The 60006-nt window shown below is 36.5% G+C and overlaps 2 protein-coding genes across 2 annotated transcripts; both read left to right on the top strand.

Moving 5' to 3' along the window:
* Nucleotides 1-14807: 14807 nt before the first annotated feature.
* On the top strand, nucleotides 14808-37818 carry LOC121417218 (V-type proton ATPase subunit C-like). Its single transcript, XM_041610844.1, has 12 exons — nucleotides 14808-14966; nucleotides 18509-18708; nucleotides 20122-20207; nucleotides 21472-21566; nucleotides 22114-22205; nucleotides 22994-23092; nucleotides 23591-23659; nucleotides 24824-24916; nucleotides 31117-31210; nucleotides 31763-31860; nucleotides 32569-32704; nucleotides 33046-37818. The coding sequence occupies exons 2-12, from the start codon at nucleotides 18509-18511 to the stop codon at nucleotides 33130-33132; spliced, it is 1149 nt and encodes a 382-aa protein (XP_041466778.1). The 5' UTR covers nucleotides 14808-14966; the 3' UTR covers nucleotides 33133-37818.
* A 9186-nt stretch (nucleotides 37819-47004) lies between these two features.
* On the top strand, nucleotides 47005-55293 carry LOC121417217 (zinc finger protein 585A-like). The gene is made up of 4 exons (XM_041610842.1): nucleotides 47005-47130; nucleotides 49002-49168; nucleotides 51138-51227; nucleotides 52217-55293. Exons 2-4 carry the CDS (start codon nucleotides 49027-49029, stop codon nucleotides 55204-55206), a joined length of 3222 nt encoding a protein of 1073 aa, XP_041466776.1. The 5' UTR covers nucleotides 47005-47130; nucleotides 49002-49026; the 3' UTR covers nucleotides 55207-55293.
* The last annotated feature ends 4713 nt before the right edge of the window (nucleotides 55294-60006 follow it).

Below are 60006 nucleotides of genomic sequence, written 5' to 3'. Positions count from 1 at the left end.
ATTAAATTGTTAAATGCTGTAATTTGAATTAAATCATCTTGATCCATATCCCGTTATTGTATACCAATGCAGATTTTCTCTTGAATATGATCGACTGTATTTTGTTTAAATAATAATAATAACACATTGATATAAAGTCATTTTATATATACTATTTAATTTGTATTCAACTTTGATCCTGCCTCATATATTTTAAAGATTGGTGACTTGTATACAATCTCGGAAAACTCATGTATAGTTTAGATAAAAATGAACTTCCAAATATTTTTTATTCCATGTTTACTAAAAATGTCGATATTCATCATTATCCTACTAGGTCTGCCGGGCTCTTTCATCCACCAAGAGCTAGAACAATCCTCTTGAATAAAACATTTATTTTTACAGGTATCAAACTATGGAACTCCCTTATAGAATCATTACGTAACAAACCAACACATTTAAGTTTCGGTCGAGGGTTGAAGAAAATTTTTATCCTTCAGTATAAACCCCAGAACTCAAACATTTCTGTGTAAGCAGCTACCACCTCTTTTGTTCTTCTTCCCTTCTTATTTTTTCCTTCTTATCTTTCTTTCTCCCCTCTCACATTTCTTTTTTTTCTCTCTCTCTTCCTGTCATCTTTATGTCTAGTTCTATTGCTTTTATAATCTTTCTGTCCGTCTATGTTTTGTAGTGTTTTGTTATGTTTCTTTTCCTTTTTTCTGCTGTCTTGTCCTGTTCTGTTTTGTTTGTGTGTGTGTGCCATTTTGTTTCTTTTCCCTTTTTTGCTGTCTTGTCCTGTTCTGTTTTGTTGTTTGTTTGTGTGTGTGCCGTTTTTGTTTTTGTCTTTTTGTTTTTAGTATTCGTCCTCTCTTGTCCAAGTGATTGTCTGTTCAAACACTCCTGAACTTAGGGTTTTTATTTATACAGCAGGGGCACGATATAACATTTTTTTCTGTTAATTGTAACTTATTTAGTAAACATAAAAAGCTTGACCCCACTGGTATTCTTTTTCATTGTACAAACCTTTTTAATTTACGAATTGAATTTCATTGATCAAAGATATACTTTAACTATTTATTGCAGGGAACCCATACTAACAAGCTTTGCTTTCCAGTGGGTTCCCTTTTTTAATTTCTGTATATGATATTTTTGTGTTATGCTTTACATTTAACTTTTGTTAAATTTGGAATGAAAAAGAATAAATGCAATCAATCAATCATTTTTCGGTGCTCTTCCCACCAATTATTACCACTGCAACTTGGCTGTTATAGAGCTGTGGGATAACTTTGTATTCTTGATATTAAACAGATCATACTGGTGGAATTTTTTTAAAAATATATCTTACCAACCACCAACAAATACAAATTTCACAAATACATATTCAATTTAAAAGGCTTCGGTTCATAAATAACATGAATAACTCCATCTGTATGGTGATGTGTTGTTCTAATAGGGAATACACGACTATGTTTGTGTTCTCTTTAATCCGTTTCAATTATGCAAATTAACTTTTAATGGATGTCATGTAAATTGTATAATATCCAGTATCTCTATAATTCATATAAACAATCTTCACTTGATTTTCTGTAAAATGTGCAAAGAATTCTAAATCATGTCAAGCCTGGCAATTCAAGCCTGCTGCTTCTACGGCTACGCCTGACACATCCCGCCTTGAGTTCCGGGGAATTACAGTCCGGGTCGGGCATCATTCCTGCTGGATATTTTGAAAGATTTTATGCCATACGTAATATTTATGTTTTCTCCTTGTTTTCGATAAGATCCGTATAATTGTCCCGTTAACAATATAATCAAATGTCATTTCAACAGAGTTTTCGTTAAATTTGCTCCTCTGAAATTACATGCAACATGTTTGGGCCTATAAAATGAGGTCATTTTGAAAGCTGTAAAGAAAATCAACCTTTCTCCAGCTTCTTAATCAAAGCACTCGCTATTCGATAAAAAGAAATTTTACAAGGCTGATTTTTTTTATGCTGACTAATTAGACATATCAATAATTTATTTCATTATTTGCATGATTTTATTTGCATTTGATGATTTTTAAACAAATATTTCTGTTTTGAAATTTTACGCCCTCTATGGTTGAACATTGATTCAGTATGAATATTATAGAATTATTGTAACAGTTTTCTTTCTTAAAATAGTTTAAAAGTAACATGATTTTATACCATAATACAATGATATTATAGTGCATTCCTTTCCCATCTTTTTAAGACTGGATTCAATGTATAAAAACTTCTGAAATATGGTCATTTTGTGATGTTTGAAGTCAAAAGGCCTACTTTTTTCCATTACATTATGCATGTACTGGTAAAAGGGCGAATGGGATGTTTTTACTTGTCTGATTATACTTCACTGTTGCTTTCTTTAAATTTTAAGGTTCACACATGTACTGTAGTATAAACTTCTCAAACACACCCATGCATCAAACCAAAGTTTGACAGACTTCCCAAATGAAATTGTAAAATGCTATCATTATTTTGAATAAAAGTTAATAATCTTGATCCATATCCCCATTATACAGCAGTATCAACCATATCTTCTTTTGAATAAGACTGTATTTTTTGTAATAATAACTAAAAATACGCTCGTAAAATGTTGGGTAACAAACTGTCCACACAATTGGCCAACAATAGTTTTCAACCGGTACTGTAGTTTTCACCCCAAAACTACACAATATTTAATACAGTTTTAACCAATTGTTGTGTTGCCAAACATTTTAGGAGTGTGGGAAACATTCTAGAATAACATGTCTTGCTAACCACCAACAATGTTTGCCGACTGTTTGCTATTCAGGCCCACCTTTCGCAAATTTGAATTCATTTAAAAGGCTTTCCGTTCAATTGAAATAACACCATCTGTATGACTGAATCTCTGAATTTATCGAGATCTGCACATCCATCTCCTGTCTGTTTTGAATATCACTGAAGTTTTTTAACCAAGTTATATAGAGGTTATTTCCAAGCCTCGCCTACACTCTAAATTACAGGGATTTAAAATAAGTCCACATGGACTGTAGTTAGGGACCAATCGAATTCCGGATTTAGTTTGAATCCTTAAGATTCATTTCTAAATCTCGAAAGATTTAAATTTAAATCTCAAATGATTTAAATTTAAGTCTTTGTGATTAAAACTAAGTCCAAAAATCGATTGGTCCCTAACTACAGTCCATCTGGACTTAATATTTTAAATCCCTGTAATTTAGAGTGTACATGGAAAAGTAAAAGTCCCGCATCTAGCTTGCAGCATGTATATGCCTTTCATAATCATGTTGAGCTCTTTTTTCTTCGTACTCGAGTTATATAAAGAATATCAAAACTAGAGCAGGTTAAAGTTTCAGAAAAAGTTCTAAAATTCAGAGCTTCAACGCCATTCGCGGGAAGGAGTATTTGCTCCCTTTGCACATTTTACAGACAGATCAAGTGAATATTATTTATATGAATCACTGATATATAAACTGGATAGTATACAATTTGCATAACATCCATTAAAAGTTAATTTGCGTATTTGAAACGGATTAAAGAAAAAAATGAACACAGTCGTTCACCCAAAGCACACATTATTGGTTTAAAACTACACAAAATTGAAAAAAAAAGTTTTAACCAGTTATTGTTGTGTGGACAGCATGTTGCCAAACATTTTAGGATTGTGGGAAACATTCTATATATCATATCTTGCCAACCACCAACCAACTGTTTGCTATTCAGGCCCACCTTTCACAAATGTGAATTCATTTAAAAGGCTTTCGGTTCAATAATTAAAATAACTCCATCTGCATGATCTGTATATCACTGAATCTCTGAATTTATCGAGATCTTACATTTGAGAAACCCTATACGTTTGGAAGTGTGTCACGGTGATGTGTTGTTCTGATAGGGAATTACACGACTTTGATTGTTTCCTATTTTAATCCGTTTCAAATATGCAAATTAACTTTTAATGGATGTCATGCAAATTGCATAATATCCAGTTATCTCTGTAATTCATGTAGATAATCTTCACTTGATCTGTCTGTAAAATGTGCAATGGGAGCAAATACTCCTTCCCGCGAATGGCGTTGAAGCTCTGAATTTTAGAACTTTCTCTGAAACTCTAACCTGCTCTATAGTTTTGATATTTTTATAAATTTATAACTCGATTACGAAGAAAAAAAAGAGCTCAACATAATAATGAACGGCATGATGCAAGCTAGATGCTGGACTTTTACTTTTCCATGCAGGCGAGGCATGGAAACCTCTGTAACTATAATTAAAACACTATTCAAAACAGACAGGAGATGGATGTGCAGCGATATAAAAAGTTTCATCACATATACATTTTCATGTAGCATGACACGAATTAAATGCCTCCGCCCCTGTGAGCAGATACTTTGCTCAAAAATTGCTTGCTAAAAAGCGGAAGAAATAGTATTTTGGAACTCGGGGAGTGACGGAAGTGTTAATCCGCTCCGAACAGAAGAGCCGAAATTTTGTGTATTTATGTGCAATGAAAAAAAATACTTTTCATACCCTTACATCGTGTATACTTTACAATTTCTGGCAAGATAGGGGAAAACTGAGTAGAAAAAAGGTGTGGGAACTAATGGAAACCAAAATTTATATGGAGAGAGAGAAGAATATAGGTTTTATTCTTTGGACAGAAAGAAAAAAACACAAAGCCATATAGAGGACTGTGTATTAAACGTTTGTTCTATCATGTGCAAAGGGACCGTGTTCATTATTAGCTGCCATGGCATTTGAAGCTTCATATCCCAGAGCAACAAATAGACAAGGTTCTTATTCCCCGGTCTTATTCGCGTTTCACTGTTCATTTGAAATCATGATCATGTTCACAACTTTTACTATACATGGTGATCGGTCCAAACACACCCATCTTTCGAGACGGTGGCACCTTAGTCTACATGCAGACCCACATCTGCACCTCAGCTGATTCAACGAGTCTGCACAGCAGACTAGGTCTACTGAGGCTGCAGAAGATGGATGAGGCTGCAGGAGATGGATGAAATGGCTCGCTTCGCTCGCCCTTTCAGGCTGGTTTGCTTCGCAAACCAGTAGCAGATCCCACCTCACGAGCCATTCAGAGTCTGCATAGCAGACTAGTGGCACCTTTGTTTTCCCTCTGAAGTACCCATAAAAAGGCTAAGGGTTAAGGTCGAGAATAGTTTACCTACATCATGGACCCTACACGTAATAGGTCCATGATGTGACCATAGAGCAATACATTGGGAACAACTTAAAGGTCTAGTCCACCTAAAAAATAGTGTAATTTGAATCAAAGAAAAATCAGACAAGAATAATGCTGACAATTACATCAAAATCGGATGTAGAATGAGAAAGTGGGGACATGTTAAAGTTTCGTTTATTTTTCACAAAATATAGTTATAGGGCCTATGCACAATTTAGTCACATGCAAATGACAAAATCGATGATGTCCCTCACCCTCACTCACCACTTCTATTGTTTTATTGTTTTAAATCTACAATATTTCAATCTTTACAGATTTGACAATAGCTCTATGCTGTGACTAACAATTATTTACCATGTCATTACCGAGTCATAAAAGGTTTATTGTTTGAACATGTTTCTTAATAAGAATAAACAAATCAATCACTCATTTCATCATTTGGATAATTTTATTTCCATTTATTGAAAGACGTTCAAGTGCTAATTGATGCCTCTCCATGGCCATAAGACACAATATGAACAGGCGCGATTCTAGACGAAAGTGTTTTTTTTTTATTTGGTGAGGGGGGGGGGGCGCTTAGTTGGGAAAATTTTGACGTTGGTTTACTCATTACACTGAAAATGACCTATTGCTGCTAGCCTTATACTGACCAAGAAGCTGTACACCCCAGTGGCGTAGCTAGGATTTTTCCCCAGGGGGCACAGGGGTGTCCTTGCTTTTTCAGGGGGGGCACCGGCCATTTTTCCGGTGTGCGTGTCCACAAGGGTGGATCCGACTTTCGCCAATAGGGGACGGGGCCCGAAATTATCTTCACCTATATCAATAACTTGTTAGTTTTATTCTTATAAAAACAGCATAAAAAAAATAATCTCATAAGCCTTATAAAAAGCGTGAGCTTAAAATGCTGATATGTAGACCATAAAACGGACATTTTACAGAGCACTTAAATTTGTAAATGAAAAAAAAATAATAATGAAAGCTCGATGTCCGAGCTAAAATATGTTTTGCATATTGACTTCAAAACTTGCTCCACATCAGCCTATTGAGCAAAATCTGAATGCCATCGAACAGGCAATTATGGCGCGAAGCGCCAGCAAAAATTTTATATAGTAACATGAAAAGATTTTTTTTTATTGCAAGTCTTCCCCTCACATTATTTCATTCACTCGTCTTCCTCCTCTTATTTTCCTCTTCTTTTTTTCTTCTGTCTTTCTTCTTTTCCTTTTTCTTTCTTCTTTCTCCCTTTTTTCTTTTCTTTTTTTTTCTCTGCCAATTTTTTCTGGGGGGCACCTGGGGGGGCCCCAAATCTCAGGGGGGGGGCACGTGCCCCCCAGGCCTCCCCGTAGCTACGCCACTGGTACACCCCCTCCATTAAAATATTTGTAATATGCGAGGGAGCGTAGCGACCGACAGACGAAAAAAAATCAAACTTTCAAAATGCTTGAGAACACCCTAATGGTTGTTAGGGCATTTAACGATAGGGGGGGGGGGGCTGGGATTCATGGGACTGGTACGTTCAGGATTTTTTTTAAGAGCGATATTCTCATATTTTAGAGCCCTTAAATGCAAAAAAATGTATTATACAGAATAAAGCAAGATATTGGGTTTTAATGTCAATGACACCCTTTTATTACGAGGGAATGTGGTGACCAGGTAGAAACATTTTGAAGCGAAACCTTAATTGCATTGGAGCACTTTATGAACATCCGAATACATCTGCAACATTAAGTTACTTAATTGGATACTCAGCATGTATACAGGCTGCAAATGAATGCACCCCAATAATCACTGCCTTGTATACATAAGTCAACACGATCGAGTATTGTAGAAAATAGAATCAAATCATTCTACATGTTATGATGTTGCTTCTATCAGGAGGCCGCGCGATCTCGTGAGACCGCGACGTTTGTAGAACGAGCTGACAAAGGTGTGAACATATAGGTATATTACAGGCAAAAATAAGTATGTCCCACTGTTTTTTTCGCATGTTCTTATAATAACAAACCATGGTTTTTCATTTGCTTTCCTCGGATGAATAAAAGTTTTGGCATTGAAGATTATAGCTCTTTATTTTCAATTAGTCTCAAGCCAATTGCCAACTCGTCTATCATAATTATGATTTACCATCAGCCTTTCCACTATCCACATGGTCTAATTGCCAATGTATCCACTCACCATATTAACCAGTTGGTTAAAAAGCCTGTAGTATTTTCAAAATCTTATCGCTTTCCATTTCTCAAATTTGCCCATCATCTTCGAGAGGACATCACCCTTGGATACAGGTTACCTCCACTCCTTAGCAATAAACATGCCAACAAGTGGTGACTCTCAAACACCGCACACTCACCTGTGACTCATAAATTCTCTGAATTGGTACCCCTCTCTCTCTCTCTCTCTCTCTCTTTGTTTACATTCTCCATCTCATTTGGGATGAAAAGTATTCCATGTACATGTACTTTCTTTTCTGGCACACTTCTCAAGGTTTCCTACTTTCGTAAACACGTGTTTTGAGAACGTCGTCAAATTACTTTATACCCCAGGCTTTATATTATGTGGACTTCCATCATCTCACTTGGAGCAAACTTCATCCACTTCATCTCACATACCAGTTATCGTACTACCCTTTTTCTCCGTCATTTCACTCAGAGAAAAATCCCAAATACCGCTTGTGCTAGTCAAGTTATTTTTTGGTAATCTGTGTGATCTTGTGTATATTTTATACACGTATAAATACAAATACTGGGATCGTGCAATAATAATTGGACACATTGAAGAATTGTCTGTCGGATTTCTCTACACGACGCATAAAGTCGGTAAGTGGAGATTGGCTTCCATTTCCGCTTCAAGCCAATTACTCCATATAGCACTTGGACTAAATAGTTATCGGCTTGGCCTTTAAAAGTCAAGGACACTTTCCCCTCAGTACACCGTTATTCAAAAGCAGAACTGAACCAAAGAAATATCAAGATTGCTTTCGTGATTCCGACCATGTTCCAACCACATACATTAAAAATTGTGCCACGCCCATCCACACCCTTTCGATCGGTCACTCTGCCAGCAGCCACTGCCCTGCAAATATGGTCAGTCCAGCATTCAGTGACTACTAAGTACTGAAGCTAATGAAATATGGAGAATAATACCAACCACGTTCCGCCAAAAGAGGCAAAAACAGTGCAATGCCCTGCCAAAGGAAAACTTATCCGGCACGGTAAGTGGATCAGTTATCATATTTTATGTTTGGGTGTGCGTATGGGTGTATGTGCGCGGGTGGTATGCCTTTAAAAGAAAACTTGCAAATTAACTACAAATAACAAAGCAGGAACTAGGGACATGTACATAATGGTGTAAAAGACATAAAATATTGGAGAAGTGGATGATTGTAACAGAGTAGTTCTCCCGGGACGCTACACATAAATTGTTATATTCCTTTACTGGCATACCTTGGGTTGCGGCATTGAAGGGGGGGGGGGGGACCGGCAAAAATTCCAGGTATTTACTTTGACTGACCTATTAGGGACAGTGCCATTGAACGATATGTAACTCTCACTCATCAAATAATGCGAGCGTGATGCGCAATCTCAAGTTTTTTTTTTTTTTTTTTTTTTTTTTTTAATTATGTGTTTTATTGGTATTCAAAATCACATATAATCACAATATTTACAGGTAATTGGAATGATTTGAAACAGTTCAAAAGCAGTAAAATCACAAAACAAAGATGAAATAAAAAAATAAATGGAAAAAAAAATAAAAAGGGTGACATAAATCAAAATAAAACATTGGACGATACAGGTTACTCTAAAGGGAATACACATCGAGATAAATTTACATGTATAATCAATTGTAGCATATTACTCTGTGCATTGTACAAGTCTCAATTTAAGATACAAAAACAAATAGAATGGAAAAGGGGGAACTACCTGTATCTAAAATAAAAATCATATATCAAATCGCCACTTCTTAAAGTGTACAGTGAGTTTGTTTCTTTTCTTGGCTAGGTGATGCTCAATTTCCTTTTGTTTCTTCACAAAACTTTTAAATAAATCCACATTTGGTAAGGTGTTCTTGAATTTACAAATATAAATATAATATTTGGCCAATAGTAAAAGGTAAGTAACAAATCTATCCGTTGATACACCAAACAATTTTTGAAAATTAGTGAGATTGAAATCTGAAATATGTTTTTTATCGTAGTCAATAGAAGATTCCAAATTGGGGTAACCTTATCACAGTCACAGAACAGATGAATTATTGATTCCTCTTCATTATCAAATTCATAGAAAAGTTGACACCTAAAGATTTAAAACTTGTTGATTTCCATGTAATTCCATGATTACTTAACGGAAAATCTTGACAACCTCTCTTGGAACCAATCCAAATTGCTTCTGTTTTAGTTAAATTCAATTTTGATATTCAGACCTAAAAAGGGACATTACAGCAATTTTTGTAATCACGATACGTACCTGTTTAGCTAAACAAATAATGCAAGCGCGAAGCGCGACCTGACATTTTCGTGTATGACCCCAAACAGAGACATTTGAGGAATACAGTTTAGGAATCCATTAAGAATATATAGGCCTACTGTATATCTAACCATAGCCATCTTATGCGAGTGCCAAGACCAAAAAAGGAAAGAGATAAGGGTGAAGTATGATATTTTATTTTCTGAATATTATGTCAAAATCTATCACAAAATTTGATCTTTTTTGTTTGCTCGCTTTGCTCCATCGCAACTTTTTTTTTAAAGATAATTTCTTTCCGATACGCCATATCTGACCCCCCTCAAAAATTTTGCCTCATTAAAGGGAAGTTCACCCTGAAGAAAACTTTGTTGTAAAAATAGTAAAAAATATTGGTGAAGGTTTGAGGAAAATCCGTTAAAGAGTGTAAGAAAGTCATTAGATTTCACAATTTTGGATTTGTGACGTCATAAACGAGCAGCTGCCCCATGTGTTATATAATATAAAATGTATGAATTTCAAATTTTGTATGGTTCATGATGACTTAATTTTGTTTTCTTTTCATGATCGGGTGTGAAATGATTTGTCTATTGATATACAAAAGTTACAGTGAAAACCATTTTCAATTTTCTGAGAAAATGGCATTTCATTGATTTTTTTACCATTCGCTATGTAGGAATGCTGCTCGCATATGACGTCACAAATCAAATAATTGAAATTCTAATAACTTTTTAATTATTTGATGATTTTTTTCTCAAACCTTCGGCAATATTTTTTATCATTTTTTCTGCTATTTTTACAATAAACTTTTTGTCAGGGTGAACTTCCCCTTTAAACCACTGCCCGTTCATACCATGATATGACTGGTAAATTTTTGCCCCCCCCCCCTCCACCAACGACGCCTGTTACGCCCCTGCACACAATGACCTAAATAGTTTGCAGGCACAGACCCTGATTGAAACTGATCAACAGGTGTGTCTCCACGCAAAGACTAGCAAATACAAAACTTTCTGTTTCACACAAGGCATATAGGCTGCAAGTCAGACCCTTTACTCGAGTAAGGGTTTGCACAGCAGACTATGTCGTAAAGGGCTTACACGTGATGAGATTTATCTTTACCTGGTTTTTTTTTGTAGAATCTGATCTAAAGTGGGCATGTTGAAGGTCGCACGCGCCCGATGATGTCGCTAATCACGGACCCTACTAGTATTTCAGGGGAATCCAACCCAAATACAAACGGTTTTGACTTTAAGAAAAAGAAAAATCAGACAAGTTGAAAGGGGAAAGTTGAATAGCGGACAAAGTGCTTCTCTAACTCCTTTACACCATTCTGTTTTATTTATTTTGCCCTTTCTACCACGACATTTTATGATCAACGCTGGATTCCCCTGTCCATATTCAGGGGGGGGGGGATATAGTCCCTCCATACTTACAAATGTTGGTGTATATGTAATAAACACACTCACACAAATCACACACTCAAATGGACCCCGCCCCCACATACAAATTATTTGACCCTGGGATTTGACCTATATTCATCGTCAGTTCTACTCAAATCTCATCGCGTAATATTCGTAATATTAGTGCAACATAATGTTGAATTATTAATTTTTACCATGGATCCTATAGAACCATGATTTTACAAAAAGAAACCTCTGCAGATTATAAGTATGTTTAATTTTAGACATTCCCTAGACAGTCTCTTTTATTCAAACATCCTTTATCGATCGAATCTTGCCATATATACTCGGGTATAACCACCAAGAATTACCCTACTTAAAGGAATGGTCCGGGCTGAAAATATTTATATCTAACTAAATAAAGTGAAATTTTCAGTGCAATATGCTGAATATTTCATCAAAATCGGATAACAAATAACGAAGTTATTGAATTTTGAAGTTTATCAATATTTTGTGAAAACAGTTATATGCACATCGTCATGGGGTGGCCGATGATGTCACATCCCCACTTTCCCTTTTCCTTGTGTTATTACATGAGATCATAAGTGTTTCATTTTTCCATGCATGTGTAAATGATGCATGTCTCTCATTTATGATAAAATAAGTTGCGGCAGTAAATAACTACATGTAATGAATTTAATCGGTTGTCCATCCAATTGTTTTAGTTCATGTTAGAAAATTTTTGAATAAACCTGATTTCATATAATAAAATTCAAAAGAAGAAGTGGGGATATGACATCATCAGCTTACCGAATGTTATAAAGACATGCCTAGAACTGTTTCACTGGAATAATGCAAATCTTTAAAATTCAATAACTTCGTTATTGTTATCCGATTTTGATGAAATTTTCAGCATTTTGCTTTGTGAATTTTACTTTATTTTTCAAGATATAAATATCTCCAGTCTGGATCATCCCTTTAACAATTTATTTTGAGAAAAAGTGTCGCCTGCCTGCAAAGAACTCTTACAACATTTACGTAGGACCCGTTTATACTCACTACGCCCCAATGCTTCCTGTCAATAGAACTAGCTTGTATCTTGATCGTGCCCCCTTGATTAGATGCCTCCATTATTGTTGTTTCCTTCTTCTGTTGTATCATTTTCTCTCTTTTATTGAAGCCCCACCCCATTTATCCATGGCCATCTGCTAAAAAATTTCGTCCGTTTTATATTTGCGTTCATTTTGAGTGTTATAAGCCTCTCGCTCCTTTGCTGTTGATCTCATTTTAAACGCATTCATTCAATATGTCATATATGCCTAATTTCAGAATTGTTTAATTTATCTTATGAAAATGTCGATTTGAGATTATTGTATTGAGTTTGCTTTGCTATAACACGATGATTTGCATCTGTACGCTCATTAACTTTGTTGACTTTGTTTAAAATTGAAAATAAAACGAATAGGTGAAAACTGGGAGTAATAATTCTTTAGGGTGTTGTCTGAGCTAATGTTTCCTTTATTTTTTATTCGCTGCGAATAATGATTGTTCAGCCACAGATGCAATGAATGCATGCAGTATGTACTAAAGCAAAAATATACTTGGGTATACTTTGTATTTTTTTGCATCTATTTTTTCAATTTAATGAAAGCCTGGGACTGAGATTAAGCGCACTCGTGGCCACGATCGAGAGGGAACGGATACTCCCTGTAGGATCGTAAATCCCATCAGCGAAGTGATTCGCTTGGGCCATTCAGGGCCAAACGGCCATTAAATTCTAGGTGTGGCCTTCGAGAGGATCATAAAAACTAACTTTTCTCTCGAAAATTTTGAGATGAAAATCCGTTAAAAATAGTTCAAAATGAGACACTTTTTCGGGAGAAGTGGCTCTCGTTTTATTGAGAGTAAAACGAGAGCAATTCCTGCTCGTGTGCACGTAGGTCTGCCTATAAAACAAAGTTAATTTGGTAAATTAAACTGCATGTCAGAATTTAAAATTGTTTCTGTTCGAAATGTGTAAATTATGGAAGCTTAAAAGTGCCACCGAGATGTTGAGATAATTATCTTGGAAGTCGACATCATGATAGCAAAAGATAAGATGACGAGATCCCGGAACTCGTCATTTCGACAGTCTTGTAGAAGAGATGATCAGATGACACGATCCCGGATCTAGTCATGTTGACATAAAGAGATGATCAGATGGCATGATCATGGATCGAAGATCTTGTCATCTGATCATCTCTTCTACAAGATGTCGACATGATGAGATCTGGGATCTTGTCATCTGATCATCTCTTCTACAAGATGTCAACATGACTAGATCCGGGATCGTGTCATCTGATCATCTCTTCTACAAGACTGTCGAAATGACGAGTTCCGGGATCTCGTCATCTTATCTTTTGCTATCATGATGTCGACTTCCCAAGATAATTATCTCAACATCTCGGTGGCACTTTTAAGCTTCCATAATATGGAAGCTTAAAAGTGCCACCGAGATGTTGAGATAATTATCTCGGGAAGTCGACATCTTGATAGCAAAGGATAAGATGACGAGATCCCAGATCTCATCATGTCGACATCTTTAAGAAGAGATGATGAGATGACAGGATCCCGGATCTCATCATGTTGACATCTTGTAGAAGAGATGATGAGATGACAAGATCCCGGATCTCATCATGTCAACATCTTTTGGAAGAGATGATGATCGAGATGACAAGATCTCGGATCTCATCATGTTGACATCTTTTGGAAGAGATGTTGAGATGACAAGATCCCGGATCTCATCATGTCAACATCTTTTGGAAGAGATGATGAGATGACAAGATCCCGGATCTCATCATGTCAACATCTTTTAGAAGAGATGTTGAGATGACAAAATCCCGGATCTCATCATGTCAACATCTTTTGGAAGAGATGATGAGATGACAAGATCCCGGATCTCATCATGTTGACATCTTTTAGAAGAGATGTTGAGATGACAAGATCCCGGATCTCATCATGTCAACATCTTTTAGAAGAGATGATGAGATGACAAGATCTCGGATCTCATCATGTTGACATCTTTTAGAAGAGATGTTGAGATGACAAGATCCCGGGATCTCGTCATGTCGTCATCTTTTAGTAGAGATGATGAGATGACAAGATATCGGATCTCGTCATGTCGACATCTTTGCTGACATGTTGACATGATGAGATCCGGGATCTTGTCATCTCAACATCTCTTCTAAAAGATGTTGACATGATGAGATCCGGGATCTTGTCATCTCATCATCTCTTCTAAAAGATGTTGACATGATGAGATCCGGGATCTTATCATCTCATCATCTCTTCTAAAAGATGTTGACATGATGAGATCCGGGATCTTGTCATCTCATCATCTCTTCTAAAAGATGTCAACATGATGAGATAATTATCTCAACATCTCGGTGGCACTTTTAAGCTTCCATATCTCTTCCACTGGATGTAGACATGTCGAGATAGAAGATCTTGTCATCTGACCATCTCTTCTAAAAGATGTCGACATGACGAGATCCGGGATCTCGTCATTTAATTATTTGCTATCATGATGTCGACATGACGAGATCCCGGATCTCGTCATTTAATTTTTTGCTATCATGATGTCGACTTCCCAAGATAATTATCTCAACATCCATAGTTGTAAATAGATGTAAATTCGTTAGCACCGCAGTGTTTTCATGGTCTTCTTTACCGATATGGAGTTCACTCCAAACGTGTCCTTGTGTAATATTTTCACATGTCACTTCGCACTAGTCATGGGATCTTGATCGGAGAACTCCGCCGTACATGAAATCGTCTCCCAATAATCTGTAAATAAGAAAGATAAGCGTAGCCGATTCGTAGTTTGAATGGTGTGGAAAGACATTAGACTTTGCTGAAATTATTTCCTCAATATCGTCAATAACTGACCGTAAGTATCCGAGTTCTCTAGTGTTTTTGTAGCCCTGGATGTGTAGCTGTTTGAGCGAACGAGTGCGGCCGCGAATACCGGTACATATGTACGGGTGTGTGAGTGAAGTTGTCGGCGAGCTACGGCGTTGGCGTCAGTGGGTTGCCGTTGACCGTTGAGCCAAGCTTGGCCTGGGCTGTCATGCATGCCTGTGCTGTGGCAGCTGCAGTGCAGTGGCCGGTGCTGGATGCTCGGTGTGTGATGATGCGGACGTGGACACCCGGACGTGTGCTGTTAAGGTCTTTAGTTTAACTATAAGTATAACTATAAGGCAAGAATTTTATTTGTGTGTGGGGGGGGGGGCAGGCCAGGTGTGCACAGAGGCTCCTTGAGACTGACAGTAAAAATCTGAATAATGTAATGCTTACTCTCCAAGGAGCCAGTGATTGCGTCTCATTCTTGCGCTGTACCGCGAAAGAAGCTTTAACTTTTGCCCCGAGACTTATACTTTCTTTCAAAAAGATCTAACAGTTAGCCCTGAATGATGAATCATGAGATACAACTTCATTTCCGACATTTCTACGATATTGATTTCATTTTTAAACAAGATTTCATTTTAAAAAACCAAGAAAAATATGGAAAGATGGGGAAAATTACCACCGTGTTTACGTCACCGTCTTGTTTTTCGTTCAATTCTTTGTATTTCGCCAAGAAGATAGCATGCATATCACAACCTAAAATCATCATCATTGACACCATTAATCATCAATCATTATAACCATTGGTCATCATCATCAATCATAATTACTATCATCACCATCTAATCATTATCTGGTGATCACTATCATTATCAACATCATCATTACCATCATCATCATCATTCATCATCATCATCACCATCAGTACCATCATCATCACCATCATCAATACCATCATCAACAGACAACATCATCATTACCATCACCATCATAAACAGACATCATCTTCATCATCATCATTACCATCATCATCACCATCATCAACAGACATCATCTTCATCACCATCATCATCATTATTACCATCATCATCACCATCATCACCATCATCATTGCCATCATCATCATTACCATCGTCATCATCATCACTATCATCATCACCATCATTATCATCGTCACCATAATCACCATCATCATCATTACCATCATCATCATTACCATCACCATCATCAACAGACAACATCTTCATAAACATCATCACCATCATCATCATTACCATCATCATCACCATTATCATCATCATCACCATCTTCATTATCATCACCATCATCATCACCATCATCATCACCATCAGCACCATCATCATCACCATCATTATCACCATCATCATCACCATCATCGTCATCAACATCATCATTATCACCATCATCATCACCATCATCGTCACCATCATCATCATTATCATCTTGGTGGTAATGATGATGGTGATCATCATGGTGGTGGTGGACTGGTGGTTGCATGTTTGAATTCCCCCACTTGGGCGGATGGCTACTGCTTCTTGAACTTTGGCAATAATCTCATAATCAAAGGGGTACTCTGTTCTGTAAAAAATGCAAATTTAAATCAGACAAAATGCTGACAATTTTTATCAGAATGGGACAAGGAATCGCGAAGTAGGTTGATGTTGTCTTCTTATTCTTTTGTGATTTTTATTTCTTTAAAAAAAAAAATCAAATTTTGAATTCTAAGAACGTAAAAACAGGAATTGGTATCTGACTTTGATAGTCATTGCTGCAACTTGTTCTGTTAAAAGGGAGACAGACATGTTTAACATGTACATGGACATGAATGAAGGGATAAAATTATTATGATCTCATGTACGTAATAGATTGAGAGAAAGGAAAGTAGGGACATGACATCAGTCTACAGTTTTAAGTACAGTGTACATATTGTGGATTCATGATGTCGTAACCCTTTGTACAACAGGCCCACTGAAGTACCCCTTTAAATGTGTCTCATATTGAGAGAGAGAGGAAGTGACAGAAATAGAAAGAGGAAGCCTCATTGCTCTCACTCTACTCCTGTTCTCAATCATTTTAATAGTCTATTTCCAGACAAAATAGCATAAAATGGTTACAAATGTTATTGTCTTCCATCTTCTTTCAAAGAGGAAATTACTATAGCTTCTGAATGATAATAGCCAGGAAAAATGGTACAAGTAAACATGCGTAATTAGTTGACTTTTTATGCATGTAAGTAGAATATATACATCCAGGTCAAAGCAATTTTTAGACCAGATTTAATGCACAATTATCTCTTTGAAGTCCCAAATTTGACTGGAGGCAAATATTTTCTGTCAGGGGGCCATCTTTCTTCATTATTTTCTGTTAACCCTTTGCTGTGAGATAAATGAACATTTACAAGTGTTTTGTTTTGTTTTTGTGGGTTTTGTTTTTCGCTGCATGAATTTGGGGGCTAATTTGCCATCAATTCTTATTCCCCTTTTTGTTGTGCTGAACATAACAATGACATAAAATCTTTTCATGAATGTTAATAGAACACTAGATATACATGTAAGGTACTCATAATCGTCCCTGGTTTGCAGTTTCCTGGAGGAAATTTGTAATTTGCTAGGAATATGTACAGGGAGGTAATGGGAAATGCTGGAATATGATTTTAAAAAGCCTTGAGGCAGTACCTGAAAATATTCAAGGAGTATATTTTGTAGTATTTTCCTGCATTTTCAACTATTTTCCAATTTCCTTAATCATATTTTGAAGCAGTATTGGTATTTACCACCAGTATTTCCCATTCTCGCCAACCTTGTCGTGTTTTGTGCCGTCTTTCAAAGAATTGCGATTGATCCAATCAATCCAACTACATGTATGGAAAGCCAGCAAATTCAGCATCTGAAATGCATGTTTGTTTAAAAAAAAACAAATTTAGATATGAATGAATTTGGTGTGTTATCCTTTGTTTACAAGGGATATTTTGCAAATTTCCTGTAGACAAAATTATGACACTGATGGATTTCCATAGAGTTATGATTGATTGGATCAATTGTAACTCTTTGTAAGACGGGGCCCTGTTGTTTTAAAATAATGCTGCAAGAACAAGGAACATAAAACCATAATGAACAGTGCTTTAATTGTTCAATAACACACACAGCATTTATTATGCGCCATGTATCTAGTACACTATGCAGAGGTACAGAGGGATGGAGGGCTTACAGAAAAAAAAATGTTTGCTTGTTTGGATGTATGGTCAGATCAAATTGCATTAACATATTCAGCAAAATTAAGAAGAAAACAAAGGCTCTTAAATACTTTAAAAATGTTTATTGTATATTGTAATCTCAGCCATGGCGTAATTCCCTTCAGCAGGAAAGTTATCCACATTGTGCTGCACTCAACCCAGGTGAGGTGAATGGGTACCGGCAGGAATTAATTCCTTGAATGCCTGAGCGCTGAAAGGCAGCTCGAGCTAAAGCCGGTGTGATAATGATAATAAAAACGTGCCTCGGAATAGAATATTTCTAGATAGATGTGCTATATAAATGCCTGTTATTACTGTTATATTCATTTCAGATGAGTGGTGAGTTTTGGTTGATCTCCGCCCCGGGCGAGAAGACCTGCCAGCAGACATGGGAAAGGCTGAACGGCGCCACCGTCAGGTTCGATTTGTCCATGAATTACAAGTTTCCGATACCAGACCTGAAAGTCGGAACACTGGACACGCTGGTTGGGCTCTCGGATGAGCTGGGGAAACTGGATTCCTATGTAGACAAGTACGTATTATGTTCCCCAGGGAGTGGATAAAGTTGTGTGGGGGCAAGCATGAATCTGATGACAATTAAAACTGGGACCAGGTGGGTGATTCATAAAGCTGTTCAAGTATAAAGGAGAATGAAACCTTTGGAACAAGATAGCTTGTGTGAAAACAGAATAATCAGAGAAACAGGTCAGTGAAAGTTAGAGAAAAATCAGACAAATAATGAGAAAGTTAGGAGCATTTGAATATTGCGATCACTAATGCTATGGAGATCCTCCAGTTGGCAATGCGACAAAGATGTGTGATGTCACTTGTGAACAACTCTCCCCATTACTTTAGTATATATTTCACTTAAATTGCCTCTTTTATCACATCTATCAGTAGATCGTGTGTTCTTTCTATAGGAGGGCATGTAATACAGATTTTTAAAGAATACATCATGGATAAAGAGTTTGTATCACCACAAGAAAAAGCAGAAAGAGACATTATGAGGGTATTTTATAGTCCATCAAAGGGAAAGTTGTTCACATGTGACATCACACATCCTTGTCGCATTGCCAATGGGAGGATCTCCATAGCATTAGTGATTGCAATATTCAAATGCTCATAACTTTCTCATTATTTGTCCGACTTTTCTCAAACTTTCTTTGTTCTTATTCTTTGATTTTTCTGTTTCGACACAAACCTACTTATTCCAAAGGTTTCATTCCCCTTTAAGAGTGACTTTAAGAACGACTGGCGATTCTTTCTTGTGGTAAAAGGTATACACCAAAATGTTCATTGTCTATGATTCAGCGCGTAAGAAAGTTTCACCATTTGTTCTTAAAGTTGCTCCTAACTTTTTAAACAGCATTATGAAACGGCCCCCAGGTGACAGGTTTTAAGTGAGTTGATTGGTAGGATAGTGTGTGCCAATAGATAAGTGCGCATTGATAAAACTGATCTTTAAACTATTTCATAATATAGAAATGTTATCCTTTCAACTTTATGAATCAGGGCAAGTCCACCCCAACAAAAAGTTGATTTGGATAAAAAGAGAAAAATCCAACAAGCATAACACTGAAAATTTCATCAAAATCGGATGTGAAATAGGAAAGTTATGATATTTAAAGTTTCGCTCAATTTCATAAAACAGTTTTATTCACCTCCTTATCGGTATGCCAATGAGGAGACTGATGGCATCACTCACTCATTGTTTCTTTTGTATTTTATGTTATGAAATATGAAATATTCAAATTTTCCCTCTTGTCCTGTGAACAATGATTAATTCCTCCCTGAATGTGGAATTAGCATTGTTTAAATCAAGTTCATCCTTATTGTTGAATCTGTACAAAATGAATTATTTTATAATTCAGAAAAGATTAATACCCCCTCTCTATCTCCCTCTTCCATCTCTCTCCCTCTTTCTTTCTATCTCTATCTCTCTCAGTATCACTCACAAGCTTGCCCATTACCTTGGTGAGGTATTAGAAGATCAGAAGGACAGACTTGCAGAGAATCTCATGGCCAACAGAAGTAAGTTAATAATAATGATATTAATAATGATAATAATAATGTCATATTCTACCCTGAGAAGCCATATAGAATAGCTGAAGCCATATGATAGAAATATGGACGTTTGGGAAGCCATATCTAATAAATGCTATGAATCTCTTTAAATTAAAAAATATCATTATTTATATAAAGAAATGCCACTTGTTAACACCACTGAAACAGTGTGTTATCCCGGCTTCGTCTACAAAGAGTCACGGTTGATTCAATCAACCACAACTATGGAAAGCCAGTTACGTCAACATCTGAAATCTTTGTTAAAAATATTTTCTAGATATGATGTTAAGTCATCCATTCATTGTTTTCTTGAGAATTCTTGAGAATTCAGAGTGAAAAAATAGTATCATTGTTGGATTTCCATATAGTTCAGGTTTATCAGGTCAATCGTAACTCTTTGTAAGATGGGGCCCAGGTTTTAAATCTGGTTTAGTTCCCGTCCACGGGGTGGCCGGGTTCACCTCACACTCACAGTGATCACCCCCTCCCTCAACCTTTCTCTGTTTGATGCATCCTCCTCCCTCCAACTGATTTGTTAATAATAACTGTTATTTATATGCGCTATGCACAAGAAGTATCACAGCGCTTACATTTGTCAGCAATAAAAAACAAATATAAATCTTAAGTAACACAAAAAGAATATAATTATATACATTAAATTGTATCAACTATTGGTGTTCTCAAATGCGCCAGATGAGGCCTGGTGGCCTCTTGCTTGCTGCTTTGTTCACCAACAATTTAAGGGACAAGCCCGGTCGGTCAGCACATCATTCACAGAAGCTCTAGTATAGCACTTGAGGCCACCAGGCCCCAGATGGGTTAGCCAAGTCAAACCAAACAGTAATAGCAAAATCATTTATTGGCATTAAGAAACAAATTAGTAGTATCGAGATTATGCTAATATAAAAGATTCTTGAAGAAATGGTGTATTGCTTAGCAGAGCAAGTATAAAATTCCAGCTGAGATGTCGGTTCTTTTTCCAAGCAATGATAATGCACTTTCCCACACGTGCATATCTGTGTTGGTGATTTTCAGTGTCATCATTTTTTGGTGAGAATTCATAATTTTGCACAATTCCCTAATTGTTACTCTACCAGATCTTGATCTACGGTTATACAGTGAAATTTAACCTCAGTTAAATACAGACTTTCTCATGAAATCAGTGATTATAGTACTGGTAACTATTTTCATTTATCTTTAATTTGTAACGTTTATTCATTAATTCTTTTAGTGGACCTGAGTACATATGTAACCAGATTTCAGTGGGACGTAGCCAAGTATCCAATCAAATTACCACTAAAGAGCATCGCTGAGATCATTAGTAAGGTTGGTATTAGTCATCTTTTAATTCATTTCTCCACAAATCCATTTATTCATTTATTCATTCATTTTTTATTCAGATATTCATTTGTTCATCTATTCATTTATTCATGTAATCATTTATTCATGTATTCATTTATTTATGTAATCGTTTGTTCACGTGTTTTCATTTATTCATTTGTTCACATATTCATGAATATATATTTTTTTTTGCATTTTTCAGCATTTATTTATACATTCACTTTTTCATTTATCCAACCATCAGTCAATATTCAGTGATCAAACTTGATTTGTTTGTCTTATTCAATTCATTTCTTCTATTCATTAATGTACAATAAAATGCTTGAAGGTTTTTTGTGCTGATTTTTTTTTGTAATCTTGGGATGTAGTGAAATGTATTTGGGGCAAAGTGACCCCCCCCCCCTTTGTCATTTGACCCTTTAAGTTGAGCTATGAGGCCACAGATTTAATGAAATGTTTCAGCTTGTATTTTGTTTCAATTTCACGAGTTCATATTCGACATGATTTATATTATTTTCTTTTCCATTTTCAGCAAGTGTCTCAGATGGATGGGGATTTGAAGACCAAATCTCATGCATATAACAGTATTAAGGGAAATCTGCAATCACTAGAGAGAAAAGCCACGTAAGTTAAATTCATTGTTTAACTTTGTGAGCAGCCGATTTAAAAAATTCTCAAACCAAGATGAAACATGTGTACAAGTGCATGTATTAGAACTGATAAACCCTGAAAACAACCATTATTGAGAATGAAAAGCGAAAACTACAAGGCAAACCCCGATTTTGTAAATGGGCGTTTCATAGACACCTAAATAGTACACATAAGTGTATGGGATGAAATTAAGATGGTGTTTCTGGTCACTTTATATTTCAATTTTTGAAGCACTAAATAATTATTTTCGAACGCAATTTTTTCTGGGCTTCATTTTGTAACATATCACAGACACAGGTGACAAGTGTGACCTTCTAGCTCAGATTATTTAAAAGTCAAACCAATGTTAACCAATCACTTTAAAGGTTAATGGTCACTGGTCATAGCCTTGAGTAAAAAAGGTGTGCTAGATTAGTCAATACCAAATGTAATGTATATAAAGGTACATAGGGAAGTCTGTAATCTTTCCAGAGAAAAGCCACATAAATTACAGTTGAAAGGCCATGACCTTCGTTTGTAAATATCTATTTGTTAATGCGTCGTTTAGATTACTGTAAAGTTGTATCTAGGGATACATGGACAGCAATCGAGATTTACCAATTTTGCTGTTTTGGTACAAATTTATACTCCATAACCAAACAGGATTCCTTGGATGAAAAATCTGACAAATCCTTTCTTATGAAAAATTAAGGTCAGACATATGGAAAAGGTAATTATGAAATTGCTCTGATATAAAAGTGGAATCGTCTTCTCGTTTACAGAGGAAGCTTACTCTCGCGGAACCTTGGAGACATCGTCAAGAAGGATGATTTCATCAATGAGTCAGAGTATCTCACTACGCTGCTTGTCGTTGTTCAAAAGTAGGATATATTCTCACCTATTTCATATGCATATATATAGTATTATAGGACAGTAACACCCAAGGAACAAGTTAGCTTAGTAGGAAAATTGAACATCAAAAGAATGCACTTTTAAATGAATATACATTTTCCAGACAAGTGCTTTTACTCTCTAAATTAGCAACCTAATTGAAAACAAATATTAAAAATGCATATTTCTATCTTTTTAAATAATTAAAAAAATGCTATTCATATTCAATTTTACTCTTTCTTGTAATGGTACACATATAAACCTATATTTGTTTACTTCAGATTATGTTCATGAGTAAAATGGTTGTTGTCAATTTGAGGCTAAAAAGTTGTGTATCTCTATGTATTATATGTATAAACAATATCTTAACAAAGTCCAACACCAGAAGTCTCGGTCAAAGTATGGGGAGGGAGCATTAATAAAGTCATCTGACATTTTTTCTGTAGTTCTCATTTGATTGTTTTACTTTGTTTGTTTCTCTTTTGCAGGAATCTTTACTCTGATTGGAATTTGAAATATGAGAAGCTTTCAGACATGGTTGTACCTAGGTCAACAAGGTGAGTCAAATCAATCAAATATTTAAACTTTTAGGCCCGAATTCACAAAGGTGGTTTTGAAAACCCATGGTTGAGTCCATGGTTTATGCAGATTTCCTGTATAAATTATGCTTAATTTAGCGTGTGCATGAAAAAATGTCCAATGCTGAGCACGCTTTTGTCACAGTGCGCAAAATTGATGCCTTTTGCCGTGGTTATCCACACTATTATTTTCATGAGTCTACTCTTCAAACAGTGGACTCATGAATGAAATAGCGTATCTAATCATGGTATCAGCATTGGATAATTTTTTATATACGCGCCCCATACACGGTAAATTAAGCGTAATTTACAGGAAATCTGCATAAACCATGGACTCAACCGTGGGTTTTCAAAACCACCTTTGTGAATTCGGGCCTTAAAGTTCCACATTATCATAAATAGTAGCAGTTACAAATAGAATATGGTTCTGCGCTCAGAATGTTTCATTGTGGGTTAGGAACTTGGCTAGATTTGAGTGGTTAAGGATTTCAGTTGGTGCTATAGTGGTGGTGGAGCGTTGTGGCCTAGTGGATTAGTCTCAGGACTTTGAAACAGAGGGTCGTGGGTTCAAATCCCAGCCGTGGCGTAGTTACCTTCAGCCAGAAATTAATCCACACTGCTGCCCTCAACCCGAGGTGAATGGGTACCTGGCAGGAATCTATTCCTTGAAATGCCTAGCGCATAAAAGCTGCTCGAGCTACAGCTGGGGTAATAATATCCAAGTCCTTTGGAAGCGCATAGAGACCTTATTCATAAATGCACTATACAAGAACTGACTATTGTTAGTTTACTAGACTTCAGACAATTATTTGCATTGAATGGATGAAAGCTTTTCTTCGTCAATGATTCTATGGTGTGTTTCATGAAGCACTTTGTCAGTGATTTTCACAAGCAATTCATTCTGAGCCAATCAGATGCACGGATTTCAGTAGCTTATAACAATAGTGAAAAATCAATGATTTGTTTCATGAAATGCTCCCCTTTTTTTTAAATCAAGAGTGCCTATTAAAAGAGCAGTGTAACCTACCTGTTTAAGACAAGAAGGCTTTAGCCAATGGAATCAAGGATTTCAGTGGCTTATAACAGTTGTCAGTGGAAATCACTTATTTTGTGAAATACCCTCCATGTTTGTTCATTATACAGGATGATCTATGAGGACAATGATCATGGTTTATACAGCGTCACATTATTCAAGAAAGTCGTAGATGAATACAAGCTACATGCCAGGGAAAACAAGTGAGTATTGACCTACATGTATGCTTGCCAGAGCTGCCAAGTAGTACGGATTTTCAGTATTTAGTACTGAAAAATGAACAGAATACTGATGGTTTCATGCAAAATACTGATTTCTCAAGTTTCAGTTTTATGCGGTGTCCTATGGTATTTCTTTGAAAATACTGATTTCCTCGCCAAAATACTGATTTTCAGCTTTAAAAATACTGAAATGTTCTTGTTCAGGTTGGCAGCTCTGGCTTGCCAACAATGCCCATTTAACCTTAATACTCTCGACATTTATTGCAAAATATCCATCGCACAATTTTTTTTCCTCGCCACTCTCAGACTTTTTTAGACTAAATTTGCGACATGGGAGAGAAAACAACAAATTTTTATCCATAATATCCCTATTTTTAGTGTAAGTTTGTCCACAGGGTTGTGTAAAAAGTTTAGCATCACTATTTTGTTCCTTTTACAATTTTTTAATAACACTTTGCCCTGTTAAATGGACTTGAAATGTTGGCAGGTATGTAGATCTAAGATTCATCAATCGTGATTTCATTGTAGAGTGATAATTAGAATAGGGGAAAGGGGCAATGATCATGGTTTACACAGCGTCACATTATTTAAAAAAAAAGTCGTGGACGAATACAAACTACATGCTAGGGAAAGCAAGTGAGTATCAAGACAAGCTCCATTCATTATAGTGTTAGAAAAAAAAGAGAGATAGCGATCATGGTTTAAACCATGTAATATTTCTGTTATTTTCAGCAGGTACTTTTTACAACCAGTTACTTTTAATTTCCAACATTGGTTAAGCTTCAACTTTGCATTGAATGGGGAATTTCGAAGTGTATTTTTCTGTTAAGTTTCCATGGCTCTTTACATCATTTTGGGGGTAAAATTGCCCAGAGCCCCTCTGTATTTTCTCCCTGGTTTATACAAGTGCCGGATGAGTCTTTAATAACCATTCATTTACTTTGACCTTTAACCTCTTGCATATATGTTCATGGTGAAAGATTCTACATACAAGAAGATGAAAACCATAACCATACATTTAACCTTTGAACTTTGACCCCTTACACATATTCATTAGTGACTTTTAGGAGTAGTGAACGAGAACGTCGTAGCAGTCCTCTGATCGCTCGAGTCAACATCGTCATCTGCCCTCGTTCACTACAGATCGGTTGACTTTAGAGTTCACTTGACGTGTACGTACATCCACTTGAAACAGCGCGATAACCAGCAGGTCATGACACGCTGCCCGACCCGGAAGATCTAGCGTACCATCGCCTGGCGACCCGGTCGGGTGATGCGAAGGTGCAACTTGTGCACCAGTGTTGTAGTGCCTTGATGCTCGGCCTTGGCCTTAAGGCGCCTTAAGGCCTATTTTTTCAAAGCCTTGGCCTTGAACATTCAAGCCTTGGCCTTGAGAGGGCCTTGGCCTTGGCCTTGAGGATTTTGAGCCTTGAAATTTCAAGGCATTTTCAAGGCATTTTCAAGGCTTTTTCAAGGCTTTTTGTATTTTGTACTTTCATTTGTTTTATAAAAGTAATTATAAATGTTTCAATTGTTCTGTACATCTAATGACACTAAATACTACCAGTCAGCCGCAGCAGAAGCAGTAAGTGTACTTAGCAGTGCCATCAATTGCAATTATCATCACATAATTATGTAACAAAGAGAAATGATGAAAATTAATATTATTTATTGGTAATATGATGTAATCATGACTAATAAGGATAATGACAATATCAATAATAATGATAATAATTATGATTAGGATTATAGTCAGTGGCGTAATTACAGGGGGGGGCATGGGGGCACGTGCCCCCATGCCCCCCCCCCCTATCGGCTGACTAAAAAAAAGGAGGAAAAGAGGGAGAAAGGAAGAGAAACGTAGTGGGAAAGAAGACATTAATGTTCATTATAATGTCATAATTATGTTATGTTACATTACATAAGAAACATTTTTTTCATATAAATGAAACATAATTGGCTCAGGGCATATATGTCTTCATTGTTCCTGGTGCTCCCATTGTCTGTTTACCGAGATATATAATCCTGTTATACTAAAACCTCCCGTTTTCAAGTCAATATACACCAAACTACCAAATATATTTCCTCGCACTTCGAGTTATTCTTTTACATGAACAATAGTATGCTTCTTTTTCATGAATACTTTAAGTGATTGTCCCATTTTAAGGTCTTAATATAAAACATTTCCTGTCCGTGCTTACGTTCGCAGTAGTGGATTGGTGAAAGATGTCTGCTCTCCATCAATTCCTAGAATGAGTCCTTAAAATGTCTCTTTTTCTGTTTTCTGATCTGAATATCAAAAATTTTCAGCTCGCGCTTCGCGCTCGCATCATTTGGTTAGTGAACTACGTAAGGTGTTCTTGAATTCCTACAAACAAGCCTTAGAATGCCACTCTTCAGGTCTGAATTTCCTAAATTTTCAGCTCGCGCTTTGCGCTCGCAAGATTTGATTAGTAAGATGGGTATGTTAATCATGATTACAAGTGCTTTATGTGCATGTTTAGATGTAATTCTAACAAAATCAGCAAGCGCTTATTGGCACTCCCATTAAATGACTATGGTGAGATGTGTATAATCTTAATAGATAAAAGATTCCTAAAATATAGTCCTTAAAATCTTCCTGTTTGGGGTCAATATTTACAAAAATTTCAGTTCGCGCTTCGCGCTCGCATTATTTAGCGAGACAGGTACTTATCATGATTACAAAAGATTGATTGTAATGTCCCTTTTTAGGTTTGAATATCAAAAATTTTAAGCTCGCGCTTCGCGCTCGCATTATTTGACTAGTGAGATACATGTCCGTTTATTGGCACTGTCCTTATAAAAATATCTCTATTAGGTCAGTATACCTGGCAACTGGGCACGCTTTGCGAGCTCACTAGGCAGTTCCAAGTTTTTGCAGGTGCCCCCAATGCCGTGACCCACGGTACGCCACTGATTATACTGATTTTATGACAGGAATAATTCTGACAGATCTGACTGCAATTTTGACAACAATTTTCATACTTTAAAAATAGCTTACTCTAAAGAATGATAACAAGGTTGATTTCTATTCCATTAGGTTTTCCTTGTATTATTTTCTTTGACCAACAAGAATGTTTTAAGTCTTAATGATATTCTGAAAAGATTCGGTAAACTTGAACACAAACTTCAATTTCGTCATTTCCAAATGGGCTATGGCATCAATGGCATGATGAGCCAAAAATTTTGAGGGGCCAAGCATGGCATACAGAGCAAAATTGTAGGTTTCAAAATCAACAAATTTTGGATTGTGCTTGCATAAATTATTGTTAAGTAAGGTTCGCATTAAATTTACACAATAAAATGCTTAGAATGTCTAGTTTTTAGGTCGAAATATTACAAATTTTTGAGCTCGCGCTTTGCGCTCGCATTATTTGATTGGTAAGTTATGTATCCTATTTATGAGTCACTAAATGCAGTCCAGAACAGCTTCCTTTTCTGGTCAGTAAAAATTTCAGCTTGTGTTTTGTGCTCGCGTTAATTTGTTTAGTAAGATGCACACCTTTTTCATGATTACAAAAACAGCTCAAAATATTTAAATTTCATTTCTTATTACATCTTATTACAACATCTCGCAAGGATGCCCTTTTAACAGTGATTAGCACCATAATTGACCCAAAATCAAGTTTTACAACTTCAAAATTGATTTTTTTTTTCAAAACCACTTGCTCGCTATGCTTTCTATAGCGGGAAATTAAAGCCTAAATCAAAATATCTGTCTTATCAATTAGAAATCCCTTATAAAAGCTTTGCTGAACTGCACCAAAATTCTCATTTTGACTTATATTGTAAGGCATTTTTGGCTTTGACCTCCCCCCCCAAAAAAAAAAAAAAATTACATTCTGCCTCCCCTGTACCAGGTAGAGGAGAAAGACATATGTTGAGAATGGGCATACCAGGATCAGATCACCTTGGTAATAATAATTATTGCAATGTGAATCGCCTAGAACAATGATTAAATGTTTTTATGTCTAAATCTACATGATCTATCATGAAATTATTTTCGTTTTAAATGTACAAGGGTAAAAAATTTTGCTCGCTCACACCTTTTATACATTGGTCCTGTGTGTCATGTATGCCGCCTAAGCATTGTTGTCTAATTTTTTTTCCATGTATTGTACAATTGAAATGCCTTGGCCTTGGCCTTGAGGTTTTCAGGCCTTGGCCTTGGCCTTGGGTTTCCATGCCTTGGCCTCAGCCTTGGTTATTGAAGCCTTGGCCTTGGGTATTAAAGCCTTGGCCTTGGCCTTGGAGGTTTGAGCCTTGACTACAACACTGCTTGGTAATAATAATTATTGCAATGTGAATCGCCTAGAACAATAATTAAATGTTTTTATGTCTAAATCTACATGATCTATCATGAAATTATTTTCGTTTTAAATGTACAAGGGTAAAAAATTTTGCTCGCTCACACCTTTTATACATTGGTCCTGTGTGTCATGTATGCCGCCTAAGCATTGTTGTCTAATTTTTTTCCATGTATTGTACAATTGAAATGCCTTGGCCTTGGCCTTGAGGTTTTCAGGCCTTGGCCTTGGCCTTGGGTTTCCATGCCTTGGCCTCAGCCTTGGTTATTGAAGCCTTGGCCTTGGGTATTAAAGCCTTGGCCTTGGCCTTGGAGGTTTGAGCCTTGACTACAACACTGTTGTGCACACTTGCCCTTTCACTTGCTTTCATTCCTTTTTACGTGAGTTAGGATGTATATCGATATAAATTTTGGAGATCAGAAAGCAATTTCAAATATGATAAACATAATGCATCGTACAACTTACATTAATTTTGTGAAAAAGTCACTGAAAAATGTGTTTTAAAAGGGAAAGGTTGAACTTCATGCTGAGCTTGAGCGGTTAAATGACGTCACTCACGTGCACGTCGACTATGATTTAGGAGAACCGCAAAATGGATGTGGCGAGGTTCTCGATTCTGATAGTGGACGTGTGTGAGGACCTGAGGCATATGGAACGCCAAAAAATGACGTCATCTCGTACCAGTTGACTATGTCAACGTGCATTTCTAAAAGTGCACATTATCTGAGAGCGTACATGCAATGATAAATATTGCTCATCATGGACAGAGGGTTCACATACAATGAACAATGTTAAATTCAATCCATAACCTGTGTTTCTACTTTTAAACTGTGATTTCTTTCACAGATTCTTGGTGATGGAATTCATATAGTGTGAGATATTTAATTCCAACCACAACCCTTCATTTAACCCTATCTAGTCCAGGGTATTTTTGGAATTCATATGGCCGGGGGGGGCTCCCAGGCCCCTTGAGATCTTGGCCATTGACCGCGCGATCGTGCCGAAAATTGGCACGCAGGTTCTCTGGGACATAATCTACAAAATTATGTAGTAATTTATCTCATGCGAATTGTTATTAAGTAATTATGCTAATTTATGCATAATTAGTATGCGAAATCATACTTTTTCCTCTAACTCCATAAATAAAGCTCCAAATGTTCATAGAAACTCTTTGTGGTGTTCTTAGCAAGTTTACATGAAAAAAATTGTTATATCACACCAATTTCTTATGTATGATATTGTTTTTTGCAATTTCTTATGTATTTCATTGTTTTTTTGGAACCTTTGTTTTTCACTGTTTTTTCAATGAAATTCATTGGGGACTCTTCTAAGATCATAAACAGCATAAAATAAATACATTTAGACCAGCAAAACTAAAAATGATGATACATTTATGATTTTTGGTTGGATACACAATTTACATTGACTTTGTACACAAAATCACGTTTTTTAGCAATATTTTGTCAGACATGCACTTAGATAATGATGCGTAATTTCGGAACCACGTACCCGGGTGACGCAAAATTGGTCTCAAAAATTGCGCAAGACTTGAAAGTAAAAAGTCAGTGAGCAATGTGGTCAAAATTTTGCGCAGCAAAAATATCGCGCAATTCATTGAGGGGGGGCATCGGAGGCCCCCTGTCGTAGATAGGGTTAAACTTTGAACTTTGACCCCTTATTTAGGTTCATGGTCAGAGAGTTCACATACAATAAAGAGTAATGCTAACAATATACCTATTTCAGCTACGAACTCTGACCTTTTGTAGGTCTGTAGTAAGTGATCTCATGTACAATAGCAATTTAATTCCAACTATAACCTTTCATTTAACCTTTGAACTTTGACCTCTTACATAGGTTCATTGTCAGAGAGTTCACATACAATGAAGAGGAGTTAAATGCAGGGAAGAATGAGCTCAACAAGCTAGCAGCTGACAAGAAAAGGCAATATGTAAGAAACCATTTTAATCTAAATTATTTTGGACAAAGTGGTCATACTTTATTGTTTGGTCGTAGAGTTGTTATGCAGAACCCAAAACAAAATCGTGCAAAAGACATCAAATGGAAGCGTAAATGTTTGTAGTATATTTTTTGCACATTTTATTCAACAACTTTGTCCACAGGAAAATAATTATTGAAATGGTAATGTGATGGAAATGTCCATTGCTGGGAGGGAGTGTGTGTGTGTGGGGGGGGTTCATGCAATATGGCAAACTCAATTTTAGATAAATATCGGTGCAATCTTTCTTTAAAATATTTTCACTGATTTTATGCAAAAAATTGAGATTTAAAAGGGGAAAAAAATGCAGCGATGAAGAAAAAGTACTTCAAATAATGTACAGTTGACTTTTGAAAGCCTTGTTTCCTGCTAGGTATAATGTATCAATAAGCTCACACCACTTTGAATGTTTTTTTAGGTGAAGATATAAAACAAGAATTTTTATATTTTTTTATCAATAAAGTTTGTGAGTACATAACAGACATTTCTGTATTTTTTTTTCAGGGACCTCTGGTTCGATGGCTCAAGATCAACTTCAGCGAAGCATTCCAAGCATGGGTACACGTCAAGGCGTTAAGGGTGTTCGTAGAATCAGTTTTAAGGTAGGTTCATTGGTGAACAGTGAACTTTTGGCGCCGCTTTTCCAACTCCAGCTTACCAACTTTTGAATTTTTCAAATGTCATATCTTGGAAAGTTTGAGGACCTTTTTCATGAAGCTTGGACATAAGAGTGATCAAGTATCACTGAACATCCTGCCTGAGTTTCAAGTCACATGACCAAGGTCAAAGGTCATTTAGGGTCAATGAACTTACATTGCTTTATGGGGATCAACATTAAAATCTTTTGTAATGTCTTAACTTCGAAAGTATATGGATCTCGTTCATGAAATTTGGATGTAAAAGTCATCAAGTATCACTGATTGTCCTTTACCAGTTTCAGGTAACATGATCAAGGTCAAAGGTCATTTAGGTCAATGAACTTTGACCATGTTGGGGGTATTGTTGAAATGCTTTCAATACTTTGAAAGTCCATGGATTTAGTTCATGAAAACATGGACATACAGTGTAAGGGTAGTCTATTGCCTTGCATGAGTCTTCGTTCTCATGATCAAGGTCATTTAGGGTCAATGAGCTTAGTAGTTCATTGTCATATGATTGGTATTTTTTTGTAAATGAATCATCTTAGTTGTTTTCTAAGTCAGCACTGCTGCAGGATCGAATCGCATAATGCAGACGAGACTGCCAGAGGCATTCCACTTGTTTCCGAATTCTACTGGTTCACCAAATCACTTTGATCTCTCAAATTCTAGATATGGTCTACCAGTCAACTTCCAGCCCATGATTCTACAACCTTACAAGAAAACGCAAAAGAAAATGAGGGAGGTCCTAAACACGCTCTACGGCCATTTAGATGGTAGCAACATTACAGCCAAAGATGCAAAAGTGGTAAGTATGATTAGGTTGTGTCATAAAACGGGTTCAAAGATGTAGCCACGGGCGTCAATGCAAAGGATTATCTTTTGGTATTGGGGAGACATCTGTTGTTGCGTCCTCTCCCACCCCCACAGCATGGTTTGAGATTTTATTCCAATTATGTAACTGCACATGCTCAGATCGTGCCAACGAACTGGCCTATTTACTGAGTGTTATAAATACACTTTTCTCATTCTCTCTCTTTTCTTGATTTATCATTGTGTATTCATAACAGGTTCTGAAATCTTGTGTTCTTTCTTACCTTTCAGATGAATTTATCATGTCCTTCTTTTCTCTCTTCTCTTCTTTCACAGGCTGTTGATATGCCAGGTCTAATGTTTGCAAACACCGAGTACTACCCCTATGTCTTCTACCCTATTCAAATCAACTTCTGCGACTGAGCCAAACTTTCCAGCCGTCATCGTGGACTTTTTTAACCTTAGCTAGGACACAGTACATCTCATGCATCAAGTTTGTCATTTTCTTTATTGTAGATCCCTTTCTCCTGAGTCCCCCGAGAAATGTTCCATGCAAGGACCTGTCGGATTATTTATCTGACAAAGTCTGTTTTATTTTATAGTTACCATGGTCAGCCAATCAAAATCAAGTAAAGTTGTGAGACAACAAATGTTATTAAAGAGCTCCTCTGATGTGTTATCCGGCAAAGTCTGCTTCCGACAGTAACCATACTAACAGTTGGACAATTTTTTTATCTCAGACAGTTATAAACAAGGAAATTTATCAGGGGTTGTTTGATGATGTCAACACTGACTAAGTTAAGTGCTGATAATTTCAGTGAAATGCTTGGTTTCATTTGGCTTAGAAGCTCTGGCCTCTGACTGTTACTATGGTAATTGTCGGAGAAAGACCAATCGACAGTGCTGACGACTTTCATGAAATGGTCCCACGATCTTGACAACTTGTCTGATAACAAATATTGATGACACCCCCCGGAGTTTAAAGCTGATGATCGTTTTCCTCTTCACGAATGGGAACCCCACACTCATTACTCTGGGTGATTTCAAGTTTTATTGTTAACTGTTTGAGGTCTCTGTGTTTAGCTGATATTTTAATTAACACAGCACGAAACTTCAAATGAATCCAGCGCCGTGGCCGTACTCAAAAGGTATTGAAGTAGCAGTAATGCGATTTGAATCTCTTCTGTAAGCTTACATTAGATGTTGAAGGTTTTGTCTATCTTTTAAATGCCAAAACGAAACACGAAAATTAAAATGGAGCTCATTTTGAAAAATTCATTTTGGGGTTGCAAGTAACTTATTTGTCATTGATTGCAAATTTTATTAGCAAATTCATCACTAATCAATATAAACAGATACAGGTGTCACAATACAGGCCATAGGACTCGAACGATTGGCAAAGTTGTAGCAGGTTTTTAGTCTGATATGCAAGCTATGTACTGCTTCTATAAAGTAAAATTTCACCCCAAGTTGATCAGAGGAGCAGTTTAATAACTGTAATGTCGATGATTTTCACTGACTGATCAGCCAATCAGATGCTAGGATTTCAGTAGCTTATAACAATTGTCAGAGAAGTTCACTATTTGCTTCATGAAACAGGCCCACTATTTTACTCTTCCCAATACTTTCAAATTGGGCAGAGATGCATGTCCATAATATGGATATTGAAATTAAAAAAAGAAATTATGTCCATGTATGTGGTAATGTACACTCCGCTTAGAGGAGTGTTTTATGAGACTAATAGTCAGTAATTGCCACTTACAAATATTATAAGCTACTGCAAATCTTAGCATCCAATCGATCACTAAATAGACTTTTTCATGAAACAGTCCTCTAATTTAAGAAAGCCTATTTCTACAATATATAAATTCACTTGTACATAATAACCAATCTAATTTTATGAGACAATGCTGTTTATTTAAACTGTGAAAAGTATGTGTTTTACAAATTTGGGGCAATAATAGTGTTTAAACTATGTTCTTTGTATTTCCATTATTTGTGTAAAGGTAGCTGGCTTTCTGGGTCAATATTTATATATATAACCTGGATATTGGCCGCATTTATCGTATTTTCAAGAAATTATGAAGAAAACCCTGTCATTTGTTTATGTGAAGTAAGACATCTGGGGGCCATTTCATACAGCTGCTCGTAAGTTAAGAGCGACTTTAAGAATGACTGGTGATCCTTTCTTGTGGTAAATGATATTCACCATTGAATGTTCACTGGTGATTATTAGCGCGTAAGAAAGGATCAGCGGTCGTTCTTGAAGTTCCACTGAACTTAAGAACAGCTTTATGAAACATCCACCCGGGCCAGGAGCCCGTTGCAGAAAGAGTTGCAATCAAACACATAAAAAATCAAACGCAACTTGATTTTTAACCAATGAAATGAGTGAATTGAAAGCTTGCGCTTGATTCTTTCAAGTTGCGTTTGAAGAGAGCTCTCTGTGCAACTTCCCCCTGAATTGATATTGGCCGCATAAGTAGTGTAACCAAAGGTTTTATGAAAAGTTCCTATAACTTGTATATGTGTAGACTGTGTAAGACATCCAGGTCAGGTCTTACGAAGAGTGGCAATTGATCCAATGAATTTTAACTTTGGAAATCCATTGATATCATAATTCTTTGAAGAAATGTCCACTCCGTTGTAAACCAGAAAGATAACATTTATTGATGATGAAAATGGCGACGTATGCACAAGTGCCCATCATGTTGAGAGTTGATTTTCTTTTAACAAAATGTGCTCTACAGGCTCCCCGAGTTTTGAAGAGCTGCGATTGATCTTAATGATTGCATGTATAGAAAGCCAGCGGGGCCAACATGTAGAACATCCACTCAAACTGTTTTCTAAATATACAGTCTTGGAACATGTATCATTGCCTTGACAATACAGGGTGCTTCTACATGTCCAAAGGGACATTGTGCTCAATTTCTATACAGTGTGTCCCACAAAAAAGGAAACCTGTTTTCAGATACATATTTCACAGTTATTCAATATGTTTTCACTACTAATTTGACACTTTATGGTAAGAGTGGAATCTCTTTTCTGATTTGAGACAAAAAGCTTAGCAAATCTTTCACATGTAGGAGATTACAAGCAGTAGATATTGAGGCGTATCAGAAACGATTTGCATTGAAAATCAGGTGTGAATCTGAATCCACTCTCATTTTATAGAGATCAGTGACAGAAACTTTGTATCATCAAACCAATCTTGTCAAATTGTTCTGTGCATCCTGATTTTGACATTTAAATTTCAAATATGCCTTGCTCATACATGTATATGCATAAAGTTTTTGCTTCATATCAGGTAGGCTATCAGGTATAAAAATATAGAGCAATTACAAATAATTTTATGAAGATGTAAATGAAATATAATTAATTTGCCTTTGAAGAAAAAAGATGTGAATTCCGGATTCCTTGTTTATGGGATGCACTGTATAAAAATAAATAAATTTTATTATTAACCGTATCAGACATCTGAGCAGGGCAACTTTGAAACATTGTTGCCTGCTTAAGACTGGGATCAAATTGCCGGTCAATAAAATTCCAATTGTTTATCCACGGGCCCAATTTATTGCCGATTCAGGAAAGTCAATGAGAAAATGCGTGGAAATGTAGCTGGCAATAAAAAGCAGCGCTATTATCCGGGTATTCTACACGTTTTTGCACGCGTCCTTGAACCGCGCAGTGCTATACGTCATAATGGTAATCAAGTTAAGACACCGCTGGATACTGCGTCCCCAGGCCAGGGACGCGTCATTTCAATTACGTCACAATGGTAAAGTTCAGAGGCCCAGTCTGCTCAACATGATAAACTAAGATTCTCATTCTAAAAATTTAAAATATCTAGATTTTAACGATTTTTGCTCTAGATGCCTGATTTGGTTAATAATAGCAATATTGACTGGCCTGGGGAGCGAATGGACATATATCGCCCTCACTATATTGATATCACCCTCGTCTGCGACTCGGGCGATATCAATCTAGTTTGGGCGATATATGTCGTATCGCCCCGAGGCCAGTCAATATTGCTTTAATGTTCTCCATAGTTTGGGGTTGATCAGTCTCAATTCTTTGTAAACACTGGCGTTATATTTTAAATGTATGATCAAGGATTTCTTTGGTAGAGTTCTGCATAAGAATGAAAATTGATGACAATTTGTTAAAATCAGTACTTGAAATCAGTATGAGATGCAAATAAAACAAGGACGAAATGTGAGCAACCTACTTTATTTATCCTTGAATGTTCATCAAATTTATGCTTAAATGTTAATCTATGTTTTGGTTGAAAATCTTTGGTAGGTGGGGAATTAGCTGGGTATATGAACGATTGTATGAACGATTGATGAAAATAATTAATTTCTTTCAAGATTAGGGAGAGAATTCCTAGAATTAGACCACTCCCTGTCTAACTCAAAAGAATATTTTTTGGGGGGTTGGTTGGTTTTATTCTGTTACATCGGTGCTCTTGTCTTGTATGTGAATCTGATCTGACTCTAGTTTTTCCTCATGTGATCCTGTAAATGTTCAGTTTCTAGGCTTGATAGACAATACATGTTCAGCATTGAATATATGTATTTTGCAATAACGAGTATAAACTTTATAGTGAGCGTACCCTTGAATGTAAATCTTGTAACAAAATTTCTCATTATGCAAGTTTATTTGTAGAACTGATGAAACATTCCATTGCTCTAAACCTATTTTCATGATAAATCCAGTTCTAAAATGTAGGATCATGGAATAATTTTCCTGGTAGCACATCAAAATATGCTCCTTATTTTTAAAGACTGCTACAAAAAGGTCTTTAGTGTAGCAGAATATTTAGGAGGACTCTACAGAACACAATTGAGATCGTTTTTCTTATGACTAAAAGTGCTTATCAACTTGGCAAGCAAAGTTATTCCATGGGATAATGACTGGATTCTTAAAAAATATTAAACCTTTAAATGTTTTTTTTTTTTCAAAATGAATCTGTGAGAATTATTACACTGCCCTTACTGGGATTTGGACCCAGGACCTGGGCATGCATGACTTCATAGCTCTGCTGGTACACTGCAAAAACACCTTTGTCAATTTAACACCAGCCCGGTATCTATATCGAAAAACATGCCCAAAACACCCAGTACATTTGGGTCAATTATGCACAATTTAGCATCAATTTTTTTTAATGTATTGAATAATAAGATATATAGTTTAGGTTAAAATAAGAATTCTGGTGAAATATTTCAGGATCTTTTGTTTTCTCCATTTTCATCATGTAATGGGTAGGTAATTGAATTGACTTATGTGTATTACTATTCTTCATAGAGTTATATATATGAAATATGATATGATGGTATTGTTATTATTGAAATATATATGTAAAGAAAAGTGGCGAATTTCCACTGTGTCTTAATTGTGTTTCTTACTGTTAAATACTATTATTTAATTTTATTATTTCAAGTGCAGTTTTGAGGAAGAATTCTTTGGTATTTCGGCTTCAAATAATCCACAGGTCTATTATTTTTATACAAAAAAGCCATTTATTTAAAAAATATATATATTTGCTTTTATTATTAATACAACAGGTGTGAATAAATAATTTGATAGGTCAGAAAGCTGGTATGATATATTATAACTCCTGGGCATTTTCTTGCAATATATACTGTACATATCAAATTATGTATACAGTTTCTCTGCCCCGGACACTATTGTTGCTGGTACCAATGCACTACAATACATGTAATTATCACCCGTATCAGACATCTGAGCTGGTCATTTACAAAACCGTATTGCCCTACATTTTCTGAATATCGGGAAGGGTAGGTATATTGTTTGTATTTTCCTCGGTCTCAATGCGCATATTTACTTTGCATGTAGAGACGACACAAAATATACCTTTGTATTTTCCCTGGTCTCACATCGGGCATTTTAGGATGATTATAAAGAGATACGCTTCATAAGGATCCGCGCACCAACAAATATGTCATAATAAAGACAACGCTGGATCCAAGCGCTTGCAAGTACGTCATAATGGTAAAGTAAAGTGCAGAGCCTAGACCGATATTAACATGACACAATAGAACTCTATTTTTAAAAGAAATATCCCCATTATCATGATTTTTGCTCTAGGTATCTGATTTGGATGATAATAAAAATATTGACTAGCTCTTCTTTCGGGGAACATCAAATATATTGCCCTTAAATGACCCATATTGCCCTCGTCTAAAGACTCGGGCCAATATGATTCATTTGCTGGCAATATATTTGATGTTCCCCTCAAGGCTAGTCAATATTATATAAATATACCAACCAGAGAGAGAGGGGGGGGGATGAGGAGATGGGGGGTGGGAGGAGAGACAGAGAGGTAGATAAGGATGGAGAATAAAAGACAGGTGAAAGGAGATGGGGGAGAGGTAAAGACGGATAGAGGGAGAGAGAAAGAAAGAGGGAGAATTAAGAGAAGGGGGTGGGGGGGTAGAGACACACACATACACACATTGATAGATAAAGACTGATAAAATGTATTTTAGATGGGAAATGACTTTAAAAGTGAATTTAATGTTAATCTTTGCACTAACATTTTGGCATTATTTACCCTTTGTATGACATTGTGTTCAATGCGAACAACCCCCCCCCCCCCCTAAAAAACCCCAACAAAACAAAACACAAACTTTGGAGGAAAAGTTGAATTTTTTACTCGCAATTCATATCAATGTCGGATACCCCATTTTAAAAGAAGTGCACAAATTGTCCTTATTAATTCGATTATAATCATTAATATGCCGGACTTTATGCTCAACGTTACCATTCGTCTACCACTACTCTTTGGTCAGCTTGATCATTTTGTTTATAAGATTCATGGCATGTCTACTAAGTGCACATGTCCAATTAAGAAAACATCTCACAAGTGACATAACGGATGTTACATGTACTTTTTAAAATTAAAACTTGCATTGATATCCGGTATATGGAACTATAGATCCATTCCCACTGCACAGATTGTATAAAATGTCCCAATTTTACATAAAACTGAATTGCCATATTCAACACAACATTCATAGCGTGATCGACACATTATAATATGACTAAGTGATTGTTCCATAAGCACTGCAAGGGGTAATTCTCTATTTTTCTTTATTTTACTTATTAGAACCAAAATATTGTTAACATGATGATCGTCTGTCACAGATCGATGTCCGATTTCTCGGCATTTTTGGCGCCCAAACTACTAACTGTGAAAAGGTATCACAGTTCCAAGTTTTCATGATCATCAAAGTGTTATATCGGAAGACTATTAACTAACAAAATTTTTGTCCAAAGTATATGGTGGACCCCGGTCGAACATCATTGATTAATTTATAAGACTATCAATCTAGATTCGGTTGTTAATGTTGCAAAGTGCAAGACCGTCTCATGTACATGTAATGTTATGGTTGCTTCACTACTTTCTCAGATAAACAGTATCATATCGATGGTAGTTCAGGTGAGATACTAATAATATTATTCAAAATTTGATCAATCATAATCAATTATCGTTATCGTCGACAAAAGTTAGATCAACAATATCATGGGGTATTTCAGATTCAGGGAACTTCGTTTTGACTTCCGGTCTCAAAGAGTTCCTAACTTTGGCTGGCCACGTTTGTGAGTAACTGATATTAGCTGTGACTCTGTCCACCTTGCGGAGCTGAGCAAGGGTGAGTTTCTTAGGTCCTCTCCTTACGCTCCCCAATCCAAGTTTCTTGGGAGGGATGTGCCGCACATCTGTCAGAAGCGTCTTGTTGTCGTGTCGCCGAACTTCCCGGTTCCTTTGTCGCTTTGCATTTTCAAGATAGGAAAAGGTGGTTTCATTTGGACTTCTGGTCAAGTTACCAATCACAATTTTCGTCTTTGATTTGTTATTCTTATCCCGAAGTATATCTCTATGAATATATTTCTTTGATGTGTTATCTAAGTACTGGGATTTGATATTCATCCGAGTATTAGCCGGATCTGCTGAAGTGATTTTCTTTAGGGCGTTGTCACTGAACTCTGCGCCAGCTTTCTTTGAGAAGTCGCCTAAATTAGATTCTGCAGAAGCGGCATTCATTGATCGTGTCACTGTCAACGCTTCTTTCATGTCTTTCCCATGAATAGAGAGGATCCCCTTCTTGATTCGAAGATCTGTTTGGGGGTTCGTATTAGCCCCGCTATGATCTAAGTAGCATAGAATGATATACATCACAGAAGAAAGGGCAATCAGGCCTCCGATGAGATGCAACATGTTACACATGCATAGTCTCTTCATATTGACTCACTTCGGGACACACAGTTCTTAATTGCACCTACTATCATCATGAAATTATATAGATTGTCAAGCATGATATAAGTGGGATCATAATGTCCGCTTCGAATCCAGCAGCTGTCATCGGCGAAAGGTAAATCACATCTGAAGCGCGTTTCATGAAAAAAAACAAATTGTCGCCTATTAACTCCGGTAAAAAGATTTTTATCCGACAGTTACCATAGGATGTGCTCCTCTGCCAATCAGAATCGAGGTAAGTAGACCGAAAAAGCAAATAAAACCCTCTCGTGGTTTAAACCTGTAATTCACCTTGAAAGTGTCTCGATACTGATCGACAGTATATTGTTTAGTATTTCCAATCTCTCTCACAATGATGTCCTGGCCTCATGAACAGACTTGTCAGATGCTTTATCCGACAAGTCCCATTTTATCCGACAGTTACCGTAGGAACAGTGCCTCTCAGCCAATTAGAAATCATGGACAGATGTCAGATCTGACGACTAGTCGGATGAAAACATTGATGAAACACTCCCCTGGTTCCTCCATGCTGGTGCCTCCATTACAAAAATTCTCCTTACTGAACACGGTGATCGTAAAATTCCATTTCCAGTCTTACTTTTGCCTTCTCTCTTCTATCGGATCACAAGTTTCGACAGTACCAAAAGATGTCGTAATGATCACTCTACTGTACCTGCTAGCCCTAGACAACCTCAATGGTAACACCACACAGCAAAAAAAAACTGTGGTGTTAACCGGTGTACATATCATCACAGTTCATCACACCAGTTATTTTATTACACCGGTGGTACATTGACAGTGTTAGCTTAACACCTATATAACACCTTTGGTTGTTACATTTACACTCTTTGGTGTTATGTTCAATCCGGTCTAGGGTGTTTTTGTAACACCTCAGGGTGTGGTCCTCGATCTATTAACACGAACTGGTGTCAGTTTTAACACCACGGTTTTTACACTGCAGAAGGTTGTCTGAAGTCAGAGAGGAAGAATAATAATTCATCGGTGTTTTTATAGGACGATACCTGTTCACTGTCATCAAAATATACGAATAGTTCCACACTATCAGTTTCAAGCAGTTACATGTGGCAAGAGATGATATCTGGTAATTCGGAAAATTCTGTCCCACCATATTACGATCAAAGACATGCAAGTGTAAATCACGATTCTCCACAATTTACTGCCTGTGCTTCCTTAGGTCTGTCCATTGAAGTGCCATCATTGTGTCGAGTATTTAAGATTTCCTTTAAGCATGAAATAATTCCTTCACGTGCTACTCCGATAAGTCCGTTTTGGAGCGACCTCCTAGTCGACTGGACTACAAATAGTCATTGATATTCACTCTTATTTACGTGCAATGCTGTGAAAACATTTTTTGTAAGTGATATCGGCGGTAGATCCAATAGGAGGTATCGTTTGTATTATGTATCATTTCCTCATCCAAACTTACTAATAAAATGTTTAATCACTATTCATTTGATATCCACCTTCACTATTGTAATAGTATTGTAATGATATTGTTGATACAGGGTGCACTTTCAAAACTATTCATCATTATAAGCACTTGAGGTGTTGCCTGAATGCACATCGAAACTGAATATCTTTTAATTTCTTATATAGAATCAGAAACTCTTCCTTGCTAATGACATGTTATTAATCAATCAAATGTCCCCTTAGATGAATGTATAAGCATGTTCCTTCTGCTTGCATTGCGTGGTCTGGTCTCAATATTAATGCAATATCAATATTAATATCATCCGCAACCTTTACAACCTTTGCGCTTCTTTAAAGGATTGACTGATGGTCATACTATAATCATATATTCAAAAGGACAGGCTCGTCCAAAAAAGTTAGCATCTGAATGTTGACGGTGGTTGATAGTGAGTAGGTCCGTTCAATGATCAACCTGAATTAAATAGAAACCCAGACAGATATAGCAGTCAGTATACAGACCCGTACAAGTTGTAGTTACGGTCGTTAAGCATGTACCCCATCTGCAGAGACAGGTGCTAAATATGCGAAACTTGACGCTATTTCAGGGAGAACTGCATCGTCGTCATCTAGTTAGTAGCTTCTGCTTAATTATTATGCAAAAATATTTTTGAAGAGTTTGTATGTTTGGTTCTGACGAGTAAGGATTCCGTTCTCCTCGTCTCCATATTATAATGGAGAAAGGATAATATATATGCCTTTATATCCTCTCGCATCACACACCATGAAACAAATAAACGCCTTGCTCGATATACCATATGGCATTGTAAATAAATGGTGATATTATATGCTCCGCTATTCTGCATATAAGGTTTCATTTCCCGCCTCATGAAATATTGATTGGTATCGAGATTTGAACAGATGTGCGGGTGAAAGAAAAAAAATAAACATGATACTGTTTATTCAATTTTCCGCCCCAACGTCTTTCATATCTCGCTCCGGCGCTGTTTTAATTAACATTTTTCTATAAAGCCGTTGTTGGCTAAATTGTTATACGTGTGTGAATTAAGAACGGCTATAATTAAACACACCATTGAGACCTTCATTTTACATAATTATCAATGAATTAAAACATTTTTACAGCTGCTGATATGTGAAGTTTGTAATCACAATTTAAAGGTATTATTTAACTTTGTGAGCAGCCGATTTAAAAAATTCTCAAACCAAGATGAAACATGTGTACAAGTGCATGTATTAGAACTAATAAACCCTGAAAACAACCATTATTGAGAATGAAAAGCTAAAACTAAGGGGCAAACCCCGATTTTGTAAATAGGCGTCTTATAGACACCTAAATAGTACACATAAGTGTATGGGATGAAATTAAGATGGTGTTTCCGGTCACTTTATATTTCAATTTTTGAAGCACTAAATAATCATTTTCGAACGCAATTTTTTCTGGGCTTCATTTTTGGAACATATCACAGACACAGGTGACAAGTGTGACCTTCTAGCTCAGATTTTTTAAAAGCCAAACCAATGTTAACCAATCACTTTAAGAACCATGCACACTTAGACACTTGAGATGCATCGTTCGCGTTCCTTTTGGGGTGCAGCTATAAACCCCTTAAAATGTTTTTTCATGTATAGGGTGCACAGTTAGAAACATTTTGTTTGGCTGGAGAGTTGTACTATTTAGGGAAAGTGTAATTTACACAGCTTGTAACAGTGGCGTACCTAGGATTTTCTACAGGGGGGTATGGGGCAAAAACGTCCGCCAAAAAATTTGACAAGCAAAAAAAAAGGTCTTCAATCACAAATAAAGGATTTCGTACCAAAAAAAAATGACAAGCAAAAAAACAGTCTTTCAAGCTCGTCAGGGGGGGGGGACAGGGAAACGTCCTTTGCATGGGTATGGCTCGTCAGGGGGGCAGACTGCCCCCTGCCCCCTCGTAGGTACGCTAGTGGCTAGGGAAGCAATATTATAACAAGTGGAAATTTTTCTAAGAGGAGTATATGTATTTTGAGTTTTTGACAGACGTGTATCAATCAGGTATGATTATTTACGTCTGGGACCGACCTTTAACGTCACCATCCGAAAGACGTGATCATGGCTCGAACCTCGAACTTCTGCATCAATTTGTAACTTCCCCCACAGCTTGGATTACAGGCGCACGCCACAACGCCAAGGATGCAAACCGAATTTCTTTAGAGCAAACAAACACCGTTTTGTGTTACAGTTAGTGATCTAGTGATAATACGATACGATGTAGAATAAACTAAACTAAAAATGAATAAATGTATATCAGTATTTATTTAGTAATGTTTTAAGGAACTTTGATCTTTCGTTCTAGCTAAACAAATTTTATGTTTTAGAAACAATAATTAATGGAAATATTGTTTCAATATTTGAAAGTGTGTTGAAATTAACTAAAAAATAGAATGATGATATAGAAATTGGCTCGATTATTGCAGAAGCACATATAATGCACTCGAACCAAAACATTTATGTTACACTTATGTAGCCCGTTCTTTACTATTAAAGCAAATTGTGAAAATTGAATATAGTGATGTATGCTTTAGAATTAATTTGCGGCAAAACTGGCACTGTTGAAAAGTCTGTAGGTGCATGATTAGATCTAATTTTTTACATCCAAACCAAAATATTCCAACCACATTCATAGCTGGTATTTATTTTGTTTTTATTTCATTATTTGAGGGACAGGGTGAGGGTATGACCTTCTAAAAGTAAAATCTGATTTTATAACACACTTCAACATAATATCCAGCAAATAATTTCTTATTTGACCCGTTTAGCTTTCTTTCCTTTTTTTTTCTTGGCCCCTCGGATATCTTTGCCTGTGTCGATCTATCATTATCTACATCATACAGTGCGTATAAAAACGGGACAGTTTTAAAAAGTTTTTTAAAATTGTTTCAAATTATGATATCTATATTTTAATGTTAATAGATGCTCTGAAATCTTATCTTTGAAATGACATTTAAGAAAACAATTTTTTCATGCTTGAGCGAACAAGGGACGCAGCTTTTGTCGGGGTTCAAAAAAAGGCTTGCACCAATAAAATGGCGGAAATGGCAAATTTGATGATCAGACTTCTTGCTAATCAGTAGACTTAGTTCCTTTTAACCTTTTCATTATCTTTGCCATGATTTTCGAATTATGCTGTCAAATTTGATTTTCAAATTTATTTATTTGCTTGAATTATTATTTATTTCATTTAAACTTCTTTTATACCTTTGAATTTTCCTTCAAGTAAGAAAAGAAAACCTTTTGTCAACCCGAGCAAGAAAAATTGCGTTATTAATTGGGAGAACTTGTAACTATTCATATCCTTTTATTATGTGAAACTAATATGGTACCTTTAAAAAACATGAATCATATTTTCAAGGGGTTATTGATTCCATGAACAAAGTTTAATTGTGTGCTTGACAGGATAAACAGGAATGATTCAAGTTTCAATAGCGATGGTGTATTGAGTCAATTTTGAAGGAGCTAGATCAGAGGCAGATCGGATAAAATGTATCAAACAAATTTGTAAGCGAGCGAAGCGAGCAAGCAATAATTTCCACTTTTTGTGAAAATTTCCAATTTTGTCATAGATTTTGACATAATATTCAGAAAATAGATCATATTTCACTTTCTGTCTTTCCTTTTATTTCCTTTCCCCATTTTTTTTTTTTTTTCATTGGGGAGCACCCCGAGCCCCCACCCATTTCTATGCCACTGTTCAAAGGCACCTGCCATAAACTCTTTAGCACGCAACGAAAGGATTTGGGGAAAAAATGCACGCTCTCCCATACTTCGGTTGATTTTTGTTTATTTTTGCTTAAAGAAGGAATATTCAAAGCAAACATATTTAAAAGAAACAACAACAGAACAATTCAAGCAAATTAACAGATTTGATAATGAATTTTGACCGCATAATTCGAAAATTATGGCACAGATGATGAAAAGGAAGTCTGCTGATAAGCAAGAAGTCCGATCATCACATTTATAGTTTTATGCCATTTTGGCGCAAGTCTTCTTTTTTAAGCCCAGAGAAAAACATTCCATGTACGCTGTTAAAGCATGAACGAAACTAAATATTTATAGTGGCATTTGAAAGATAGGACTTCAGAGCACCTATCTACACCGAAATATAGAAATCATAATTTGAAACAAAAAATTTATACTTTTTAAATCTGTCCCGTTTTTTTTTTCTTCATACGTACTGTATAAGGGAAGGCGGGGTAAGTTGAGCGATTTTTTTGTTCTTTATTCAATTTTTTTTCACTTGCTAATTCTCTATAAATCCTCTAAAAGTAAAGCAACTGTTTGCGAATGGTCCTTTCTGCCTGCATATCAATGGCTTTTCAAGTAATATAATGAAATTATTTTCATGCATCAAAATTTGCCCAGATGGTGTGAACTTACAACATGTACAACTTCATGTAAAATAGCCTAGTAAAAAAAAGATTAACCAATTTTAAATGACCCGGTAGTGGATTTAGCTCCTTTTAGAATATAGCTCTCTCGATCTAGATCTGCTGCTCTCTCTCTGCAATAATCCCTCTACGTTTTCTTCCCGTCAGCTGTGGACATCGCTAGCTAGCAAAGCCAAAGCCAAGGAATAAACCTGCTAAAAATAGACAGTTCTGATAATACTCAGAATTTCTCCTCGGTTGAGAATCGTGAAATAGAATATCTGGTGAGTTGCAGAATCATTCAAACCCCCTTTCACAACTGTGTTACTTTTGACCCTTTTTTCACGATACCGGTAAAATTATTTCAGTAACGTCAAGCCTAAGTTAGTAAGTATGGCTAGAGTCCCGAGCGGAACGCAAGTGAGAAGTTCCCCCGGAAGTCGGCGCGAAGCTTCTCGATATGATGGGGTGGGTCTACGTCTACCGGGGTCATTAATTTTGAATAAGCTAGTATACCCAGTTGTTGTGTGTCCGGACGATCAATTTTAGAAATTCATTTGGAAAAAAATACAAGCAAAGTTTCATCAATTTTTAGTACAAAATGTTAGAAAATATAGAGAACAAAATAGAAGATGATTGCAACTATTGAATTCATAATAGTATTAGTAATTTTTTTAATAGTGTAATCTAAAGACAAAAAAGAAGGCTTCAAAATTGTAAAGTGTCCGGACACCCGACCCCCCATCCTACCGGTAGATTGATTGAGTGGGACGTGGGTATACTTTTGGGTGGGACCGTGGCGTGGGGGGATATAGCCCATGAGTATCAAATTTAAGAGAGCCTATAATCATGATAATTATTAACTAGCCAATTGACTTGTCTTGATTGATAAAAAAACAATGCAAAAAAGGGCTAATTTTCTTGGATCTACTTTCACACAACGTTGCTTATTCTAATATAAAGACAGTAAAACTTGGTCACCTCTTTTCTTGTGACTTGTGTGTGTTGCCTGTTGGTGTGTGTGCACTCTTAATGCCAATGCAATGGGAGTTGAAAGAAGTCACCAGCACGGCGCTGATGAAATAAAGGGCAGCGAATGGACTGATCACTTAAACCAGGATAATATTAAATGTCACATAAAAAGTATGAGAATGCCCATATCTTAAGTTTTTGCTGTGAAAACTTGAAAGACAGGGGATAAAAACATCATAATCCATTCCAGTCACCTGGCAGTCTGCATCTGTTAAATCTTACTTTAGTCTTCTCTGAAGTCTAGTGTCATTTAAAGGACAAGTCCACCTCAACAAAAAGTTGATTTGAATAAAAAGAGAAAAAAATCCAATAAGCATACGGTATACATATCACTAAAAATTTCATCAAAATCTGATGTAAAATAAGAAAGTTATGACATTTTTAAGTTTCGCTTTATTTCACAAAGCTGTTGTTGTTGTTTGTTGAAAATTAATGGCGACCAGTCATATTTGACTATTATCGCCAAGTCGTTAGGCCAACTATTATTTCTTTTCTTTTTTCGACGTGTCTTTAAAAAATTGTTCCTCTCCTTTTTTTCTTTTCTTTTATTATTATTATTATTATCATAAAGACCAAATGTAGGCCTATACACACCCTAGTTGGTATGCAAATGAGGAGACTGGTGATGTCATCCACTCACTATATCTTTTGTATTTTATAATCTGAAATATTCTTATTTTCTCATTGTCAAGAGAAACAGGGATTAAATCCTCCCAGAATATGTGAAATTAACATTGTTTTAATACTATGTGGTTCAGTCAAGTGGTTCCTTAATGTCAATTCTGTAAAAACTGCAATATTGTATAATTCAGACAATAAAAAACAAGAAATAGTGATGTCATCGACTCTCTCATTTGCATATCACTGAGTTGTGCATATCACTATGTTGTGAAAAATGATTATTTTAAAATGTCATACATGTAACTTTCTTATTTTTTACATCCAACTTTGATGAGATTTTCAACATTATGCTAGTTTGATTTTTCTCCATTCATTAAAATCAACATTTCCCAAAGGTGGACTTTACCTTTAAACTTTATAAATTTTAGACTTTATAGAGTCTAGAACTACTGTTTCCTGTTACATAATTTGCGTATATTTTCATTCTTTTCCTCGTCCTCAGGAGTCTGAGCCTCCGTAGAGTCACCATGAGTCTGCCAAAGGCAAAGATGGATAATTATTCAGATATCCAGGTTCATTTCACAGCCAAGGATTGGGCCAGGATCAGCAATTACGAGAGAATTTGTATCAAGAACATCAAAGAAAACTATGAGATGATGCGAGAAGTCGGTAGGTACATTTGTTCCAGGGCCCATAACACTTAGATTGGCATTTGATTGCTAATTGGCCTATCAGGACCATTGTTCCATGTGCATTTTACTCAGTAGACTGACTTGAAACCAATCAAAATTGTTCTTTCATATTCGCGATTAATTGCTAACTTTTGTGTTACCCACGAAATAGGGCATACAGGGATGCGCCGCTGGAATGGGTCACTTTTTTTAAAGAAATCCCTAAACATGGGGTATGGTTATATGTTGGAAAATCCCTATACATAGCCACAGTTTTTAGATACTGGCCTTTAAGGGATGATCCAGGTTGGATGTATGTATATCTCGATAAATAGAGTAAAATTTACAAAGCAATTTGCTGAAAATTTGATCAAAATTGCACAACGAAGTTATTGAATTTTAAAGATTTGCACTATTCTGGTGAAACAGTTCAAGGCATGTCTTCATGGATGTTCATTAGGTGGGCTGATGATGTCATATCCCCACCTGTTCTACTGTATTTTATTATGTGAAATTACGTTTATTCAAAAAGAATTTTACCAAGAACTAAAACAGTTGGCTTGACAACTGATTAAGTGCATTAGTTATGTATTGCCAAAACTTATTTCACCATAATGGAGACAAATCATACACACGAATGAAAAAAGGAAAAATTTATGATTTCATGTAGTAACATAAAAGGAAAGGTGGGATGTGACATCAGACTATGTAATGAATATTCTTGTCGATGTGCATATACCTGTTTTCACAAAATATTGATAATATTTGAAATTTAATAACTTCATTATTTGTGATCCAATCTTGATGAAATTTTCAGCATTTTGCTTTGTGAACGTGACGCTCCAAAATTCCATTCTGAATTGACTTTGTAAGTGTTGTGATAGACTCTAACATTACTAATCAAGAGAGTGCGACATTGGCGCTCTTTTTATGTGATTTTGACAGAAAAGCAAAAAGTACTAAAAAATGCTTACCTGTGTGGTATCAGTCAGAAAATTGATCATCTAAAAAACCTCTAATATTTCATATTTATCTGAAAGTGAAAGTTCTAATACTGAGGGACCGTATAACAAGCCTGGCTTCCAAAGGTCTCCTCGTCTTCCTTGTCCTTATATTACTTTCCTTTAATTATCGATATTTGTTGCTTTTAAACGTTTTCGACATATGCGTTAGCGTATAATTGTACATGTATCTAGGATCAGTAAAGTTCATTCATTCATTCATTTTGGGACAAGGTGATGGAGAATAGCAGCCTCATTTCTATGTAAGGCTGTGATGGGGTAACCTGCCAATTTGTCTATTATCAACTCGTCCACTTACCACATGGTCTACATTAGTTTAGTCTTATACCATACCGTCCATCAACATTTCATTTAACAACCATTTGGTCCAATTAATAATCACTTTGTCTAATCACCAGTTCGTCTTTGACCATTTTGTCTAATAACCATTTGGTCTAATACCCATTTTCTTTTCATTCATTTCTTAACACTTTTCCTAATAGACCAAATGGTTTATGGACTAAATGGCTATTGGAACAACTGGTTATTAGACGATCACGAAGTAGTGAGTGGACGAAATGGCACTTAGACCACGTAGATAGTGGATGAATTGATGATAGACCAAATTTTAGTAGACGAGCTGGTGATTAGACAAGTTGGAAATAAACCTGTGTTGGTCACAGGGATGCTTGTGCTGCTCTTGCTGACTTGGCTTGTGATCGTAGCTTGATGACATCACGTGATAAGCAGAGTGTATATCAACCACTGTATGTGCCTTTTTGTCACTTGCACACATGTGTTTATGCCATGACTTGAAAACGGAAAGGTTCGACCTGTTTCCCCCCCCCAATCTTTGTTATGAGAACAAATATTTGATCATTGTGCTAGGTATCTTGTTTCTTTCATGACAATTCTCATGTAGGATTGAATCGTTAAATCATTTATTGCATTCTTTTCTACAAAAAGGATTACAGGTCAGTCCACCAATGTTCATGCGACATGGCAATGGAAAAGCAACACAGGTGGTAGAAGAAAGTGACGAGATGAATACAAGAGGTTTGTTGAATTCAGGAAATCTAACACATTCTTAATTTACTTCAATCCAACGATGCACTGATCAGTGGAAATATCTACAAAAACAATCCACGATATCAGTTTCAAGAAGTTGCACGTGGCACATCATAAGTCCTTCACAATTTTGCAGCAAAGCATTGGATTTCGATTGTCATAAACAAAAGAAGCATCCCTCTGAGATTATCAAGTCAGTTCTTAATAAAATTATTTATCATCTATGGTGCTAACCCCCCCCCCCCCCCCGGGGGGGGTAGTCAAATGTATTGATTTTACACATGTGTGACCAAATTATTTCCAAACGACCCCTAATCGAGTTTATTCTGTGTGTGCAAAATAACCCCCTAAATGTATTGATTTTACACATGTGTGACCAAATTATTTCCAAATGACCCCTAATCGAGTTTATTCTGTGTGTGCAAAATAACCCCCTAAACATTTTTTTATTTACACATTTGGTCCCTAAACAAGTTGTCGCCAGAATATGACCTCAGGAAAAAACATACCTAAACATGTTTGGCTAATCTTTAAAAAAAAAAACTTTGGAAAAAAATACCATAAAAACTTTTTACCCTTAGACGAGTGCATGCCCGGCCTGCATCCAAAAATGAAAAAACAACCCCTTTAAACGCTTTTTGGTCACGTAGGTGTACAGCAATATATTTGACTCTGCCCCCCCCCCCCCCCAGCTGATATCACCTGTTCATGTTGTATAGAGTTTATTTTGCTGTATTTAATTGCTTATTTTTGCCCCCCAGAAAAAAAATAAATAGATAAAGTATACACATCATAATGCATGGGAGCCATTTCTTGAGATGCTAGAGCTATATTTATTAATATTTTCCAAAAGAGAAGAAAATGTAATTTGTATCATTTGATAGTCATGGAAAAGTCATGGAATTCTGTTTTCAAATTTCTGTGAGAACCCTGTAAAAAAGTTGTTTAAATTCTCTTTCATTTCTTTTGTAAAGTAGATTCTGGAATCTATAGATGCGCGGACTGTGGATCACCTTATGCTATTCCTCTCATCTTAGCAAGGCATCTCAAGTACAAACACGGCTTCAACGGGGTCATCCTGCCTGCAGATGGACCAAGGGGAGAGGTTCTCCAGATCATCTATGGTGAAATTAAACCCAACGATCCTTCGCTACATGAAAAGCGATTCATACTACAGGGGAGCAGCAGAGTAATATTTCAGGATGAATCATGCGGGGAACTATCCTATCTCGCGATTAAAAATCATGATGGAAAGGAGTCCCTTGCACCTGATCGAAGGTGTAAGGCGTTTGGCGATGATCGTCAGCCACAGGCAGAAGAAATGACCCATCCAGGGGAAAATGCATTGACTCAAGAAACAAATCTTGCAGCGCATGAATCAATTGAAAGTGATTACCTTTGTGGAGGAGAGTATTGCGAGGCATTTACTCCAGAATCTAACGATGCAGCACGTAAACCAATTGAAAGTGATGGCTGTTATGAACGGGAGCATTATGAGGCGTTGACTCAAGAATCTAATGATGTAGCGCAAAAACCAATCGAAAGTCATGGCGGTTATGAACGAGAGCATTGCGAGGTATTTACTCAAGGATCTGATGATGTAGCACATAAACCAATTGAAAGTGATGGCCGTTATGAACAAGAGCATTGCGAGGCATTTACTCAAGGATCTGATGATGTGGCACATAACCCAATTGAAAGTGAAGGCCAATGTGAACATGAGCAATGTTGGAAGATTGATAGTGATACAGGTCCGTCCAGTAGACGTGCACGAGTTCGTAAGAAGCCGTGTGTATGTGATCTGTGTGGTAAGGGCTTTTATGACGGAGCAAATTTGAAGAAGCATAAACGAATCCATACAGGTGAAAAACCCTATGAATGTAAACAATGCGGGAAGAAATTTAGGTATAAAAGTTCTCTTAATAGACATACACGAATCCATACAGGTGAGAAGCCCCATGTTTGCGATCAATGTGGTAAGGCATTTATTGAAAAATATACTCTTACACTACATAAGCATATCCATACAGATGAGAAGCCCTTTGTATGTGATCAGTGTGGTAATTTGTTTACTAGTGTACGAGATCTCACAACACATGAACGTGTCCATACAGGTCAGAAGCCCCATGTATGTGATCAGTGTGATAAGGAATTTTCTCAGGAATATGATCTCTCACAGCATAAACAAATCCATTTAGATGAAAAGCCATTTGTGTGTCGCCAATGTGGTAAGGCATACACAAGTAAAATTAATCTGAAATCACATATGAAAATACATAAGAATCTACATAAGAATCTGAAATCACATAAGAAAATACATAAGAATCTGAAATCATGCAAGAAAATGCATAAGAGTGAAAAAAAGTCACATGCAGAAGGTCAGTGTGGAAAATCCCTCGTAACAAAATTTAATTTTAGATTACATAAAATCACCCATACAGATGAGAAATCCCATGTATGTGATCAATGTGGCAATTCATATACTAACGTACAAGATCTAACAACACATAAACGAATCCATACAGTTGAGAAACCCGATGCATCTGATCAACATGGTAAGGCATTTAATCAAGCACATGATCTAAAAAAACATGAAGTTCACACAGGTGAGAAGCTCTATGTGTGTGATGAGTGTGGTAAGCGATTTATTTACGCGGGTGCTCTATCAACACATAAAAAAAGCCATACAGAAATACAGAAATCATTTGCATGTGATCAATGCGGTAAAGCATTCAAACGAGTGCATCACCTCACGAGACATAAACGAATCCATACAGGTGGGAAGCCCTATGTATGTGATCAATGTGGTAAGGCATTTAATGATAGCACCAATTTGGTCAGGCATAAACGAATTCATGCAGATAAGAAGCCCTTTGTGTGTGGTCAGTGTGGGAGGGCATTTCATGATCCAAGTAACCTCAAGAAACATGAAAAAAATCATAGACTTAAGCAGCTTCATCAAACACATCATCCAAGCGTACATAAGCAAGTCCATACAGGTGAGATACCCAATGCCTATGTATGTGATCAGTGTGGTAAGATATTTAGTCAAGCACATCATCTAACAAGCCATAAGAAAATCCACACAGGTACTAAGAAGCTCCATGTATGTGATCAGTGTGGCAAGGCATTCAATCAACCTTACTGTCTCAAAAGACATAAACGAACGCATACGGGTGAAAAGCCCCATTTGTGTGATGAATGTGGTAAGGCATTTAGTGATGCACGGTACCTCCGTGTACACAAACAAATGCATACTGGTGAGAAGCCTTTTGTATGTGATGAGTGTGGTAAGGCATTTTATCGGGAGTATTGTCTAATAACCCATAAACTAATTCACACGGGTCTGTGTCCACACGTGTGTGATGACTGTGGTAAAGCATTTACTCATGCAAGAAATCTAAAGGCGCATAAACGATCCCATACAGGTGAGAAGCCTTTTGTATGTGATGATTGTGGTAAGGCGTTTGGTCAAGTATCCCATCTCAAAACGCATAGACGAATCCATACAGGTGAGAAACCCTATGTGTGTGGGGAATGCGGTGAGGCATTTACTTACGCTATCAGTCTCAATACCCATAAACAAATCCACACAGGAGAGACACCCTATGTATGCGATCAATGTGGTAACGCATATCGTCACAAAAGTACTCTCACAATTCATAAACGATCTCATACAGGTGAGAAACGCTATGTATGTGATCAATGTGGTAAGACATTTACTCAATCTGCCCATCTCAAAAGACATTTTCTCATCCATACAGGTGAGAAGCCTTATGTATGTGACCAATGTGGTAAGACATTTAATAAAGCTGGTAATCTCAAATCACATAAACGAATACATACAGGTGAGAAGCCCTATGCATGTGATCAATGTGGTAAGACATTTAGTCAATCCTGTAATCTTACAAAACATAAACAGACCCATGCGGGTGGCAAACCGTATGTAAATTCATTGTTATTGTGAAAAATTCAGCTATTAAAGAGAAATTCCAGTAGTTGCAGTAAACACTGATTTCATGAGAAAGTCTGTAAAACAAGGCTTAATTGTCAGTATATCATCGAGGATCTAGATCTGGTACAGTTATATTAACTGAACTTTGTGAAATCTTGAAATCTACGCTGAAAAATGTTCACACCGAAGATCCCCAACACAGATAAGCGCACGTGGGACAATGTATAATTATTGCTTAGAGCGTCGGGCCCGACGCCCTACCCGAATCCTGTGCTTATTTGCTGATTTCTCAGCAATTACACAATTTCTTCCAGAATCCTTTGGCACATGCGTTTATTTATACAAACAGACACTTTGGTGGTCATTTCATTGGATTCTGTACGAACTCATTTTGATATCATTACCAAAACTAGCATTTACCTTTAAATTTCACAGGAAAAATCAACAGTAAATTGCAAGATGAATTCTTAAAGCTCTGTAATTGTTTCCTGAATACTCTTATGCCTAAGTGGAAAATCAAATGTGTTAGATGCATTTCATTATCATGAACACTGGCGGATCGGGGGGGGGGGGGGGGGGGTCAGTCAGCCTGTGCGCCCCCCCCCCCTTTGAAAAGCACAATTAGAATTTGTAATGTAAAAATGCCATTAAAACAGAAGTTTGCCTTACCCCCTTTTTAAAGTGAAGACCTTTTTTTTTGCTTGTCAATTTTTTTTCTTTGAAAAATGTGCCCCCCCCCCTTCAAAGAATCCTGGATCCGCCCCTGATCGGTAAATTGCCAATTCGTCTACTGCCATCCCGTCCACTCACCACATGGTCTACATTCATTTCGTCTAATGCCATTTCGTCTACCACCCGTTTCGTCCAATCACCATTTCGTCTAATAGCCATTTAGTCTAATAGTCAGTCTATAGCCAATTCGTTTACAACCATTTCGTCTACCAACCATTTCGTCTAAATCCATTTGGTCTAATGCCAAATCGTCCATTAACCAGTTCGTCCACCGTTCATTTGGTCCAATAGCCATGTCGGCTAATTTCAGTTGGTCCAATATCCACATCGTCTACTTATCAACTCGTCCAATTGCCATTTCGTCTAATAGTCATTTCGTCCATCAACCATTAGGTCCAATAATCAGTTCGTTCTACCAACCAAATCGTCTACTAACCATTTCGTCCAATTCCCAAATCGTCCAATAGCCATTTAGTCTAATAGCCATTCGGTCCAATAGCCATTTCGTCTAATACAAATAATTTGCGTTATCCGAGGAGGGGAGCGAAATGACTTTAATACCTTGAAATTATTGATGATATTAGTTTTAAAAAAACCCTAAAAACTATGATGATAACTACTATCGCAAGGGTCGATTCAGTGGGTACAGCAATTCAGGCACCCCCACCCCCCCTAAAACGCACACACACATATAAAAGGGGGAACTAAGATGGGGAAAATGGAAAAGGGTCCTTTTATTTTAATTTGTCGCTCAATTTTTATTTTTAAAAAAGAAAGGAGAATATTGTATTCCGATATCAAAATACGATAAACAGATGAAAGACAATATAGCCTTTTAAAGAAATATTATTGATCAATATACCCCCACCGCCCCCCCAAAAAAGAGCTCTTGCCGATCTGTCCTATCTTTTTTCCCTGTACTATCCTCTCCCTTTTTGTTCGTTTCCCGTCGCTAGAAGCCCGCCTGCCCCTAAAATAAATGTAGGCCTAGTAGTATTGACAATAACGATGAGTATAATGTTTGTGATATACTCATGCTGTAGCAATTAATGGATATAATAATAAGAATGATAATCATCATAATGATACTAATAAATAATAATAATAATAAAATTCACAATAATACTACTAATAATAATAATTATGATGACCATATTACTAATATTAACAAAAATGATAATAATAAGGATAATCATAATAGAAATAATATACATAATTATAAAATTAAATTAAAACACTTCCATAATGCAAAGTAATCAATGACGAACAACACTAGTCAACAGTGATAAAATAAATCAAGAAGTTGAAGAGAATTGGTAATTAATTAGGCCCACAATCGCGAATAGAGTCGACTCGGGTCGTAGAGGGCGCTAGTGCAGCATAGTAGACCAGTATGCGTATTAGACGAAATGAATATTAGACGAAATGGTGATTAGCCAAAATGGCAATTGGACATATTGGTTATTAGACCAAATGGCAATTAGACCAAATGATTGTTAGCCGAAATGAGTTTAGACCAAGTGATAGTAGACCAAATGCAGTTAGACCAAATGGAACATGGACGAAATGAAAGTAGACCAAGTGGTTATTAGACCATTTGCCTGTAGACCATTTGGCTATTAGACCAAATGGGAATAGACGTAATGATAGTGGACAAAGTGGCTATTGGACCAATTGGCAAAAAAATACCATTAGACCAAATGGCTATTAGACCAAATGATAATAGACGAAATGGCTATTAGACGAAATGGCTATTAGACGAAATGGTGATTGGACGAAATGGTAATTGGACCATGTGGATAGTGGACCAACTGATGGTAGACGAAATGATATTAGACCATGTGGGTAGTGGACAAAATGGCAGTGGACGAAATGGCAATAAACCCCCTGATCATGAATGCTAGCAGCTCCTTGATGCAGATCCCTGATGAAAATGATACAATTTTTCTTTCCCAGTAAATGATTACATTTTGGAATGACAACACAATAAACACAACAAGATCACTGTGTTTGGGATCTGTATCTGAGGAACAAAGGGGTTGATATTGCAATTACTTTGTTCATGCTCCCTTAAATATTATAGATTTTTTATGTGTAATTATGTATTGTGGTATTTAATCTACATATTTGGTTTTGTAAACTGAGCAAATAGGTCTTATGTTAACTTTCCATTGTGTTCATGGCTCATCTCCCCAGTACCTTATTTCACTGATCAAAAGTTATACCCCTTCAAGATCCTTACGTTCCTCCTTTTCCAATTCTCTTGTTACTCCCAAAGTTTCCAAAACCTGGGGTGAAAGATCATTTGTTTACTCATCCTCTAAGCTATGGAATAGCCTCCCTCATAACATCAAACAGTGCTTGACTTCTGAAACTTTCAAAAGTTACCTCAAAACATTTCTGTTCAATTCTTCTTAATTTCTTTTATAATTTCCTAAAAAGCGCCTTGAGCACTCTACAGAGTGGATTTGGCGCGATACATGTCAAATTATTATTATTATTATTATGTTTTGACAATAAAATTGAGGTGCAATATATATTTATATTAAGTGTTTTGAACAATGTCCTGCGTTGGGCATAGTGCAAATACATAGAACAGATTCTTACAGATTACTTTTGGAGAGAAAAAAAGGAAAGAAAGAAAAGAGTTTGATTTAGATTTGTTTGTGTTTGCCTACCCTGACAGCATTACAAGTAAAAAACAATTTATTAAATGTATCCCGATTCAATATACTCTTGGGTATTTCTGTTGAAAGTCTGTTTTTAAGCTATGACGTATTGCTTTTGCAATTCATTAGGGACCATATTTACTTTCTAATAAATATAATGTAGACCAGGGCCCTGTTGTACAAAGAGTTATGATCGATCCGATCAATCGCAACTCTACGGAAATCCTTCAGTGTCATAATTTTTTCTACAAAAAATTTGCACAATGTCCTTTTTATGCAAAGAGAAGCGCAGTGAATTTTCAAGAAAACAATGAATGCACGAATATACATCACAGCTAGAAAATATTTTGAACGAACATGAATAGATGTTGACGTTGCTGGCCGTCCATAGTTGCGATTGATCAGATCAATCATAGCTTTTTGTACAACAGGGCCCAGGGTGGTGTTTCATAAAGCTGTTCATAAAGTTACAACTAACGACTTGAACATGTTTTTATACTTAAGTCAGCTACATAGGGATATATCATGTAGCACAAGAAAGGGTCACCAGTCATGCCTTAAGTCATTCGTAACTTACGAACAGCTTTGTGAAACGGGCCCAGGGCCCCGTCTTACAAAGAGTTACGATTGATCCAATCAATCGCCACTATGGAAAGCCAGCAAAGTCAACATGCAAAAATTCATATTTGTTCAAATTTTTTTTTGAAGATATGAATGCATATCCATAAATTAATTGATTCTTTGACAATTTTATGTGTTCTCCTTTGTGCACAAAGGACATTTTGCAAATTTCCTGTAGAAAAAATTATGACACTGATGGATTTCCATAGAGTTATGATTGATTGGATCGAGCGTAACTCTTTGTAATACGGGGCCCTGTTCTAGAGAGAGGAGAAGCAACTCCTTAGAAATAATGGGATTTTACTTCCACTCCATGCATAGAAACCCCTATTCCCATTTTGATATGTGTTGTTAATGACCAATTTCGATCCTCTAGGTTTTCATGTTTCTTTTATTTGCTTTGCGATGAATGTATAATACTGTTTACTGTAGATGTATGAATGGACTTACATGTAAGTGCTTCGATGCGCTGTTTGTACAATGTCTATTTTGGAGTGGAATAAATTGATATTTAACCTTGAAACCTTTTTAATTGGTATTGAGTGAGGTCCGTAACAGAGAGGATAAACGTTAACATTTTTATGAATGCAAGAGGGAAAGAGAGACAGAGTGGGTGGGGGGGGGGGTAGGGAGTATGGCCCTGGGTAGGCTAGGGAGTCGGGAGAGATGGGTCTTTGTTGAGACAGGCCTGAGAGGGGGAGAGATAGGGAGGGGAATAAAGAGGGGGGAGGGGGTGGAGTGGAAAAGGGGTAGAGTTGGAGGAATGGGGAGGAGAGAGATTTACAGATCA

The sequence above is a fragment of the Lytechinus variegatus genome, chromosome 6 (genome assembly GCF_018143015.1).
Source record: "Lytechinus variegatus isolate NC3 chromosome 6, Lvar_3.0, whole genome shotgun sequence".
Lineage (NCBI taxonomy): Eukaryota > Metazoa > Echinodermata > Echinoidea > Temnopleuroida > Toxopneustidae > Lytechinus > Lytechinus variegatus.
The sequence above is the reverse complement of the archived record's forward strand: the minus strand, read 5'-3'. Positions and strand labels throughout refer to the sequence as shown.

Excerpts from the sequence above, each read along its gene's own strand:
- LOC121417217 (XM_041610842.1), top strand. The coding sequence starts at position 49,027 with ATGAGTCTGCCAAAGGCAAAGATGGATAATTATTCAGATATCCAGGTT. Across the intron at positions 49,169-51,137 it reads TGAGATGATGCGAGAAGTCG|GATTACAGGTCAGTCCACCA; the intron begins GTAGGTACATTT and ends TTCTACAAAAAG. Across the intron at positions 51,228-52,216 it reads TGACGAGATGAATACAAGAG|ATTCTGGAATCTATAGATGC; the intron begins GTTTGTTGAATT and ends TTTGTAAAGTAG.
- LOC121417218 (XM_041610844.1), top strand. The coding sequence starts at position 18,509 with ATGAGTGGTGAGTTTTGGTTGATCTCCGCCCCGGGCGAGAAGACCTGC. Across the intron at positions 21,567-22,113 it reads TCGCTGAGATCATTAGTAAG|CAAGTGTCTCAGATGGATGG; the intron begins GTTGGTATTAGT and ends TTCCATTTTCAG. Across the intron at positions 32,705-33,045 it reads CAGCCAAAGATGCAAAAGTG|GCTGTTGATATGCCAGGTCT; the intron begins GTAAGTATGATT and ends CTTCTTTCACAG.